General features: G+C 35.4%; 1 pseudogene; it reads right to left on the bottom strand.

Moving 5' to 3' along the window:
* Positions 1 to 13,023: 13,023 nt before the first annotated feature.
* LOC124093449 (dual specificity protein phosphatase CDC14B-like) lies at positions 13,024 to 37,087 on the bottom strand (annotated as a pseudogene).
* Between the last annotated feature and the right edge of the window lie 24,532 nt (positions 37,088 to 61,619).

Here is a 61,619-nt window from a genome sequence, read left to right as displayed (position 1 = left end):
GTGACCTCAACTGATGTAACCTGCAGATTAGCCACGGAATGGTAAAAACAAACAAGATTGGTGTGTATTTAAGCAAATGGTTAGACAGGTCAACACATTTCACAGTTTGTCCTTGGTTAGCATATACAGTTTCAGCAAGAATCTTGCAGTTTCTGATGTAAGTTCTTGCCATGAATTTTTATTGGGGAGGGGCAGGGATAGGAGCTGGTATTTTAACACTAAAGACTGCTGTCTGTTGTGTGGATAATCCCCAGTTTTTTTTTTTTCTTTTGCATTTGACTGTGCAGATGACATAAAACATTTTGTGAATTGGAAAGTATGATCACATTCCCCCTCAGGTTTCATTGAGGCGCAGATTCCTAGTGAATCTAGTTTGTGCCTGAACTTTTTTGGGGAGGTGAAATATTTTTGCTCTGAAGGATGCTGCAGCCATTTTTCAAGTGGGAAAAAAGTCATCTCTAATACATGTGAAATTTTTCACTACCAAAGAGGAAGGGAGTTGGAAAACAGCCTTTTCTTTTTCTTTTTTTTTTCCTTTTCCTTTCTTCTTTTTGTACCTGGGATTGAACTCAGTGGCACTCAACTACTGAGCCACATCCCAGCCCCGTCCCTTTTGTATTTTATTTAGAGACAGGTTTTCCCTGACTTGCTTAGGGCCTTGCTAAGTTGTTGAGGCTGGCTTTGAACTTGCCAACTTCCTGCCTCAGCCTCCTGAGTTGCTGGGATTACAGGCATGCCCAGCTAGGGAGCAGTTTTAAGTCACAGAGACATTTGATCCGCTTATTTGTGTGAGTTAGTGTCTTACTAGAGACATTTTTAAAAATAGTTTTTAAGTTGTAGATGAACTCAATATCATTATCTGGTTTATGTATTTTTATGTGGTGCTGAGGATTGAACCCCAGTGCCTCACTTGTGCTAGGCAAGCACTCTACCACTGAGCCACAACTCCAGCCCACAAATTAATTTATTAAAGGTCAGCTTTTCCTCCTGTAAAGTGGAGTATTACCAATATACTTCACAGGGTTGCAAAGAGGAGTTAGAAAAAGTGCTTAGAAGAATATATTCTCTATAATCCTTAGATGTTGTGATTAATGTATCATGCATGATTTCAAGTAGCTTACATCATAAGAAACAGCTAAAAAGGGTGAAATGAATATCCCCCAGTGGTAGAAATTGGTAGAAAAAGCACTTTGACACATTCTGGAGTCCTGATACATTCTTACTCTGGAATCCTGATACATTCTTACTCAGATCATGAATGGGGTTCTGTGTGCCCCTCCTATGGTCCATGATGGTTTTGCTAGGTTTTTATCTAGTAGAAGTACATGTAGAGCAGCAGATGACACAGCCTCAGGGCCAGGATGTATTTATCCACATTATCTGGGAAAAGACCTGAGGTTCCTGGGGGAGGAAACAAACACTAGCTTATAAAGTTTGGTGGTACTAAGCATGATTCCAGACAAAGCAATGCTCCCCAGCTAGCTGGTGACAGATTCCTGCTTGCTCTTCCTTTAAGCTAAGAGATGAGCAGAGGTTGATGGGCAGGGAGTGGGGGTGAGTTTGATTCTTCCTCATGGCTTTATCTTTGTGAAATAGGTTAGGGAGATTGTTATTTGGACCTTCATGATATTTCTGTACCCCATAATGAGCGATTCTGTGCTAGACAGATTGATAGCACTACATAAATAGAGATGACCCCCACCTTACGATGGGTTGACTTAAAATATTTCAACTTTACAGTGATGTGAGAGCAGATCTTGACAACCACTCTTTTTTTTTTCACTTTGAGTTCAGTATTCAGTGAATTCCAGGAGCTTTACCACACTGTGTTATAAATTGAGCTCTGTGCTGGGCACAAGGTTGCAGGCCTGCACCTGTAATCCCAGCAGCGTGGGAGGCTGAAGCAGGAAGATCACAAGTTCGAGTCCAGCTTTACCAAGTTGGCGAGGCCCTAAGCAACTTAGTGCAACTCTGTCTCTAAATAAAATACAAAATAGGGATGAGATGTGGCTCAGTGATTGAGTGCCCCTGAGTTCAATCCCCAGTACCCCCTCGCGACAAAAAGAGGTATAGTGTCAGTGATTTTGCTCTGCAGTAGACTCACACCACTGGAGTTTGTTTAAGGCAAGCTAGGCTGAGATTTGATATTTGGTGGATTAAGTGTGTTGAATGCATTTTCAATACAATGTTTTTAACTTCCTGTGGGCATCCTTTTATTGTAGGTTGAAGAGCACGAGTATTGGTTGGTGGGTTGAGGATTGGGGGACAACCTCTAAATGTCTATAGACATCTATAGAAAAGCAAAAAAAATTAAATAAACCAGTCTGTGCTTTAGTTACATATTAAAAATTCTTGATGTGCCATATGCTGCTAAACGTATAACAAATTATTGCTGTAATGACTGATAACACTCAGTCTGACTGGGAACGTTGCATGTTTTGAGCGTCAGCTTATCAACAAGAGTTCTATGCCAGGCATGGGTGACACAGGCTAGTAATGCCAGCAGCTCTGTAAGCTTTAGGTACAGGATGACCTGGCGAACTTAACAGACCACATCCAGCTCTGCTAAGTAAGTTGCTAGGCCTGCTAAGTGCAGACTGTTGACTTAGCAAGACCATGTCCTTAAGCTACAATATAAAGAGATACTGGGTGTGTCACATGCTGCATGACTCTTTGAAGAGAAAACACAAAAGAAGGTAGCCCAAGGTTACATGGGTTGTAAGTGACAGAATTTCCTTGGGGACCCATACAGCCTGGCTTCAGGGTTTATGGTGTGGACTCAAAACTATACTGTCACCTCTCAGCAAAATTTCAACAGGGCTAATTTTAAGTTTCCTTAAGTTAGAAAAAGTCACACAAGAGCACAGTCTAAATCAGAGCTAAACTTGACTAAATCCTCTTGCTCTGTCCCATTTGCAAGCAGGTGCAGCTGTAGGTGGGGGAAATAGGTTCCTTCCTCCTCTTGAGAGTCCAGAATTACCCCTTAAAAGCCACACACTCCTCCTGGCTGTGTCTTCTCTCCCACAGGCATCCCTCTTTCCCTAGACTGTGCCAAGCACTCTCTTCACACAGGAGTCTCCAAGGGCTTCCAAAAGCATAATTAAGTTTTACCTTATGGCTGATTTTCTCCCTGGAATCAGCCACTGTGGAATCCTGAGGAAACAAACACTTGTCTTTATCACATTGTTTATTCTGTATAAGCCATTTTATTTTTTTATTCTTGTACCAGGGATTGAACCCAATGGTGTTTAACCACTGAGCCACATCCCCAGTCCTTTTCTTGTATTTTATTTTGAGATAGGGACTCGCTGAGTTGCCTAAAGCCTCACTATATTGCTGAGACTAGCCTTGAAGTTGCCATCCTCCTCCCTCAGCCCCCTGAGCTGCTGGAATTACAGGTATGCACCACCACCCATAGCACATTCCCAGCCCCCTCCAGCACTCAAATACTCATATTCCACCCCAACTGTACATTTTTGATTTATTTCTCAAGCTACCCCCTAGGGCCCTCTTCTTCATAGGAGTGCTCTTTTGTCACCAAATAATGTAGATCAGTGCCTTGAAAATGAAAATGTCTTAATTTGAAGATTATTTTTCCCTTTGGTCATTCTAGGCAAAGAAATGGCATTTCTTCTCACTGTGAACCATCAGGACACTGCAATGTAGGAAACATTCTTTGTTGATATTTTGTTCTCTCAGTTGGATCAGTGTAGATATTTCTGCCACGTCATTCTGGGTTGTGTTATCCATCTGGGATACACTACGGAGGATGGACATGGTCAGGAAGAAAAGGGCAGTGGTGTCCAGGGCTCATCTCTGTCTAATGGTGGACTGTCATAGTTGCCTGAAGCAAAAGGTAGAGTTATTGCACCTCTGAAGAGTGCACAGCTGCCTACAGATTGACCTGTGACAGTTTCTTACCCTGAAGTGTACAGGGTAGATCAGGCACAGTGGTGCATGCCTGTCATCCCAGCATCTCAGGAGGCTGAAGCAGGAGGATCACAAGTTCAAAGCCAACCTCAGAAACTTAGTGAGGCATCAAGCATCCCAGTGAGACCCTGTCTCTAAACAAAATACAAAATAGTGCTGAGGATGTGGCTCAGTGGTCCAGTGCCCCTGAGTTCAATCCCGGGTTACCCAGATCCCTCCAAAAAAAAAAAAAAAAAAAGAGCTGCTGGAAAGGGTTTGGCATCTTTCTCACTCTGGGTAACGTGACTGTCATGTCAGTATTTTAGCCTCACATCAGTGATGCCCAGGCAGCCTTATCTATTGATGGTCATCTTGCATGCCCCCAATTGTAGCCTGTCTTCTGTCTTTTGCATAGCTCAGTCCTGCACCATCAATGCTGCTTGATGTTGATAGTGACCATGAAATAATAAGAAGGTTGGACATGATCTAGGTGGGTACATGCACACTTGGTGGCTAAAAGTTTTCATGGCTCTGTGTGTATTCATAAAGGACCATGGAGGTGTCAAGAGCATTGATTTTGAGGTTACAAATTAAATCTGGTGGGTAGGAAAATTTGCACACATAGAAACTATTAATAATGAGGATTGAATGTCTCTCTCCCTGTGTGTGCAGCTGGAAAGAGGAACCACTTTTGTGATGCAGTTAAAAATCCCTCACCTACCAATTTATAACACTTTAGCTTTGGATAAATCTCCAATTTCTCTTATCTTTCTGTAAAAGGAATGATGCCATAGGGATTTATAAGCATTAAATAATTTGATGACCTTAGAATGGTAGGTAGTTGATACATATGTGTGTCCCCTGCATAGATAGTATTATTTTGGTGGATGTGGGTGGTGGTGATGGTGACATGAGCCTTGGAGACATTAAGCATCAACCTCAGCATCCTAATATTGAAAGGAATAATGTTTCTGGGTATTCTGATTTATTTTCCACTCAGTACATACTATAATAACTATTTGGAAGTCTATTGTGAGCATTCAATAAAATATCCTGCTGGATAGATTTTGATCATCTTTGAATCCCAATACAATTGGGAGCTGTTTCACAGTCATGGAACAGTATAGATGTCGCTTATCATTTTCCTTCTGATTATAAGTATCACCTAGGATATTATTTTTTTATTTCAGTATTGAGGGTGGAACCCAGGGCCTTGCATATACTAGGCAAGTGCTCTACCACTGAGATGCATCCCCAGCCTATTCTGATTCTCCTTCTTATTATTATTTTGAGTCAGGGTCTTCCCAAGTTGCTGAGGCTGGCCTGAAATGTGTCATCCTATTGTCTCAGCCTCCAAAGATGCTAAGATTATAGGTATGTGCCATTGTGAACAGCAAGAAACACAAGTTATTTTTTTTGTACCAGGAATTGAACCCAGGGGGCATTTTATCCACTGATCCACATCTCCAGTCCTTTTATATATTTTATTTAGAGACAGGGAATTGCTAAATTGCTTAGGGTCTCACTAAGTTGATGAGGCTGGCTTCAAACTTTCAATTCTCCTCCCTCAGACTCCCAAACTTCTGGGAATACAGGTGTAAACCACTGTGCCTGACAGGATATAGAAATTTCCATGGATGTTATCTTTCCGTGAGAATTTTAAAGTTCCTCACTACTTGGCATATTATAGTTCTTGTTAATAGTGATTATCAGTATTTTGTCTTATGCCAGTCATTCATGATAGAGTTGATTTGTCTGTGGGGAGACACATGGCAATGTTTTGCTTGTCAGAATTATGCAGACGTGCTACTACTATCAAGTAAGTAGATGACAGGGACACTACTAAACCTCCTGCAATGCACACGCCATGCCTCACAGCTGGGACAGACCAGAAAGTCAATAGTGCCAGGGCTGAAGCACTGTGCACTAACTGAAAGCTCCTTGGAAGCAGCACTGTGTCCTAACTCCTGTTCTGAGCCCTGGCATGGGTCCCTATCAGATCTACCTTGGGTCCTCAGGTACCTCCTGAGTTACATAGTCTACAAACACTTAGCCCCTGGGTTTAGCATTTCTGCAGATTAACTTTGTGACTTCTAGATTTCAGGATTCATCTGCAGCCATTTTTAATATTTTATTCAGGACAGGGTCTCACTGAATTGGTTAGGGCCTAGCTAAGTTGCTGAGGCTGGCCTTGAACTCATGATCCTCCTGCCTCAGCCTCTTAGAGGCTGGTATGACAGGTGTGTGCCACCATGCCCATCTCTCTTCTGTTTTTATTTTACATTTTTGATGACAGAGATTTAACACAGGGCCTTGGACATACACATATAACATACACTATAAATATAATTTTATTGTTTTAAAATATTAATCTCATAATGTCACGGACATTAGGGAAAAAAACAGTATAAACACAGCTCAAAGCACTGTCCATGGACTGCCCTCGCTCTCAAAACTGTTGATCCCCAGGCAAGCAAGTACAGAAAGTGAGAGAGTACAGAAACTTGGGAAGCCATGGGCCAGTGCTTGGTGGTTTCTTTTCTCTGTGGGTAGCTGTCTTCACCCTATTTAAGAATATGAATTTCTTTTACAATGTATGACCTGTAAGTATTTAAACTTTGCATAATGGTTAAAATTGTTGGATAATTCAAAGACATATTTTTCCAACTTTTATCATGTAAATGTTAAAATGTACGGAGAAGTTAAGGGAATTGTATAGTGAATAATTATAGAACTACTAAAAACGTGGATTGGGTTGCCATGCTGCTGCTTGCAGGCCAGCCAGTGTAGAAATGAAGCCTCAGTTTGGAAATGAACTTCTTCTGGAACAAGTCCTGCCCCTTATTACATGTATTGTTTCTGCCTGCTGTCATTCCACTCAATCAGGACTGAGTAGTTTCTACAGAAAACTTTAGGCACTGCTCCTCCTCCCAGTAGCAATACATGGTTGTTTCAAAAGCACAGAGAGCCCACATTTGGATCCCCAGTTTTAGCAGGTATTGACATTTCGGTGTCTTAAGTGCACATTTATGTCTCTTACCCAGTCTTACCCTGTCACATCCTACCCCCAGTCTTCTGCTTATTTTATGGTTTTCTCCTTTCATTCACCTTTTGGTTTATCCTGATCCAACTTCTTTCCTAAATTTATTAGAATTTTTGGTAATTATTTTGTCTTTGTGAGTGTATGTGGGAGTGTATTATGGGTTTTTGTTTTTATTTATTTGTTTTATTTTGGTGCCAAAAAAAAGATATCCTGAGTCAATTACAATAATAGTAAAACAGGAACACTTACAAGTGCCAGATGCAAGGCATAGTGAACTATGCCTTACATCAGAGTGAATCTGTCACCCCCTATTTTTTTTTGTTTATACATTTCAGTGAAGGAAATAGAGATGTTTGATGTCTTCGATTACATTTTTACCTTCCAGAAAGTAAGATCATTATGGTATTAAAAGAATTTCTTATAAAATCCAGGACACAAAAACACAAGATTTCTCCTATTCATATTTAAAGCTTGAAAAACATTAAGTGTGCTGTATAACAGAAAGGAAGTTTCAACAGGGTGTTTTTAGCCATTTATTTATTTTTTCTTTCTATAATGTATATTGTGGGAAGCAACATTTCAACAATTGCTTTCTGGTCACACATAAAACAATTCTACCTGTCTTCTATGAGGGGAAATATGTTGTATCAAAGGATTTCTTGCAACATTTATAAGGACCTTTCTTGCCCGAAGAATTCCTGCCAAGTATTTCCTGTGGGACAATAAAAATAGTTATCACTTGTTAGGTTTATTTGTTAAGAAGCTAATTATGATGAAATGATGAAGATAGTTGTGTCTTAAGTGTAGTTTTAAATTGATTTTTTTTTTTTTATAACAGGCCTTAAACCCAGGGGCACTTAGGCACTGAACCACATATTCAGCCCATTTTTTACTTTTTATTTGGAGACAAGGTCTTTCTAAGTTGCTCAGAGCCTCAATAAGTTGCTGAACATGGCTTTGAACTTGCAATAGTCCTGCCTCACCCCAGAGCTATTGCAATTGCAGACATGAACCATTGTGGCTGACTGAAATTAATTTTGATGAATCCTGGGGTCTTTTGGAGATCAGAAAGCTAATATATCTTGCCTAGTAAGTCTCTCAATGACCCCTGAGAAAATTCTCATACTTCTATCAGCACAATACTCTTTGTTTTAAGATAGCTTTAGAAAATGGAACATCAATGTTTATTCTTAAATTGCAGTTTTCACAAATGTACTGGGTGAAACAACACAAGTAAAATATCTAGTAATTTTCATAAAGATCCTGAGTTATATTAAAATGCTATATCCACTTTCTCAATAATTAGAAAAAAAAATGAGTAAGATGGAATATATTGGTTTTGTATTTTTTTTAGAGAGGGTCTCACTGAGTTTCTTAGCACCTCGCTTTTGCTGAGGCTGGCTTTGAATTTGCGATCCTCCTGTCTCAGCCTCCCAAGCTGTTGGGATTACAGGTATGCACCACCATGCCCAGACAGAATATACTGTTTTAAACGAGTTTTAAAACTTCATTTTTTCTTGTTAGTGTAAGCATGTGAATCAAAGAGAACACTAGCAACATGGGAATAACAAGTCTGTAGTTGCATTAAACAAATTTTACATTTTAGCAAATTTTTCACTGTAGGCAAATTTCTTTAAATATTCCAAAAATGTTAGACTACAATGAATTTTGCTGATAGGTGATGAGCCAAGTTTCAGGGTCTTGGTAATATTATGTGTGTTTGCCTCCAATTCCTTTCTGGAAAACATCTGATAAGAATTTAACTATTAACCAAATAGAAGTGTCTATACAAATGGCTCATTTATTTTTCTTAGTCCTATCAAATTTTTTTTCTTGAGGAATTTTAAAATTTTGAATATAAATGTTAATCTTGACTATTTTAATTAATGTTCTAACATTTTATATGTTTTTCTCCTCACTTTTCTAATTTATCAGAAATCATTTCATACTGCTTATGGCTATTTTCCCCAGCTTGATAAAATTTTATATATTTGTGGAGCATATTCACCACAGTGTAGTAAGTGGAATAACTTGATATTTTTATTTCTTTCAAGAATGTATTCTCACCAAACCCTAGAATATTCAGTGGAGGGAATAAATTATTTATTACTACCCAATAAAAAGAGAAGTTATAAAAACTATAAGAATGAAAATTTACTTTTTAAGAAGGAATGGAAATTTTTTGGAGAGAGAAAAGGTAAAAAAATTGTCTTAATAAATATAACAAATGAATGATTATTATTTAAAATAAACTCAGGTTATGTTTTTGAATAACATTTCAGAAGACTCCTCAACTTATGCCACTCCCATTTTGGGGGGTAATACTTTTAATTATGTAATTATACAATTTTACTATTCAGTATTTTGTATAAAACCAGTACTAATATACCATATTTTCAAATCAAGAATATGTATCAATCTACATATATATGCAAAGTTTACAGGCCATTGTAAAGCTATCTTCAAAATACTTTCAAGAAAATCAACATTCATTCAGTTCTGTCAGCTATAAAAGTATGATAAGAAACATTTAAACAACAGCAACAAAAAAATCAAAACAATGATCAAAGACTGATTAACCATTTATTTTTAAAACTAATAGTCTGTACATGAATGCAGATTAGTTAAAAGTCTGCAAATTATTAATATAATTCTGCATTAGTCTTCTCTAACAGTTCTTCCATGTGATAAGGAGGTAATTTCCTTCAGAGTATGGGCAAATTGTCCCATGTTTTGAACACACTCCATAGTAATTGCATGTAGAGACATTGTTCATTCAAATTAAGAAGAAATGGAAGAGCAGCTGTGAGCTTCACTAGAACATTTTAGTTGACAAGAACTATTCATTAATTGTTTTTTTTTTTTTGTGTGTGTGTGTGTGGTGGAAGTTTGGTAATCATTGCTTTTTAAATGCTATAAAAATAAGAAAAAGAAAAGAAGCAGCTGGTTCCTTCTAGAAAACACCAAATAAGTACACTGCTCATCTGTCATGGATGGCAATTCAATAAAAGCAAAGACTCAAGGTACTCTTGGCACAAGGCTTCCAGAAAATTTATAGTCTGTGTGGACTGCATGTCTGCTTCAAGACCCCAAAGCAGAAAAGAGGACTTCATGGGAACACTGGGAATGCTTCTGAGACTAGTCTGCACAAAAGCTAAGTGGAAAATAACCCTTAGTAAGCAGTAGCAAGGTGAGTTTGGGGCAAATGGGGGAGTTGAAAGGCTCAAGCTTATAACTGGAAAATTCTACAGAAAATTAAAGCCACCACTCAGCACAGGCATGGGTGCCTATGAATGAAGCATGGCTTACCATCAACCTTCTCTAATGTTGATAACAGTGTTCTAGTCTGTCTTTTATATACCATGAGTTTCTCTATGCTAGAGGAGCATACTTTTTAGACACTCAGCTCTGAGACTCTTCCTGATGGTTGATGATTTGAGTGAAGGGCACTTATGAATATTCATTTCTAATTTTAATTCCAGTGGAAGTAGTTTTGGTGTATATTTTAAGGTATTTCAGGCACATAAGTTAGCAGAATCACTCTACCTGAAATGTACTCCTTCATTTTCTATAGAAGGAAAGTCTTCAACTGGACTCCAAGTTATAATCCTTGAAGATTTGTGTATTTTGTGGTTTCCTGTTGGATGGAGTTTGCTCTTATTTGTCACAGAAGGAACTTTCCATGAGTCAGACCCAGAAACTTTCTGGTTCATACACATATCCCCAGTAAGCTTAATCTTGTTGCTATAAAATTCTTTTGACGTAATAGCACTAGTCTTCTGGGAATCTGAAGGAATGTGCCTTCAACAAATCCAAAGTGTCCTCTGACTAATTTAGTGAACTACTTACATACAGGGGTTTTTAGCAAGAGCCACTGTGACAGTGATTTTAGCTGGAAAGTTGAGAAGCCAACCCAAAAAAGCAACTTAGAGAAAAGCACTGTGGTTACCAAAAGTTTTGACCAAGTCCCCAGATGGCTGTGCACTACGAGGGGCCAGAATATGGCATAAGCCAAGGTGTAAAGAACATCTACTCATTCTGCTGCAGGGCATAACCATCTGCTGCAGATGGGCATGTGGATTGGCATCCACTGAGATTAGTTATGGAGGACTTGGCCTTTACAAGTTTGACCCTGAGTCACAGCAGTTAAGTCCTGGGCACAGCTCAACTGTTTAGCATTTTCTCAGCATGAAACAGCACATGAAATGGTCCTCCTTCCACCCAGCTCTTAGCCTTTTTTGCCTCAGGGACAAGAATCCACTGCTTTCCTGTGATCTAGTCCCCAGGTTTAAGAAACTGACAGGATCCTGCCCGCTCAGAGTCTACTGCAGAAAGAATTGCCCATAAAGATATGGGCATCTGACTTCTGCCTTAGTTCCCATTAATGTCATGTTTCAATCCAAGGACAATTTATCCTGTCTTGCTACAACTTTGAATAAAGGCAGCTCTGTACATTCAGTCTTCCTCACACATTCACCTTGTCTTTGAAGAAAAACATTGCCTGGTGTTGCCTTCCAAAAGGACCTCTGTCCAGGATTCAGACTAGGAGAGGACAGCATTGTTACCATGGATGGATAGTGTTCACTTCTTAGGGAAGTAACCAATGTGGTTGCAAAATATTCTTTAATTACAAAAACCAGTTTTTTTTTTTTTTTTTTTTTTTTTTTTTTTTTTTTTTTTTTTTAGCAGCATATGAACACTTTCTGTTACTATTGTGCATCACACACCTGGCTGTGTTCCAGGAAGGTTAAGGAAGAAGGCACTCAACAATTAAGTGCTGTCACTGTCAACAACGGAAGCTCAAAATTAATGACTTTCACTGGAATATCCTCAGTGTGATTACACAGAAGTAATAATCCAAATTGGTACAGGAAGACCCTGAAAAACTATTGATATTGTTTCTTTTTAAAGCCACCATAATTTGGGATTGCTCCTTGCAGAGGCAAATCCTAACAGTGTGTATGAGTGAGAGTGTGTGTGTGTGTGTGTGTGTGTGTGTGTTTTCATACATGGAAGAAAACAAAGTTTTAATTTTACTGACTGGGATACCCAGTAATGCATAACCTTCTGATACTTTGGTCCCTAAGTAATATCAAAAAGGAAGTTCCTTGGCACAAGGCTTCCAGAAAATTTATAGTCTGTGTGGCCTGCATGTCTGCATCAAGCCCCCAAAGCAGACCATAGGGCTTCATGGGAACGCTGGGAATGCTACTGAGACTAGTATGCACAAAAACTAAGTGGAAAATAACCCTGAGTAAGCGGTAGCAATCATCTTCCAACTTAGAAACCAGTTCTGCCTCCTAAGTTTTCTAAAGTATTCATAAAAGTTCCCTGGCAAGTTTACAGTGCCCAATGTACTACTTGGTGTTACAATATGAAACAGTGTTTAAACGTCATTTTCAAAGGTTCTCTCTTGTAAAGCAGACTTTTTTCACAGAGTGAAATTCACAACAATATTTCAAAGAGAAAAGGCAGAATGGTTGAATTGAATAGTATCCCATTTGGAAAGATCCATGGCAGGAGCATCTGCTGGGGTCACACTGTAAATAAAATATAAGAACATCAAAATCCCTCATTAGATACACTTCTAAGGGCCATCAGTGAATATGATTATCAGAAGAAGGACAGAATGCACCACACAGACCTGGCAACACTCTGGATGGTAAAATGTGTGCAATTTCACTAGAAAGTAAGTTGATAACAGTGTTTTTGTGGTTTAACTCAGACAAAAGCGAGTCAGGCCCTTCATGTCACTGCTCAAACCTCAAACTCTGGGTTACTGAAACTCTAGTGGATCTTTTCTTGTTCAGATAAATTTCTAAGGGGGAAAGCAACTAAAACATCTGAAATTTTGTTTTGTTCTGAAAGAAATTTTTCTAAATCTTGTCAGAGTTTTCTATTCCCAGATTCTTTCTTCAGTTCTGATCACAACTTTTTATTTCATGCAACAATATCAGTCCTTGTTAAAGGGGGACTACTAAAACTGCTTTTCCTCAAAGCAGATTACTTGGTTGTTTTAATAAAGTTACATTCAAATTTTTAAAACTGTGAAGTGTGTAATGAAGAATTACTATGGGTGATATAATGTTAGATTTTGATCGTATTCAGCTTTTCAAGGCCCCAATTCTATCACCTTGTGGAACTCCATTTATTATGTCACCATCACTACCTTGTTCAGGTTTCTGATTGTCTTGATTTTCCACACTGCTTGTTGAAATACCACCTAAGAGAAGTCTGGTGAAGATTGATGCTTCTTAGTGTGCTCCATTCTTCTGCCTCCCTAACTTTTGCTGAATATGGTCCCTATCCAGCCAGACACTGGTTTGTTTCATGACCAAAACCTACTGCTGAGGCCTGATCTCTGAAACGGGTCTACAGATTTGGACCCAGGAAAGAGTCTCAGCTGCTCTCCTCCCATAATGCTTTATGATGTGGCCTACTTGAGTGGACATTAGATCAAGGCAGACTTTACAGTGTATGGAAATGGCACCTTCCACATTTTCATCCATACCCAGAAATTATTTTACAATGGCATCCTTTGGGGTGCTATCATCCACAAGGAAAAAAACCATGGTGATCAAAGAGTTTAGCAACATATATCCTTTTATTCAGAAAAATAACTATAGTAACATTTTGAGTCTTACTATCAGGAGAATGTTGTGTATCTTGCATAAATTCTGCAGAAGGTGGTCTGATATTTTCCATTTTAAATCTCCATTTTTTGCTATTTCATAGTGTTTGTATTTATCAATGTCAAATGTGTTGAAATTTAAGAAGCCATAATGTGTTGCCTTCTTTATTATATGAGAACAGTCAAGAAAGTAATATAAAAGTTGAAACTTCCATAGGCAGCAACTCTGAAAGGATTAGAGGATGTATTTCCATAAATTAATATTTTATGTGCATTTTCTGGACTCCTCCCAAATATAGAACAATATACCATATGACAAAGAAAGCAGCAGTAGCTTTTCTCTGATCAGAGCTAGTAAAATGAATAATTCTCCTCCTTATTCTTGTAATGCAGTTGAATTTCTTATTTTGTTGCAAAATTATCTGTAAACCATTTCTGAATTGAATAGTTTGAAATCTGCATAGAAGTCCTCATGTTCAAGTTTATTGCCTATGAGGAAAAAATATCTATTTGACGTACTTTTTTGGTCTGCTGTAGAAAATGTCAAAGTGATGACAATTTGTAATGTCCAGGTATAGATCATTGTGAAGGTGATGCGTGTTCTGCAATATGGAGCTATAACTCTTCTTCACACTCAGGAATTTCAATCAATAGTGCCATGAACAGAGGCATGCAGTGGCCCAACTCATTTGCCCATCAATCCTCCATTTCATGGACTTGTCCATGGCCCAAAATAGAGTAACAGCCATGGACCCATGCATATGCATGCCCAGGAGGCCTATACCAGCCCCAAGCGAGTGCTAGTGGGTGAGTGTGAGATGCTTCCATGGGGACATGGGGTGCCAGCTGAGTCCAGGGAAACAGCTTAATGTATGCAAGTCCCTTTGGAGGACATATGTTTGTTGTTAAATATATCTCCAAAATATTTTTGGAATTAAGCATTTTCTCTAAATAAATGAGATTATTTGGTATTGAGCCTAGTCCATGCTTCAGATAATTACTGGGATGATTGGAAATGTATCATGAAGTAAATAGTCACTTAAATATTTCTCTATACAAGTGAATAAAAAAATGAAAAGAACAGTACCCACCCCTACAAAAGAGGCCTAGCTGGGCAGGAAGCACATGACATTAAATTCAGTTACTCAGGAGACTGAGGCAGGAGGACTACAAGTTTGAGTTCAGCCTTTGTGACTTAAGAAGACCCTGTCTCACATTAAAAAATAAAAGGTTTGTTCAGTTGTAGAGTGCCCCTGGGTTTAATCCCAGTCTGCATACATGTGTGCATGCATGCTCGCACACACACACACACACACACACACACACACAGCCTGAACTTACTTTTATGTTCTAATTGGCAACTATGCCAACATTGTTGTGTGCTGAAATGGAATTTAGATTTTAATACAAGATACAAAATCAGGAGGCTGAGGCAGGAGAATTGCAAGTGCCAGGCCAGCCTCAGCAACTTGGCAAGACCTTGTTTTGCAGTAAAAATTAAAAGAACTGGGGATATAACTTATTAATTGAGGGTCCCTAGGTTCAATCCCCAATATTGTACAAAAAGGGAGGGGCAGTTAGCAAAGCAAGTGTTCCAGAAGGCTACAAATATGGAGTTCTGCATACCTAGAAATAGTAACACTTCTATGAAATGGCTTCAGGTTTTTTGTTTGTTTGTTTGTTTGTTTAGCTCATAAAATGTCACAAATGAAACATGCAAGACTCTTCCTTAGACAATGTCGTGGAGAGAACAATATATCACATTGTCAACAGTAAGGCAATTCTGGGGTCAGCACTGGTATGAGGACCTTTGCAAAGTTTTCTTTAGGGATGGAATTTAAAAACATTATAGTTCCTTTGCCTTTATTAACATAAACACATGAGCAGATAATGTAAAAAGAAAACAGTTTTTACTCATAATCAGTACTTTCAGTTCCTGAAACTGTGATTTTAGGGAAGCAAGGCAATACAATTCAATGAAACTTATTTCCAGATACACACATAAATAATTCACAGAGTAACACTTCAGTTTACATTAATTGTATAATTTGATCAGTAGGACTAATTTTTTTTTTGTACTGAGCCACATCCCCAGCACTTTTTATATTTTGTTTTGAGATAGGGCCTCACTAAATTGATGAGAATGGCCTCGAATTTGTAATTCTCCTGCCTCAGTCTTCCAAATTGCTGGGATCACAGGTGTGAGCCACCATGCTTGGGGTAGGACTAATTATTCTTTCCAGTATAAGCTAGAAAACTGGAAGAGAATAAATAATCAAAATTTTGACTTATAACAAAATTATGCTTAGTACAACCATATCAGATAATTTATTTAAATTGTTAGGAAAAGAAAATATGAATAATATCTACAAACTTAGATGCAAAACTATATAATACCCTACAGAGCCATACAATTAAAACTTTTTGGGTTGCATTTTAGTTATGTATAGAAATTACTTGCGACTTATTAGTTGTGCACAGGCTATCATCTAACATCACCCTGGACCTAAGTCAGAAATAAGTTAGATAAAGTTTTCTTCTCATAAACTCTAGGATAGTACTGTCAAATAGAAATATGAGATAAATGTATATAACTTTAATTTTCTACTAACTACATTTTTAAAACTTTAAAAAAATAAGTGAAGTCAGTTTTTTAAGAATCTTTTCTATTAATTGTAGATGAACCATTTTATTTTATTTATTTTTTTAATATGTGGTGCTGAAAACTGAATTATACAAATATATTAGTATAATTCAATTATATATTAGTATAATTCAATTATATAATATATATAAGTATAATTCAATTATATATAATATATAATATATTAGTATAATTCAAATATATATATATATATATATATATATATATATATATATATATATATATTTGTATAATTCAACTCAATAGTATAATTGAATCAGTTCTTCAGTTGTACCAGCCTCATATTGAGGGCTCAACACCCACATGTGGCTACCATACTGGAGACATCTAGGTCTTGGAGCACAAAGATTTTCAGTAGATCTTGTAAATGTTCCAATACAGACTACAGAAAAGGCACATGGCAAACTTGTTGCCTCAATTACAAGCTTTGTATAGATTTTATTTTTAAAAGTGGATTTGTAAACAGTGATATGGCACTTACTGAAAACTCTGGGGATGAGGATCTGGAGCTAGATTTAGTTTGCTTTGGGAAAACAAAAACAAAAATGATGTGCTTTTCTTAAGCTCTGCAGCAGTATTTACTATTTAAACAGCAGTCTAGAATCTTAAATGTGATTGTGGCTGTTTTGTCAGACACTTTATTGTTATAAGAAGCAGCATAATGGAGCTTTTAAGTTCAATTGCACTTCACTTCCTGCCTTTTTTATTCAGTCCTAATTCATAAAGCTGTGGGATAGCATGGACGCAAAAGGACACCTGTGCTTTTCAACTGGATGGCTCATGTATCCAGCCCCTTCCAATCAGTGGACTACAAAGTTGCATGTTAGTGAATGAGAGGGATGCTACAATTTCCTTTGGTCCATTTAGTAAAGTGAATAAGTAATTGTGACAATTTGGCTTTGTTTTATAAATTCAACTAGGGAGAAAGAGACCAAAAACCTTCGTGTTTTAGATGAAAAATCATGGAGTCCATTTGCCACATGTTAGAGAAATTCTAATCAGTGATTGACAGCTGGGCTGGTTAATTTGCATATGTTGTCTTTAATGCACAATCAACTCTGTAAAGGGATTATCAGTTCTTTACTAGAAGCAAACAGTGTCAATAAGTTTATGTCATTCAAGCATTCAAACTCAAGTTTAATTGACTACAAATATTTTGCTATTCCTACTATTTTTTTACCACCTCCTAGCCATACTGAAGGGAGTTGTCATAGATTTAAGAGCACTGGCAAACAGATTATCCAAATAATAAACATCTTTGGGGCCAATTTTAAATTCAACAAATGTGATTCACACAATAGATGATGGCACTCCCCAATATATGTGAAACCTCTTGTTATATGCTGGGAAGTCTTTTAAATACTTTGGAGGTAAGTAGTCAACTTGATTTTTACAATAACCCTACAAAGCAGATGCTACAAGAATTTCCATTTTATCAGATCTATAATATACTTAAGAAAACTGAAGCACAGAAAAATTAAGCTACTTGCCCAGAAATGATTAAACCAGGACATCTTTAACACCTCCACCAAGAATCACTCATGGGAAATGTGGAAGGGAGAAGTCTTAACTGTGTAGTAGCTGAATCCAATCCATTAAGTCCTTTCCAGCAATATGATCCTCAGAAACTTGTATAGAGGTCCAAGCAGAACTGTCACAACACTTCTCCATTAGCTTTACCCTTCACAGTGTAAAGTGTAACAATTTTATTCCAAACATGAGCATTTGTCACTTGCTCAAAGGAAAGTCACCACAATTCCTGGTAGATGTTCAGCAAGGCTTCATTGACCACCTAGATGGGGAAGTACTCCTTGAGAGACTCTTGGTCTCTGGAGTATTTGAGTTCTTCTGTCTGAGTCATGTAGTAGTGTAGATCCCAGGCATTGATTTTTTTCCATCATATCCAAACATCTTTCTTTACATTCTGCTTTTTTTTCAAATTCAAAATAAACTCTCTTTCTGCCTCACCCAAGGGTTTTAATTTATGTCTTAAGTCATCTGTGAAGGAATTGGAAAAGTTAGTGGTTTACTGCTCTCTGGAGCAAGCCTGTTCTTCCATATTGCCAATATGTTAACAAGGTGCTAAACATGAGAAATCAGCAGGAAAGAAGAATGAAAGCTCTATTATAGCAGCGGATTTTACTCCTTAGGATGATTAAAACTTTGCCTTTTTCTTTGAGCACCACCAAAACGCGACCATGACTCCCTTGGAGCACCAACAAAGGTGATGTTTACTTCAAAGAACTCTAACTTGAGGTTGTAATACAGGGAGCAAAGTAATAGTGAAACTAAACTCATGTGCACAATTATTCTTCAGTGAGATTAAGCTGTTAAGAAAGCCAAGGTAAAGAAACCAGATGTGATCTGTGGTCAGTATTATCTATAAATTGCTCAACATATCTGACAGCCATGAGTTTAGTTTCACATTGCCCATTCCTACAAAGGAGAACGATTTGGATATAGCAATTCTACATTTTAGATGGAGAAAATTCTGGGCATCAGGCTTTATTTACTATCTTCAATTGTTAAATACTTGTTTTTTCTTTGGGTAAATGAGTTAGTGCTTCTGTATTCATTTTTCACAATTTGTTACACATGTTAAGATAAAAGTATGCTTGGGTTTGCGAGGGATATGGGAATTTATAGGTGCCCCACACTGTGAGATGGAGGCAGTAGTCTGAAAAATGCCATGAATAAAAAGGAGGACACTCACACAGGATACAAAGTGATATAGTTTTGATTAGGCCTGTTAAGAGTTAGATATGAAATTTTGTCCAAAGGCCATGTGCTAAAGGCTTGTTTGCCAACCTATGGTCCTATAAGGAGGTGGAACAACCTTTAGGAAGTGGGGCCTAATTGGAGGAAGTAATTCACTGGGGAAGGCTTTTGAATGATATATTTTGTATCAAGCCCCTCCCTCTTTCTTATGTGTTCTCTTATGTGCTCATTCTCCCCCCACCTTCCCTTCCTTTCTTTCTGGCTGCCATGAGGTAAGCAGCTTTGCTCCACCTTTCACCATGGTGCTCTTATTCAACACAGATCCAGAAACAATGTATAAACCTTTCGTTCCTTAAGTTGTTTTTCTCAGGTATTTTGTAACAGTGACAGAAAGCTAACTAACACAGTTTGTGAGAGAGTATATAATAGCAGGCAGCAACAGGACAATTCACTTGAAAATAATCCAATTTCAAATTAGAGGGAAAATAATGTTAAAGGAATTAAGCTAGTCAGATGTGTGAAGGAGAAATTTCAGCATATGTAGACACCACTAAAAAAAAACCTCAACAAACAATGTTAAGTTCCTGAACCAACCTCTTATATAACATGGACTATATGGAAATATCCTGCTCACATCCTGGTTGTGTCCACTAGGTAAAAAGACTATTGAAGCAAGGACTTGTTGTATTTCTTTCTACAATCCTACCACAGTATGGTATTATCTACTAGGTAATTATTTCATATATGTCTCATCAATTAATAAATTATATAATAATAAATATCATTTGTGGAACACATAATTCATATTTCATGGATTTAACCTATATATGGCTGATTTTAACACATCATTCTCCAACCTAATTAAGTTAACAAAAGGATTTCAAAACAAAAATGAAATACTTTGGAATGTGGATGAAGGTGAATGAAGATTGAAGGGGTTAGTGGGGAGAGAATAAAAGAAATAATACTTTGGTTTGTTAATTAGATATATAATAACAACAACAGTAATAATATATTGTATCTGAATTATTCAACCATTTTCATCATGATGAAAGAGAAAATAAAGAGAAAAAATATTCATTTTTTTCTTGGAATGGGGACACTAAGACTGAGAGGATAGGTAAGTAAGAGAGTCCCAGAGACTAAATGTCATGGATGTAAGAGCCATGATTTGTACAAGCTTTATGAAAAAAAATTACTTAAAATGGATGTGAATATAGCATTTATATAATTGTTTTGATGTATATTATTTTATATTACTTTCATATATTGACAAATGGTTCCTGGAGCATAAAATGTTTACATTTTAAAATATATGTTGTTTCTATTTATATCATATATGTCAGCTTATTTCATGCAAATTAATAAGTAGCCAAGTTACAAATACTCTATATATTACTAAATATGTAGTGGTAGTGAATAAATGTAATGGGTTAACACTGTTTAGATGTCATGTGAGGAATCAGTATAAACATTCCAAACAAAATCCAAACAGAATGACGGAGAATAATAGTAATGTAATAGAAATGTAAACTATGAGAAGCCCCTAGAATAAGTACTCTATGTAAAATAAGAACTGACCAATGAATCTCTTGAACTAATTAAAAACTCGATATCCTCAAAGAGATATTTGATTCTGAGATTTTAAGTTGACATGATATGGCAAAATATCAGGGGAAAAATGGAAACCATGTAACTATTTTTTTTTTTTTAATAATAAGAACTGATCTAGAAAGGTTTTCACATAGCTTGTACTCTTGGCAGTATTTATTTCAAGGACAAAGTCAGCATGTGTATTGTAGCCAAGTAGCTTGGCTGCTTGGGCCTTCAGTGGCAGTAGTTGCTGCAGAATTGGGTTACAGCCTTAACCTAAACAGTGAATTATTCCTTGATGGGATTATCTGAGTGGTGGCTGCAGGTACGTGGGATTTGGGTTGAGGAAGTGGTTTGTTGAGGATGTGGCTTTGGGGTCTATATTTTGTATCTGGAGAGTGGAGTTTCTCTCTCTCTCTGCTGATTTCTCATCATGTGAGCTGGTTCACTCTTCCCCACTGTTCTGCTGTGATGTCCTGCCTTAACTGGAATCCCAAGGAATGGAGCCTGCGATCTGTGGACTGACACCTCTGAAACTGTTAGCCACTAAATAACCTTTTATTCCCTAAAATTGTTCTAGACAGATTGTTTAGTTACAGTAGTGAGAAATTGACTAAAACATGCCTCTAATCCCAGGGGCTCAGGAGACTGAGGCAAGAGTATTGCAAGTCTGAAGCCAGCCTCAGCAAATTAGTGAGGTCCAAAGCAAGCTAGTATAGAAACCCTTTCAAATAAAAAATAAAAAGAGGTAGGTATGTGGTTCAGTACCTGAGTTCAATCCCTGGTACACATCCCCCATCAAAAAAAATGTCAGATTTGATCATTTCTCTACTAAGAATCTTGCAATGTTGCAATGACTCCTCATGTTACTTAGTCATTGTTTAAAGTAGCTATATAATTTGGAATTCTGTGATGTATTGTTCACTTATTGTTTCTCATTTGTTTTCTGCCAAATTAGCTTCCTTATCATGAATGCACAAAATTCTTTTGCTTTTCTAACATCATCTCTCACCAGGTTTTAGCACTCAATATGTTCCAACGAATTCTCTTGTCCTACACCAAAAATAAATAAAGCACCTTCCACCATTCAATAGGCTATATGTTTTACTTGTTGTGTTTATCTACCTACTTCTATTAAGTGTAAACTATGCATCATGTGGACAGTGATTTGTTTTCTGTTAAGTTTACTTCTGTTAAGTTTCCCTTTCACCTTAGAATAGCATCTTACACAGAGTAGGTACTTGGTAAATTAGCATATATGAATGGATATTTAAAACTGACCTATCTTCATATACATGTACTAGGATTAATATTTAATTATTTTAATGTGTCAGGGACTATTTGCTTTACAATTTTAAATCAGATTGCTACTTCTATTTCTTGTACATTAAAAACTGATAATATTTTTGTTAAAGGCATTAACACAAAAATGGTTAATTAGATATCTAGTTGTTGATGACTTGCTCTTTTTCCTGGTAGCTTTCAACAAGTTTTAATGTGCTACATATATTCAGATTTATATTCTGAATATAAATTTATCTTTTAGGGAGGCATAATAACTCAAGTTTTCTTCCTCTCAATATTTGGTCTATAAACAAATCTTTATTTGGCTGAACCAATTAGTTTTCCTTATATCGTGTGATCATAAATACTGACTACTGCAGAGTGCATTGCTATCATCATTTCTTTCTTTAAGTTGCTATTTTTTTTCACTGTTAAAATTTGTTGCAAACTGCAATTCAGTGCTTGGAGACAGTTTTTAAGACCATCTCAGAAGATACATATCTAGCAGTTTTTCAACCTTTGACAGAAATGTTCACAAATTCCTTCTGTAAGGTATGTTCCCATTGATTTCTCCTTAGTAACTGATGTAAGTGTGATTATAATTTGTTGTGGGATTGTTTATCATTGAGGCACCAATTCTATAAGTAATGAACTAATCGTTTATATGGATAAAATGTGGGATTTAAAACATAACAGATTTAATATGGTTTAGATTTTTTTATATTAGTAGTTATTCTCAGGAATTGATAAAAATCTTGGTAAATACATAACTACCCACCAGAAGATGCCTTGGTTTCCATCCAAAACTCACTTTTCATTGATACTGATCATTTCTGTCTTCCTATCCAGGGAGTTCAATGTATGTACCATTTGTGTGAGAGGTAAGAAGAGCTTTGCCATCCATCCTGTGTTTTTCTGTGGACTATCAATCATAAGACTGTCTTATGAAATAGAACTAAGGATGCAAGGGTGCACCTGCTCCACTACCAAAAGAAATATTTCTATGCAGCAGAGGATGAGAGTAGCACACCACTGGTTCTTCACTGATACCCTCTCTCTATTGCCCATTCTCTCATCTATAAAGCCAAACATAGGATAGAGCCACTCCACAGGCTGCTCCTGGAACACATTTTTCCAACTTTTCCATCAGAACAGAAAGTATTTCTTTCCAGGTCCAATTCAGTGCCATCAGGATTCTGATTGGTCCTGTCTGTTATGTGCCCAGCCCTAAGGCTACAGAAAAAGGGAGAAGAGAGTTACATGGGTCCTCCTCCATTTCCACATACTCTTGGAGCTCCTCTGTGTGATCTCTCCAGGAGTGCAGTTGGACATATTTTTTAGCACAAGGCTTCAAGAGAGTAAGTTCTCTTAAAGTCACACCTAGAGTTAGCATAGTGCTTCTTCTTATGTAGCCCAGAGACCAAATCACTCAAACGCCAATGCATTCAGGGAAAAGGGATACATCCTCCAGTTCTTTTTTTAATATTTAGTATTTAGTTGTCATTGGACACATTACCATTATTTATTTTTATATGGTGCTGAGGATAAAACCCAGGGCCTCGCACATGCTAGGTGAGCATTCTACCACTGAGATACAACACCAGTACCATACTCCAGTTTGTGATGAGAGATATATTTGAAAAATTGTAGCCATTTTGAATTTATTACACCTACTCATACTAGAACTAGGAATTTACTTTTCCAGGGTTCACTGGAGACTAATCTGAGTCCAGACAAAATCTGCTTAGGTGTATTGTTTCCAGACTGGCACAGACACGTGGTAGTGTGGCCTGGGAGGGCATTCAACAGAACTGATTCATTTACTCAGGTATTGTAGCCATGCAGAGGCATCTTTAGGATTTCTCTTTCAAGGAGGTTTGCTGCCTAGAATACTAAGGAGTGCAGGTGGCAGCCTCTAGTTGTCAGCACCATCAGTCTCTGCCTCAGTTGTAGAGAGCTTTTCTCCCAGCATCATGCTTTTTCTGGGCATCCCACATCCAGCAGTGAGGGAGGCAGAAAGATGATGGCCTGGCCACTTTGATCCAGCCATTTCCATCTGAGTAAGATAATACATACTAGTGATACTTGTTCCAGAACTCTCTACTGGCTTATACAGGCACTGTCAGGTTATGTTGAAATTTCACTTCTTCTACTGCCAAATACAAATTCTTTTCTCTTCCTTTCATGAGATCAGATCTCCAATGAACAGGTTATACACAGACAGTCACAGACTGTGCTTCCAGAGTATGTGGCCTGTAACACACTTCAGCAACTATTTACTTTTACCTAGGTAAGCACACATGTATGTGTATATAAACACACACATGTGCATACACACTCAAGGCATGCAATTATACACGTATACATACACACATATATAAAATGCATAGCACATGTACACATATATAAAACACTCAGACATTTGTCCACGGGAATGCTGAGGGCATGGAGATCTTGGTAAAAGATGAAACCAGCCTCCACTCATTCATTCCTTCATTCAACAAATACTTATTGAGCATCTACTATGTGCCAGGAACAATTCAAAGCAACTCAGTTTCTGAGAATGAATTTGAATGAGAAGATAAAATGAAATTAACTAAGTCCACTTAAGAAAGTTTGGAACAAATGCACAACTAACTATTCTCCATCATTTTTGCAGAAAAGATTTGTTTCCATTGCTGTTAAGGCTAAGGTGTTTACCATTTCCTAATTACTTAAACATTGTAGAAAGAGTGATTGTAAATGCCCTGTCTGGTTCCAAATTAGACTACATTCTGAAATACATCAGAAAGATTTTAAATATTTTATAAATATTTATAAATATAAATATAATAAATGTTAAATAAATAAAATATACATGTAAATATAACAAGTGTTATGGACTCCACATAGGCCATACAGTATAAGAAATCTCACCTATAACCACTGCTATAATGTAGGGTGAGTTAACATAAACTTTCTTTGCTCCTATGTCATTATCTCTGGCTGATAGTTATCCTGACTATCCTGTTGTGAGTGCTTGCTGGCTTCATTCATTAGATAAATGCTTACTGAATACTCTAGCATGTGCAAGATATTGGGCTGGGTGTCCCAGAAACAGTGTTATTAGTAGATATTGCTCATCATTGAGAAAACTTTAGTTCATATGAGAGATAGAACTATAATCAGTTAACTATAATACATGTGCCAGAATTATGAATATGTACTGTTCATGATGTATTCATGTTCTGTCACATATATATATACACATACATGTGTATATACATGTATGCTTGTATGTATTCATGCATACATACACACACACATACAGACACATTCTACACACACACTCACACACATATTCTCTCCTACTCTTCACAAGAACACTACAAAGTAGATATCATATTACACAGGCTTTAACATTCAAAGAAAGTAACCTCCTCAGAGGTAGGTGTGTCACAATTGATTAGACTAAGATAGATTTCCAAACTCCCTGCCAAATTCTCAATACCATGAAGCCTTAGGGAGTACTACATGTGTTTACATGTATATGTGTTTACAAGCCTGCGTCTTAGGATTGTGTTATACTACTTAGGAGTAAGTATCTTGCCATACTCACCAGGATTTCCTCCTCCTATGCTAAATATATATTAGTTAGTAAAAAAATATATGCAAGTTATAAGCAAAATGAAGTACACGTTTAACAAACTTGCGTTCTCTAAAAGTTTGTAATAGACATTAAGTTTGAGAAACCATACAAATCTAAAAAATGTGGCAAAGTTTTTAATGTTAGGTAAACCCTTATTTTGCCTCAGAGAACTCACACTGGAGAGAAACCATACAAATTTAAAAGCTGTGGCAAAGCTTTTAATCAAAGCTCACACCTTACGTAACACCAAAGAATTCATAGTGGAAAGACCCAGAGAAATGTAAAGAATGTGGCAAAGCTTTTAATGTTATGCCAACCCCTATTGGGTATCAGAGAATTCACACTGGAGAGAAATCATACTAATGCAAAGAATGTGGCAAAACATTCACTGTTCAGAACAGTCTTGTTGTGCAACAGAGAACTAACACTGGAGAAAATCCATACAAATGTAAAGAATCTGGCAAACATTTTAATGAAATGTCAAACTATATAATTCACTAGAGAATTCATACTGGAGAAAAGCCATACAAATATAAATATTTTGGAAAAATTTTTACTCAGAGACAATATCTTTGTCGACATCAGCGAATTCACACAGAAGAGTAGTGATACAAATGTAAAGAATGTGGCAAAGCTTTTAATCACAGATCATGCCTTAGTAAACATCAGAGAATTCATACTGGAGAGAACCCATACAAATGTAAAAAAATATGGCAAAGCTTTTAATCAAATAACACATTTTATTCAACACCAGAGCATACATACTGGAGAGAAACCATACAAATATAAAGAAGGTGGCATAGCTTTTAATGTTAGGCACACAGTTGTTGTGCACCAGAGAACTCACACTGGAGAGAAACCATACAAATATAAAGAATGTAGTAAAGCTTTTAGTGTTAGGCAAAGCCTTGTTCTGCACAATAGAATTCATAATGGAGATAAACCATACAAATATAAAGAATGTGGCAAAGCTTTTAATCAAAGATCACACCTTAGTAGACACCAGAGAATTAATACTGGAAAGAACCCATACAAATGTAAAGAAAATTTCAAGGCTTTTCTTTGAAGAGTATGCCTTACCCAACACCAGGGAATTCATACTGGAAAGGTTATACAACTGTAAAGAATGTTGCAAAGTTTTTAGGTACAATTCAAGGGTTATCAAGCATGAGAGAATTCATACTTGAGAGAATCTATACAAATCTAAAGAATGTAAAATACCATTTATTATGATATCATGACTTAATAATTACTAGAAAATTCATACTTGGAAGAATAGTTTAAATTGCCAAAAAAATGGCAAAATTTTAATCAAAGCCCAACATTTAAAAAATGCCAAGAATATTACAGTAGTGATTAAACTCTACAAATGTAAAGAATGTGACATAATTTTTAATAAAAGAACACACCTTACAAATTTCCCCCAATTTAGAATTCAAGAGAAGTTTTGTACTTGCCAAAAAATGTCAGAACGATGTTCAAATTTTAAAATTCATACTCTATCTATTCCTAATTAATATACTATCTGTTATGGAAAATTAAATAAAGTACTTGTTTTACCTTAGCAATGACTTGCATGTTATATACAAAAAGCATCATCTCTCTTTTTATTTTTAGAAAAGCAGTATGTACATTTATTAATTATTTTATGGCTATGGTAAAATACTTATATTAGCCTTGCTTTTCCTATAACATGCACTTTTATAACAATGTATCTCACAATACTATTTTGCCTTTCATTTTTCAGAAATACATTTTATTGTAAACAGCAAAAACCCAAATATCACATAGATATTTATTTTTCTTACTATAATGTCAAGTCTGAGATAATCTAATCACATAATTTATACTATGTGCCTTTTAAAGTTATTTTAATACCACATTAAAATTGTAAATAATAGTTGGATCCATTGTTTGACATATTTATTCTGCAGTCCGGCCTAGCACAATAACCAGGAAGGTGACAAGCAAGCTGAAGGTGAAGTGGGAACTGCTTTATTGCAGGGAAACTCAGTGGGAACTGAGTGGGCACTCAAGGTAGTGAGAGCCAGCCGCTTCTCTGCCGGACAGCAGAGGTACATACCCAACTAATTACACACAGCTTAACTTAATTAACATCATCTAGATACAGCAGTCAGTCATTAAGGAATCCTCATCATCTTAATGTCTTGCTGGCATTACTTCACAGACCACTCCTCCTGGCAAACTTCCAGGTGCCATCTTGACTTCTTTGTGGCCCTCAACATATTTATACATGCAATAGTATAATTTGGTCAATTTTATGCCCAAGCTCCTCTCTTTTCCCTTCCTTGCTTCCTATCACTTATTGCTTTCCTCTACACTATAGTTCACATTAAATTTTAATGAGATCCTCATTTTTCCATTGTTCTGTCTAGTTTCCACATATAAGAGAAAACATAGGATTCTTGGCTTTCTGAGACTGGCTCATTTTGCTTAACATGATGTTTTCCATCTCCATCTATTTTCCTGGGAATTATATGGTTTTGTTTTTTTAGGACTGAATAAAATTACATCGAATACCACATTTTATGTTTGGTCTGTTGGCCAATATCTAGGTTGTTTCCATAACTTGGCAGTTATAAATTAGGTATGCTTGTGTTGCTAAAGTATGCTGACTTTAATTGTTTCATATAGCTTGGTATAGCTTAATCATACACTGGCTCCATTCCTAGTCTTTTAAAGAACTTACATATTGACTTTCATAGACATTGCACTTATTTAAAAATGTTACCAATACTATATTACTTTCAGTCCCCTAGGATTCTCACCAGCATTTATTATTATTAAAATTCTTGATAGCCATTCTGACATATATGTAGGAATTTTACTTCTTTATTTTCTTCTATGGAATGCATAATTTATGGTCTCATTAGCAAGTATTTAATTGACTTTGAGTTGATTGACTTTTATTTGATTGACTTTGACTTTTGTACAGGGTTATAAAGATGGATCTAAAATAATTCTTCCATATGTCCAATTTTCCTAGTAGCATTTGTTAAAAAGACTGTCATTTCTTCAATATATATTTTGGCACTTTTGTCAAAGATCAGATGACTGTATCTGTAGTTTGTCTCTGAGTCTTGTTTTCCATTAATCTACAAGTCTATTTTTAATATTGGTACCATGCTATTTTATAACCCTTCATTTTAAATTGAAATCAGTTATCATGTTGGCTACAGCATTATTTTTTTTCTCCCAGTATTATCTTGGCTACTCTGGTTATTTTATTTTTCCATACAAATTTTAGAACTATTCTTTTAGGTTCTGGGGAAAATACCAATATTATTTTAATAGGGATTGCATTGGATTTGTAAATCACTTTTGATACATAAATGATTTAGCAATATCAGTTGGGCCTATCCATGAACATGGGAGGTCTTTCCATCTTTTATTATCCTTTTTTCAAATTCTTGCTTCAATAGTCTATAATTTTTATTGAAGACATATTTATTTTACCTCCTTGGTTAGATTTGTTTCCAGGTACATTTAAAATTCTATTGTAAATGGAATGGTTTCTTGATTTTTTTTTTCCCAGTGGATTGATTATTGGTGTGTTTAGACATTGTGTCTTGCTACTTTGCTGAATTATTTTTATGGATCATTGAGTTCTTCTGCTGGAAATTTTTAAATTTCTAGGTAAAGAATCATATCATCTGCAAAAAGTGATAATTTGACTTGTTTCTTTACGAATTGTATATCTCATATTTCTTTTTCTTTGCTAATTGTTCTGGCTAAAATTTCAAGTACTACATTGAATAGCAATGATAAGAGTCTACATCCTTGTTTTATTTCTGATATTAAAAAATAATATCAGTTCTTTCCTATCCAGTAGGATATGGTTTTTTTTTTAAATTTTTTTGTATACAAATATAATGTTGAAGTGAGTTCCTTATATACCTAGATTCTTCAGTGTTTTATCATGAATGGGTGCTAGATTTTGTCAAAAGCTCTTTCTGTTCATATTGAGATAATCATTTGATTTTTAAATTTTAATGTTTATGTGGTGAGTTACAATTTTTATCTATGCTCATAAAGTATATTGGTCTATAGTACCCTGATCTTTCTGATGTGTCCCTAGGTATTTGGCTTATAGTAGCTTCCTAGGATGATTTTGGAAATGTCTATGCTCCACACACTTTTTCCATTTCATTGAGTGATTTGAGAACTATCAGTAGTAACTCCTTAAAATTCTGGTAGAATTCAGCTGACACTCTGGGTTTGTTGTTGTTGTTGTTGTTGGGAGGCCTTTTATTACCAATTCAATTTCATTTATTTTTATATGGTTTATATTTTCTATGTGCTCTTGATTCAATTTTGGTAGGTTGTATGTTTATAGAAATGTGTCCTTTTTAAAAGATTTTCCAAATTATTGAAACAGATTTTCAAAATAGTCCCTAGTGATCCTCTGCATTTCAGTGATGTGTGCTGTTACCTGTTTTTTCATCTCCAATTTTAAAAACATTGTGTTTATCTTCTCTCTGTTTTGTTTAATTTGGCTCATTGTTTATTAGTCTTATTTATGTTTTCAAACAATCAACTCTTTTTCACATTATTATTTATATTGCTTTTTTATTCTCTTCATTAATTTCAGACCTGATATTATTTCCTTTCTTCTGCTGTTTTTTTTTTTATTTTATTTGATTGGTTCTTGTTTTCCTAGAGCCTTAGATTGTTTATTTGATATGTCTCTATTTTGTTTGTTTCATGTTGTTTTTATGTAGGTACTCACAGAAGTAAACTCTTCCCTTAGAAATACTGTTGTGATTTAGGTAGGCAATGACGTCCAAAAGCTCATGTGTGATACAATGTAGTAAAGTTTATATGTGAAATTACTGAGTTATGAGAAATTTAATTTAATCAATGCATTAAACCCCTGATAGGGATTAACTGAGTGGTAACTATAGGCAGGTAGAACGAGGTTGGAAGAAGTGGTTCTTTAAAGGCATGCCTTCCAAATATAATTTTCCCCCCATTATTAGGGGATCCCAAGTTTGCCTGCCTCTCAATTCATTTTCCTTTCTTTTTCCTTCTCCTGAGCTGCTTTCATCCATCACACTCTTCTGACATGTCTTTCTATTTCACCTAAGTAATTAAGTGGGTAATTTTTGAACTAAGACCTCTGAAACTATGAGGCCAAAAATAGTTGTTTTCCTTTAAATTGTTCATATCAGGTAGTTTGGTCATAATGGTGCAAAAGATGACTGAAAACGAAATTGGTACCAGAAGTGGGGTCATTGTTGTGACCAATGTGACTATGTAATTCAGAAGATTTAGGAGATTTGGGGGATTTGTTCAAGGAATTTTTAAAATGTTTAGAGATGCAAACTAAAAAAAAAAAAGTTATTATTTTATGTGGACCTTAATGGGCAATTCTAGTCAGAGCTCAGAAGACAAGAATGATGATAGTATGGTTAAAAAAAAAATCCTTTATGATGTTTCAGAGGAGAAGGGAGACTCTTGGAAATTGGATTAAATGTCATTCATTTTATATTCTGGCCAAGAAGTTTTTAATATTTTGTCCATTTCCTGACAATTTTTGTGAGGCTGAATTTAAAGAGACGAATTTGTTAATTTGGAGGAAAAAAATTCAAGGCAGCATTTTATTCAGGTGTTGACATGGGTATTGCTATCAGCTTTTAGCTAAGATTATTGTGATAATCACAAACAGAAAGGAGAACAGGAAGATTTTCAAAACTTGGAGTTTGGCCAGAAAACAGAGTAAAATTGGGGTTAAAAATATGAGTAGTCATGGGGCTGTGGATATGGCTCAAGTGATAGCACGCTCGCCTGTCATGGGCGAGGTGCTGGGTTCGATCCTCAGCACCACATAAAAATAAGATGTTGTGTCTGCAGAAAACTAAAAAATAATATTAAAAATTCTCTCTCTCTCTCTCTCTCTCTCTCTCTCTCTCTCTCTCTCCCTCCCTCCCTTAAAAAAATGGATGGTCATTAAAATCTTAGAGCTACCAAAGAGACACTGTTATGTACCTTACCCAGAAATAATAAGAAAGATGGCTTGAGGGCATCTCAGTGGGTCGACCACACCCTTCCCAGGGATTAAATCCCTCTGTAGGGATTAAAAGTAAAAATTCTTTTGAGAAGGAACACTAGATCACCCTTTTTGTGCTGGGAAGCCTTGGGAGTTGTTTCACAATGCTCAGTCACCTAAGCACTCAGCAGCCACTATAGCCATGATACTTACAGACTTATCTATTGCTTGAGAGGGCAGCATATCTTGGTGTTAAACACATGGTACTTGTTCTGCAGCATTGCAAGATACTGGATTTAGAGTGTCATAGATTCTTCCACAGATATTTCAAAAGAAGTCCTAGGAGGCCAGGCAAATTGCAATAGGATTATAGTCCCTGCAGGCAGTGCTTGAGAAGACAATGAATTAAAAATATGAGTAGTAAACTAAAGTTACATAAGAGACAAGATTTGAAAGCAAAATGAAGTCTCGCAGGTGGTCTTTCATTTGCAATCCTCTGAACTCAATTTCCCAAGTTGCTAGGATTACAGTTATGTATTAAAGTGACTCTAAAATAGTTCTTTGTTGTTGGTAAATTTGTGTGATACTCATATAGATTGTATCAGGGGTCTTCTTTATGACCAGGTTCTTATTTCTCTGGGTTTATTATGTCTACTAGTTAAAATCCTGTGACCTCTTCTCAAACAACTCACATGGTTTCTTCTTTATAAACAGATGGATATGAGCCAGCTGTGGTGGTGATTGCCTGTCATACCAGAAGTATGGGAAGATGAGGCAGGTAGATTGCAAATTCAAAGCTATACTTAGCAAATTATTGAGGCTGTAAGCAATTTTTATAGACTATGGGTCAAAATAAAAATAAATAAATAAATAAATAAATAAATCTGTACATGTGGATCAGTGGTTAAATATATATAAACTTGAAGATTGTCTCTTGCAGTCTTAATGTATCAGGTTATTTTTCCACATGTTGATATATGTTATATATATATATATATATATATATATATATATATATATATATATGTCAGAAAGAGAGAAAGATGAAGATGGATTTTTTAGTTGTTTCAGCAAAATCTTGTATGGATGATCTCTAGTCTCAGATCCAAGATCTATGTACTAGTGCATATAAGAGTGGTTTCCAACAATGAACTACATACAATGCAGGAGTGACAACTAAGGCCTTGTGAAATTGATCACACAAATCAACAGGTAAACCAAGTTTAGATTTCAGATGAAATAAATGGGCAATTAATAAAATCACATGTGCTAAAAAAAGTACAAGGACTGGTTGATTGTGTCAAATTTCATTCATTTAAGAAAACAATGAGGTGTTGAGTGATGGTTCAGTTGAAGAGAGATTGCCCAGCATGTGTGAAGCTCTGTGTTTGTTTCTCAACACCACATATAAATAAATATAAATAAAGTTCTATCAACATCTAAAAAACCAAAATTTTTTAAAAACAGAAAATGAGGCAGCAGGACAGAGGCTTCAAGGAGATTGACCTGTTGCTGCTAGAGTTCAGCCCAGAGAGAAGTGCATTGACACTTATCACTGTATATATGGTTAAAGTAATTTATGAATAAATATGTATATATTTTTATTTATGGAAATTATATCACAGTTACATTAAAAATTATTTAACTTTTCTGTTCTCTGGTCTTATAAAAAAACAGCTTGAGATTTAAACTCATTAGCAATTCCCTGAGTCAGCAATGTTCCCATATTCCTCCCCTCAAAAAAAGTGACTCAATAAGTATAACTTTAAAGTTTCTACTATTCACATTAAAAATGAAAAACTAAAGTCAGGCACAGTGGAGTGCCCCTGATTTCAATCCCTTGTTTCCTTCCCTCAAATGGGCCTGGAGGTATAGCTCAGCTTGTACAGTGCTTGCCTTCTAAGCATAAGGCCCAGGATTCAATCCCCAGGATCATGAGAGGGGAGGAGGGAGGGGGAGGGAGGACAAAGGAGTTTAATGAAATGTTTGGAATGTTTCTATGGGTCATTTAAATAAAATGGTCTTACATATGAAAAAAAAAAAAAAAACTAAATTGTGGACCCATTACAGTTAGTCTCCAGTGTCTGACAAAATAAATACTCTTATGGAGCAGTTCATTTCTAAGTTTCCTCTGGGAAATCAAGTGGGGAAATATACCAGCAGCTGAAATTTTGGAAATTCTGTTCTCTCCATTCATGGTATCTTCAATCATGGCCTGAAGCCCATGTGCATAGCTTTGTTCTGGCAACCTGGCATTTCCCCAGATTGTATGCTAATGATTGCTGTGATTATCAGGAGAGAATCCCAAATCCAGGTGTGATTTTGTTTCTTTTCATAAGGTTTTGAGTTGTTTTTTCTTCCTGAAATTTCTGAGAAGCAGAACCTCAAATTCAGAATGCTGGAACCTATATTTAGCTTTATATTTGTATCTCAGAATATATCCTATATTTTCATCTTCTTGTTCACATTCCTAATGCTAACTTTATCACTCCACAGTATAATAAACAGTTTCTCCTATTATATTTCAGAAAGACACAGTATTGTGTAACTATTTTTATCCAACACTAGATGGCACTGTTTATGGGATTTTTCTCTGTTGTATTTTATATGAGAGGGAAAAAAAAAGAGAGAAGATCACTTGGCTCTTTTTGTAAAACACTGCTCATTTCTGCCCCCTCTTTGTCTTGCATAGATACAGATACCTTATTGTAAAGTCTTTGAGTGGGGATTCCCCATTGTAGACTTGACAGGATGATATGTCCTCATGTCATTTTCATACTTTATCTTGGCTCAGGGGTTTCTGAGCTATCCACAGCTCTCATGTCTATATACTTTGGAGTGTCTAGCTAATTTGAGTCTCAGTGTCCTCTGTTGCCAAGAAAAAGTGGTCTGAAATATGGTGTAAGGGTTAACAGGGGAGCAGTTAGATGTCCTGCAGTTACAAGTAATCTCCTAGTACACTATTCATTTGAAGAAACTTTATTTCTTCTATTTTTTTTTTACTACTGACAATTCTGCTACATAAAAATTGGCATGCAGTTGTTTCTTTATCTTCCTCATTCTAATACCTTGAAATTACACCCAGAATCAATTTAACCATGTTATATGTTAGTTGTGTTTCAAATGGTTCAGAGTTTGCACTATTTTCAAAAATGACTTTTTTAAACTTACATTCTCAGCAACAGTGTACAAGGGATTTCTTTTTCCCATATTCGTAGTTTCTTGAGTCTTGGTTATTATTAAATTATTGACAAAATCTGTTCTCTCTCTTTTGGGGGGAAGGCTATTGGGAAATAAACTCAGGGACACTCAAACACTGAGCCATATCCCAAGGTCTATTTTGTATTTTCTTTGGAGACATGGTCTCACTTAGTTGCTCAGTTCCTCACTGTTGCTGAGGCTAGCTTGGAACTCTCAATTCTCCTGCCTCAGCCTTCTGAACTGCTGGAATTATAGGCATGCACCACCATGCCTGGTGATAAAGGCTATTCTAACAGTGGTGCTTTGTATACAATTGTCCACTGTTTGACTTGTGCATCAATTCCCTGATGAAAGATTGTAGAGTTCAGTCTGTCATGTAGCCAAAGAGAGTGTGTGTTACAAAACTTTTGGGGGATTAATAGGCAAGTATTATTTTTAACACCTTAAGTATTATTTTAACACCTTCTCTGCACTATTGCTTGGGATTTTAGCAGCCCATTGAGAAACTTGTACAGCAATGAGAAATGACTGGATTGTGATCTAGGGGAGATTTGCACATGTTCAGTAAGCTTATTCCCATCGCTTGTAGATTTAGAATGGCTTTATATTTGGGGTCCTTCAGCCTAAGCCTCTCACCATTCTTTTGCCTGGTGTTTTGTTTTATGTGAGACAATTGGTTTCTTTCTTTGAACAGAAGCTATTAAGATATAATACATTCAGTGATGAAAATTTTTCCTTCTGAAAATAATTGGCAGACTTGTGATTTTTACAGGTGAAAACCCAAGATTGGAGCTCTTTGTTTGCTGAACACTCATAAAGGCAGAAGCCAAGTTCTTTTAGATTTAACTTCTCTCTCTCCTGATCCCAGGAGTTAAAGCCCATGGAGGTCCTTGCCTGAACATAGACACTTTTTCTCTGATCTTAGCACTTATGAATGTGTAGATCCTTTCATAGCACAATGTAAATTAAAATAGAAAGCACAGAAAACTGTTTAGTTAGGGTGTCATATATATGGTCCCAATCTTGCTCTTCTCGGGGTGACACTGGCTATTGATGTTTCTGTTTCAATTATGTAGCATGCTGTCTAACACTGGACTAAGGCCTAAGTCTACCCTAGCTTTTTTTAAAATCATTAAGTGGCAGATATGTTCCCAGTTGTGCACAGATATAAATCTCTCAACAAATAAACACACACACACACACACACACACAAAGATGAAAGTGGATTAAGAACAAAGATTTGCTTTACCAAATCTATCCCCCAACAAACTGATTAGCCAAAAAGCAAAGAAAGCACTGAGACGGGTGGTGGTGGTGATGGTGGTGGTGGTGGTGGTGGCAGCTGCTAAGGCAGATTTGTTGGAGCGGTGGGTTTACTACAGGAGTACTCCTGGTTGGATGGGAAGGCTCAAGCTTATGCTTTTTCCTCCTTCCGCTTTCCTCTCTCTACCTCCTCCCACCCACCTCCCATAAGTACTGATGGACAAAAGGTGACTAAGGAGAGGGGGGAAATATCTTTGGATGGTGATATCAGAAAGCTGTTTGAATTCCCAGCAAGGAGGGAGGCGAGAGAGGGAGAGAGACAGTAAAGCTCAGTCTCGGCTGTGCGCGCTGGCGAACTGCGCTCCATTTCCCCAGGGCACGCGCTAGAGAGGTGCCCATCCCAAGCTCGCGCCAGCAAGACGGCCCCCTGCGTGCTCGTGGGCGTGGGCACCCTCTGCCAGCACTCGCGCTGTGCCCTGAATAGCTGTCCTGAGGCTCCTTGGGTGCAGCGCGGTTGCGGAACCTCCTAGGAGCTCTGTCTCTAGAGGGCGGGTGTGTGCCGGAGCACTTGAGGAGAGCAGCTGGGTGGGAGAAGAGGGAGGGCCCTAAAGGCGGGTGGGAGAGAGAGAGAGGCGGGGGCAAAGAGAGAGGGAGGGGGCGGACGGGAGAGAGGGAGAGGGGCGGGCAAAGAGAGAGAGGTGTGGGCAAAGAGAGGGGGGGCGGGCAAAGAGAGAGAAGGGCGAGGGGAGAGAGAGGGAGAGGGGCAGGCGGGAGGGGGGGAGAGAGAGGGAGCGTGCGGGAGGAGTGCGCCATGGAGATCCAGCCAGAGCGTGCAGATCACCACTGCTCAAACTCAGGCACGTGCCAAAAGTGGTAGTTTCTGTGTCTGGGAGGGTTTTGCGTGCTTGGTTCCTACCGCTGGGGCTGGCGGCGACCAATTGTAAGAGAAACTCTGTGAAGCGGGGGTCGGGTGAGGTGGGGGGGGTATGGTGAATGGGAAGGCGACTCTGAAGGGTGGGAAGTAAACACTGGACTTGACCATCTTCCTCTTTCTGTCTTTCAGCACGTACCTTGTGCAGCGGGAGAGCTGTCATTTCAGCACACGATTCAGAATTGATCCAGGCCGCCGCAGAGGGGGGCATATCTCAGCTTCCATTGCTGTGGGTCTTGGCCTGGAAATAGTAGTTTTTCTCAGCAAGGATGCAATTAACATCTAATTTGTTCAGGTTCGGTACAGGTTTTGTAGGGACTGCGGTGAAGCGACCTAGGTTGGGAATCTTGCATTGATTTCTGCATGGCAATGGCATCATGGTTGTGACATCAAAACTTTTGTTTTGTGGTCTTAATGTATCTTTTTCAAGTTTCCCTAGTAACAAGCTTGGGGAACAAGTGGGAAGAAACCTGGGAAAACCAAGAGAAGGACCTGATTCTCCATGTAAGAGGGAAGGAAAAGATAAATTTCCACCGCCCCGCCCCATATTTTATTATTTATTTATTTAGCCTCTTAAACTGTAGGCTCTGAAGTATTTGCTGAACTAGCTTCAAATATGGGCTGCAAAAATATCATTGGACTCCTTACTATGTCTCTACTTGTAGACTCAGTTGGTGGTTTGCAAAACAAGTGCTAAAATATTGCAGTGATGTGTGGGAGGAGACCATAAAGGGTAATTCATTTCAAGTGTGGAGTCTAAGGGTGAGTTGCTTGAGTCACAGATAAAGTTGAATGAAGCAATTTACCATCATTTTTTCTCCTCACCCTTCTGCATTTTTATTCCTCTTTTATTCCTCCCCCCTGGGGCGATTGTGTAGCCAGGAACAAGATATTTTATTAAAATGTTAGAGTGAAAACAGTGGAGAGAAAACAACAGAGTGGTTTGAAATATTAAAATTGGCCCTTTGCTTCTTAATACATGTTAATAGAATGACCCTCTTCAAGGCTTTCTTTTCTAGGATAAGTGTTTAAAGAAAAACACTGTAAGGGAAACGTTAATCATTCCCCAGCTGGCTTTAAGAGTATTTGCAGGAACAAATCACTAGTGAGAGAAACTTGTGTGGCATTTTTTTTTTGTCATTTTGGTTCATTAAAACAATTTTAATTCATTGAAACAAATGTGCAAAGAAAATATGGTTTATATGTTCATGGCAAAATCCAAACTCTGTAAAACAAACACATTTTTCTTAAAAAACAAAGAACATTCTTTAATACAAAGAAGATACACATTTTATTTATTTCAACTTCCAGAGATTGGAATCATGGTATCTCCAAAACATTTTGGTCAGTTCTGTTATTTTATCCAGAGAAAAATAGAGATTAATGATAGATATGTAATAAAAATTGATAAAAAAATGCTTTGCACAGTTTGTACTTTAAAAAAAATGAAAGAAAAGTAAGGTTTAAATATGCTTGTATTTTACATTTAGTGGTTTCTCACATTATCCTTTAACATAGTGACTTTGATGTTTCTTAGAAATTCTTAAATGTCAAAACTCAGTGATGTAAGAATAACATCCAAAGGGAATTTTAAAAGGCTTAATTCTAAATGGAAAAGAGCACTCATTCTCTGGATCATTTCTATTCAAGTAGAGTACAGGGCTGGGTCAGAAGAGAAAGCTACCCTTAATAAAGTGTTTCAGCCTTCACACTGTTTCCTGTAACCTTCATAAATCACAGTTTCCTGAGGTGGCCTGATGATGAGCCTGCTTAGGTATATTTATAGCAGATGATTTGTAGATGATAAATATGCCAAGAAAGACATCATCTCCAGTAACCCCAGGCTCCACTGAGTTCCTCAAGGGTTCATACTTAAGACTCATAAAAGAACCCTGGATGTGGAGAATCTGTTCTCTGAACCCTGACAATAGTACAGTCCAAAGGCAAACCAAGGAGTAATCACTATGTTTCATGTTTGCACAATGTTCCACATGAAAACTTTGCCTACATATTGACTCAATAACCAAAGAGAATAACAGTTTGCATACCCTAGACTCTGTATCTTTTCCTTCCTATTGACATAGGTCCCTTTTTCTTCTTTAAAGTATTTTAAAATCACCATTTCAAATTATAAGCTGCTTAACCTCTTAAGTCCCAGTGCATGTCCATGACATCTGTATGTGTACAAACACATATTTCACACACATATATAATGAACATGTATCCTTCTATTGGAATGCTTACATATATAAATATATATGCATGTTTTCCAGTTAGAACACGTTTTTGAGGATGTTTCATGACATTGCTTTGTGTATCTCTGCTAAACAAATGAATTTTACCCCCAAATTGCAAAATTAATGGTGTAAACTAATTTTGTTTCCTTTTGACTTTCAACAGAACCATTGAGAAATCAGTTTAACACATTAAAATATGGACTGACATTGCATTTTAAATTAGCCCAGGTATTTAAGGTTAAAGTCCATTAAATTAATCTCTCCTATTATATAACCATTTGACTAAGATTTCTTTAGAAAAATGACATTTCTAAGTGTATTTTTACAAATTTTCCTCTAACTTTTTGGTTAATTCTTCTATATTTGAGAATAACCTTATTCTCCAAGATTCCTGCTTAAAATTCATTGTCACCTGCAAAATTCTTCTACTCAAAAATATGTTTCTCAAACTGGTTTACTCAGTTTTAGAAAGTTTTTTTCTTCCTCTGTTCCGCCCATATCTTGGACTCATTGAAATTTTCTAAATTGTTAGTTTCATTAAGGCTTTAGAAAGGAGAAATAGGTTTGTAGATTATTCCTTATTCAAAATCTTCTGATATATATATATGTCTTTATTGTCTCCAATTTGCACAGAAATGGCTTCTGGAAATAATTGCTATAATTAAAAAGAGAATTACCATTCAACACATTATTTCTTACCTTGTCCCCCAAGAGTCTTAAGGTGCATAGTTTAATAAAGGTATTGTGAAGAGTTAGGGGAAAATAAAGTTTTTAAGTTTGTTGAAAGAGGTTTTCCCAAGATTTTGGCCATGGAACAATCCCTACCCCATTTTTTGCATGACATCTGTTAAATTTCTGCAAAATTTGTGTTCTTTGGAAAATACCTTGGGGACTATTGACCTAACCCCAATTCTGAATTTTACTGATGGAGAAACAGACACCTGAGAGGGGCTGAAGTTCTTAGAGAATGTTAGAGGGGAAGTTGAAACTAGAACCCCATCTCCTGACTATTTGGCCTAAATGGTCATCTGTACCCTAAGATGGATGCCAGGCATCATGAGTAGTGCTGTGAACCTCTTACTCCCTTATGAGTTCTTCTTGGGTTGATTTGCTAAAACAGAGTTTTTTGGATGTTCTTTTAAAAATGGTATCTATATCCTATTCATATATAATAAATCTTAGGATATCTGCCCAACACAGCATGGCTATGACACTGGTACTTAGTAAATATGCTAAATGAGGATGGAAGTGAAAGCTCCTAGAAGGGCTTTAAGAGGAGGTTGATCACAGGAAGGAAGAAGGAAAGGGTCAAGAAATGAAATCAAGTGAGAAGGAAAAACATGAGAAAAATAGAGGATTGGGGGAAAAAAGAGCCTCTCGATGGAAATGAGACTGAGAGAAGAAAGGATGGTTGCAGATGATGAAAAAAAAATCATTAAACTGAGTGGAAAGCTGTGATCTTAACATGTAAACATGACCCATGAGGCTAATTCAGATGCCTTTGTCTAAATGATGGGGAAGACTACCAACTGCTGAGAACCTTTATGAACTCATATCACGATGTATTCATTGCATGGGTGCATTAAGTTGATGAGGCAATTTCTTAGGCACCACAATGATAATGAGTGAGACAAATCTTGTCCTCTTCAAGGTTACATTCTTGTTAGGGAGAAGAGTTCAGACAGGGACTCATATAAAATAACACTAGGTAAAATTTGATCAGGGCCTCTGGTAATGGGAGAAATCAGGGAACAGGAAAACAGATCATGAAAATTATGAGGCAAAATAAAGACTAAGTGGGTGTGGCATGAGGCATGGATAGGATTGCACCAGGTAGAGATGGTGTAGGGCAGACCCATTTCAAGGTGATATGATGAAGAAAATGGGGAAGCATATGTAGCTGTGTTTGATGCAAGTGGGTTGGAGTCAAGGTGGGTATGTACTCGAAAGAGCATAGAGACATGGCCAGAAAGCCTTCAACCTCACTGCGGTTCTTGAAAGTTTAGCTGAGATTCTGACACTCCAGAAATTGATGAGAAACTAGTGAAGAGTGTTTTATTTTGTGCAGAGAAATAGTAGCACTTAGAGGTGATATGTAGGCATGGTGAGATTTAAAGACAGGAGAAAGAGCCAGCTGGTAGGGGAGGAGGCAGTTAGTTTTGGAGAGACCAACACACCACTCAAACATTGCCAATCAGACAGCTTGTGAGGAAAAGTCACAGAGACCAGCCACAGGAGACTGTTTCAATACAAAAACCGCCTGCATGGTTGAGAACCACAGCCTTGAAATTCCATATGGGTGCATTTGAATTCCAGCAACCTGCCTAATTTGTAAAGGGACTTCAAAGCTTGTTTTAGTCTCTTTATCTGTGAAATGGGAACTATTTCTATATCAAACAGTTGTGGATATTCACAAAGAGAAACTTCTTAGCACGGGAACTTCACACAGCCAAGGAGTGAGCATGGGCCACTGAAAGAAGGAACTGGAGAGTTGGGGTTATGCCCCTGAGGAGATCCGGAACAAAATTAGGGCCCTCAGAAAGCCCAAAACCCTGGCTTCAGCCGAGTCTGGTGATCGCCTTCTGGAGAGAATGGGTGAGCTGGGGCAAGGCAGCCTTGTCCTAGCTCCCATCCCAGGTTCTGTAAATTACTGGAAGAACTTATATCCAGAATTTATGACTTAAACAGTATACAACACTTATGTACTTTAAACTACTTTTTAAAAAAAATATCCAGAGATTTTGAAATCTTACCTCAGTTTTGAAATCTGGCAATATATTTTAAAATATATTACCAAGAAACAAAATTGTAAAGTCTTTCTTTAAAATAATGAGTAGTTCTTATAAGTAATTGGTAGAGAGCTTGCCCATATTTATGTATGTGTGTATATGTAAACATCAGATTTGGGGGTTTGGTATTCTTAAAAATTTGGGATATGTGTAAATCTTTAACTTGAAATATATACATCCAGAAAATGTATGTTTTAATTCCAAGTTTAAAGGGTGCACTGCCACATACTGAAATCTTGTGGTATTTCATATATTTACACTTGTCAAGAAAATTTGAATCAAATGTTAATTAATTTATTCCTGCTTTCTTGGAATATAAATTGAACTCTTAAAAATAGAACTGAGCTTGTCACAGTGGTGTATGCCTGTAATCCCAGTGGCTCAGGAAGCTGAGGCAGGAGGATCACAAGCTCAAAACCAGCCTCAGGCAAAGAAAGGCACTAAGCAACTCAGTGAGGCCCTGTCTCTAAAAATAACAATACAAAATATGGCTGAGGATGTGGTTCAGTGGTTAAGTACCCCTGAATTCAATCATCAGTGACCCCCCAAAATAGATTTATGTAATTTTTTACCATGTTCTTAAATATGTTGGATTTACATTAGTTTTATCAGTTTAGAAAATGTTAAAATTTGTGTTTTAAAAATAGATACTAAAGGAAGTCTTCTATTTGGTAATTTGTTTAATCAGTGCAAGTGAAATTAAAAAACAGTATAAAAATGAATGTAGAAAATGAGCAGATACTGAGTGTAAATCCCATAGGTGAGTAGAGATTTATGACAAGTGCAGGCCATTCAACAGTAAAAGTGTCTTTAAATACTATCGTTTTATGCCATCAGGAAACAAGTAATGCTATGTTTATTTTTATTTTTTAAAAATTTCTTACATACATGACAATAGTGGAATGCATTACTATTATAATTATCCATTCACAACACCATTTTTCGTAACTCTGCCCCCATCATTATACAAAATACATTTATGAAGACATGAATTTGGTGTCAATATAACTTATATACAATCAGAGATATGATGATATTTTTAAAATCAAGCTTTTGATTCTTATGTTCCTAGGAATTTATCCTGCCCTCAGTTTTATCTTCTGCCTGTCCTTACACATTGCATATATTCTTACTTGCCACTATTTATAATAAAGTATATAGTACAGAATGGAGAAGAATAGTGAATTTACTTACTAATATTTCACATGGACTTGTTAGTGATCTCTTTAACATAGGCTATAATTGGCATCTTTGATATCTTTCCTAACTATTTGTTATAAATTACATATGGTATTTTCCCATGGTACTTCAAGCACATAAACAACATAAAAACAAACATGATTTTGTGGAATAGATGACCATGTCCTAAAGAAAATGTGTTCATTGTGTAACTTTCAGAACATTCTTCCAAAAAGAATTAAATTAGGATTTTGCAATATGTTAATAGGGATATTTGTATATTATAGATAATTGCTTGTTAATAATTTTATTAAATTGAAAACCTGTGTTTTCTGTACTTGTAGATTATTTAACAGTTAAATACTATAATTTCATTTCTCCAGTGACTTTTATTCACTATTGTATACAACTTTAGTTTTCTTTATCTAAACCTTTTGATTTAAAGTAGGCTAGAAAATTATAGTTGAAAATTTGTTCCAAAAATTAGTGATTATTATGTGCTGCTATATACAATGACTAAGTGAGTACTGGGAAAGATGGTAGAGTATGATGGCTGAGGCAGGAGGTCCACAAGTTTAAGACCATCCTCAGGAATTTAGTGAGGCCCTGTCTCAAAATTAAAATTTACAATTGCTGGTGATATGGCTCAGTGGTTAAGCATTCCTGGGTTCAACCCACAGTACCAAAACAAGTTTTTCATGTATAGGTAACTGTTGCTTTTCTGCACTGTCCCTTCCAATATCCACTAGGTATTTGTGGCTATTCTGAATTTAGATGCAGGTAAAATCTCAAATTTCATATTGATTGCATGTTCAAATAATATTATTGTTAGATTGGGCAAAATATTTTAAAATTAATTTTACCCATTTTAATTATTTTAATGTGGCTACTAGAAAATTTTAAATGATGTGGCCTAGATGTCACGTCTATGAGAAAGCATACCTTTAAGCTTTATAAGTTTGTATTCTTACTACAATAAGACCTCATTAAAACTCATCCCCCCAGTACTTCCTTGAAATAAGGGATTTAGTCTTTAATATTTGGATAGCCAAGAGGCAAACTTTGCAGTAAATTCTTCCTAGAGCATATAGTCCAAGTCAGAGACAACAGTATTTTAATCTAACTTCTACCTTTACCATTTTTTTTACTATGAGGAAGTAGGTTATTTATGTAACCTTCAGTTTCCTTGTATATGCAATGGGAGTATACAGTTTTATAAATTTATTTTTAGAATTATTGATATATTATATATCAAGCATAAAACCTTTTTAGTTATGTAAAATACTCCTAATATTGTTACTCTAAGGTTGCCACTCATTGGAATTCCAGAATTGGAAATGTGATTTCTGATACTTTGGTCATATAAGTGGAAGTGGTTAATACTGAAATGTCAGAGAATTCAGAGAAGGAATTAGTTCACAGTAGAATACAATTCTGAAGATACCACCTTCTCTGTTTTCAGTTTTTTTTTCTTTTTAATTTTATTCAGTCAGATTAACAGTTACTTGACTTGCCCCAAATTTAGGTAAGTCTATATAGCAAGATATTAAAAAAAGAATTGATTTAGGCATGGGTAAAAAATTATAAGATTATGAGAGAAAATAATGCTGCAGACACAGAAACACATATTGCAGAGGGTGCTAAAATATTTGGAGAAAAGAAATTCAAGTATGGGAATAGATATGTATAAATTAGATACTTTGATATTTCAATAGAGTTTTAACACCTTTTACTATACTTGTAAGCCCTTTTTCTTGTGGACCCTCTATAGTTTAATATTAACAGAATGCAATCAGTATATTTCAATGATATTTTAATGATTTTCTTAACCACCTATTCTTACTTGAAAACTCAATCTAATATGTCTTTCTCTGTTTTTTCTCCTTTCCCTTATCTTCTGTTTATCTTTCTCTACTTTCACTCCTTTGTTTATCCTGTCTCTTTAGCTTTCAACACTGCTGTATTCTAGTTTTATATTTTCAGTAGTTTTATGAAATTTAAAATGTGGGTTTGATTCCTGGTCACAATTCTTTCTAGATAGGGCAAAATTTCAGTAAAATACTTTCTTTCTGTAAAGTGAGTTTAAACTTCCATAACTTCTTTATAGAGGCTTGTGTGGCTTATAGACCATATATAGAAGTGAATGGCATGCAACCTGGTATACAGTGTGTACCAGGTAGTATAGAACCTGATATCTAGTAGGTTAACAATAGTAATTGTGATGACAAAAGAAGTAATTATAGAAGTGCTACTAAATACGATAAGCTACTCTTGCTAATTTAGTTATGAGGATGTCTCATATATGTCCTTGTAACACCAGCTTCCCATGTCAAAAAATTGTAAAGCATTATTTTACTATTCCTATATGCTAAATCTGTTCCATGTGAAATGATATTTTAACAGTGAACCATTATTATTAACTCCAGTTACTACACTTAACCTTTTCCAATTAGCTTGTCACTGAATTACTGCAACATTTTCTTACCTGTCACCCCCCATCACATTTTATGTTTTTATCTCATACATTTTATATTCCTCCATGCAACTTATTCCCTGAACACCTACCTGTCATACCAAATCTAAGGTTTAACAATTTGGATGTTTTTAGTCAGCAGTGATACTGTAAGATAAGCAGGGATAAGATCATGGATTACTTTAAATTACAAGGTAAAATCTTTGCATTTTAAGATAATGGGAAAAGCTTTCAAAGGGTTTTCTGTGTTGGCATATTTTGGACAATGAATTGCTTCTGTTTGGAGGATAGTTAAAAGATTAAAGACAGTAAGACTACTTGTGAGAATAATGGGAAATTTTTATTTCAATTAATGTTTTTATTTTTAAAAAATTGTTTTTGTTTAATTGGACACAGTACCTTTATTTTATTTTCATGTGGTTCTGAGAATAAAACCCAGTGTTCCACTCTACCACTGAGCTACATCCACAGACGTATTTTGTATTTTATTTATAGACACAGTTTCACTGAATTGCTTAGAACCTTTCCCTTGCTGATGCTGGCTTTGAACTCATGATCCTCATGTCTCAGCCTCCCAAGACACTGGAATTACAGGTATGCCACCATGCCTGGTATGCTTTTTTTATTACAATGATATTTGTTATTAACTTTTATACTTTAAGTCAGGAATTTTAAGTGTTAACCTTTTTAGAGCTTGATTTAATTTTTTTTTGTTTCTACAACTTAAAATATATTAAAGCCCATGCACATAGATCTGATGCATGGTAGTTTTAAGTAGGCATATTTAGAAACATTTAAGATCTGGATAGAGTGGTGCACATCTGTAATCCCAGCTACTATGGGAGGCCAGGGTAAGAGGATTGTAATTTCAGGGCCAGCCTGGGCAACTGAATGGGACCCACTCACAAAATGAAATAAAATAAAATGGGTGGTGGATGTAGCTCAATGGCAGAGGGCTTGCCTCACATACATGTGTTTCTGGGTTCAGTCCCTACTACTGCATAAGAAAAAAAAACTTTTTGAGCTCTGACTTGAGATAACCATTGATGAATAAAATAAGCATAGTGATAAAATAGCTTTTCTGATTTAAAAAGTTTTCAGAGCAAAAATCAAATGTCTCCATGTGATCTCCATGAACTTTTGAGTTGCCAGAATGAAGGATGATTTGCCAGGTGTTGGTATACAGTAATTGCAGTCATAGCCATTTGGAAAAGCAAGGCTGCTTCAAAAAGAAATAACCAACTGATTTCCAAGATGTGTTAGATGAATGGTATATGACTCTTAGTGTAGCTATGACTATAGAGTTGTTAAAAAAAGTCTTCATGGAGGGAGTCGGATTGAGGTATATCCTAAAAGATTTGGATAACTGAAAGAGCAAGGATGATATTAATAGGGGGACCATGAAGAACTCCAAATTTGTTGTTCTCTTTTAGGTTATATTGTCCTTAGGCTGGAAAGTTTCTTGAGTCTGGAAAGTACAATAGCATGTGTCAAATTTGGGGAGATTATTAGAGTTTTTAGATGATGGACTTGAAGTAAGCCTTATCTTGAAGGCAGTGGACCATCAACAGTTGAGCTCATTAATCACATCTGATCATCTGTTGGTCAAATGTGTTTCACTCTCTTTTGAGTTACTTATATTTCCTAACCCTAACAGGGTAACTGTACTTCAACATGTTTGGCAAGTCATTTAAATACCCTGAAACTTAGTTTACTTATTTGTATGAATGGTAAAATAATTACCTGCCAGTCTTGTGGGTAAACGACACGGTATAGAGTGCAATGCTTGATAAATAATAGACTTTCTGGAAACATGAATTTATCTCCTTTTTTCAAGATTCTTCATTTTAACATTTTTAATTACTTAATTATTTTTGCTCCCAAATGTATAATGATTTTATGATGTTGATATTAACATAGATGTTGTGATCTAAACATGAGATAACATATTTTAAGGAAACTTTGTTCATTAAAATCAGTGTTTTAGTTTACCTTTCTTGATAATGCGAAATGTAATCTGATTCAGTTGTCAATTATTAGATTGAGACATTTCCAGTTTGTAGCTGCTATATTAACAGTTAGAAATGGTAATTTCATGAGAGTCACCCTAATTAAACTTGGGACATCACCTGTTATACCAGTGGATACTTAAAATACTTAGTTTTCATAATTTCCTTTTTGCTCTTAAAGGTCCTGATAAATTCAGTGCCTTTCTATTTTCTATTGATGAAGAAAATGCTGTTACTGAGGAAATAAATGATAAAAGGTGGTTTAAGTACTAATATTTTCTCAATACATACTTCTACTGCAATGTTTGGCAGATATTGTAAAGGAAATCTCTCTTCAATTTTGAAATAAATTCTGCTTAGTTTTATTCCTGGGAAACCAGTACCATTTTTATCTATTTTCTGTGTGTGTGTGTGTGTGTGTGTGTGAGTGTGTGTGTGTAAATAGAAGTACAGGCTAATCATGATCATGACATAATTGGCAAAGAAATAACAAACTCATTTTCATGATATGTTAGATGAACAGTATGTGACTCTCAATTTAGCTGGGACTAGAGTTGTTATGAAAAGTCTTTGGAATATGCATATGTATATATAATTTTTACAGGCATGTACTGCTGCTACTGGGGATTACAGGCATGCAATTTCTTTTAAGTCTGGACATATAATTTTTTCACACATGGTAGTAAAGTATGCTTTTTGAGCTCAGTTTTCCTCACTTAACTATATTGATATTTAACATATAGTACTTTTTCTGTTCTAGGCTATGTTTATTGAGCATTTGGTATTGATTATTAATATTCATTTCAACCTTGAGAAATAGGTAATGTTATTCCCTTGTCATAGGTGAAGAAATAAAGCCACAGAAACTGTAAGTAGCATCTTAGTTGTTGAGTTGAACTCCAGCAGACTGGGTAGAATCTTCACTACTGGACTGTTTGCTGCTGTACAGTAGTTTCTCTTTATCTGTAGGAGCATGTTTCAAGACTCTCAGTGGAGGCCTGAAACCATGGGTAATATTATGTTTATAAACTTTTTCTTTACAAACCTATGACAAAATTTAATTTATAAATTAGTCACAGTAAGAAATTAATAGTATCTAATAATAAAACATAAGTTTTTACAATTGGACATTGGATGTAATAACTGAGCTAATTTCAGTAGCACATATAATGTGGATATGTTTGATTCCAATTCCCAGGTGGAAGGAAACAGAATTGTGTGAGATTTCATCCTACTGGTCATAGGAGTGCACAGTTTAAAAGTTGTGAATTTTTATGGAAATTTTTGTTTGATAAGTTAGGATTATGGTTTATTGTAGATAGCCATGAAAAGCAAAAAAGAAACTAGTACTGATTCAATTGTTTCCTACCAATATTTAGCTAACTGCTGTATTATTTTAAATAAATACTTAGAATTCTATTAATTAAAAAATTAATTCTTAACTTAACCAGGTCCTGATTGGTGGACATGTGTTTCCACCTATGTAATGCCTGCATTATTTTGAATATGTACAGAGTTTTCTACATGTTGTTCATACTTTCAAATTTTGAAATAAATGAGTCTTGTAGTCACATAATTATGTTTTGTTTTTTGACTTGAGGCTTTTTTCTTACAGTGGGTATAATTTAGAGCATTTATATTATGGGATAATGCTTAGTTATTCATATTTTAAAGCTAATGGTTTGAGATAAATGAATGTATGACAATGGAGGTGTACTTAACGGTGTAAAGCAGTACAGTTGTAACGGTGTTATAACTCAGTCCATTTTTTTTCCTCAATTTTTGTTGGTTATACAACATTGTCAGTGACTCTATCATTTGTATTTTGAGGCATAGTTTTTTTCCCCCCAGAGGACTCTATAGGTATTCCTTCACTGATTTTTTTTTTTCATTTTTAAATATTTTTATTCTTTTTAGTGGTACATGATAGTAGAATGTATTCTGACATATACACATAGAGTATATTTCCACAGTTTTTAAAACATTGATAACTCCCTCCTTCTGCTTTTTACATAGCAGTACATTTGCCTAGATTCTCACAGGATTCTCTTTTTAAATCTGTCACATATAGTGAATTTAAGAGCATTTATCTTGATAAGTTTGTACCTATTGTACTTAGGAAAAGTTGTGTCCTTTCAAACTATGACTTCTTCTGATTCTTCTCTGTCTTGAGCGGTGCCCAAGGATTTGGGTGGATGTTTCAGGTGATGCAAGCCAGGTATTGATTGTGGCTATGGTGGTTTCCTGTTTATTTGAAGATAGTATTCATATTTCTGTTTCTCATTTTTCTCTCCTGGTTGTTTTGAGACTTTCCAAAAGGAAGAGGAGGCCATCTTTCATCTACCATTTTTCAAACTATAAATCTTAAGAACTGTTGGTCCTGTTTTATTTTTAATTAAAATAATTTTGCTATAACAAATAAAATATGGGAGCTGGAGTTGTGGCTAAGCAGTAGAGCACTTGCCTAGTACATGAAAGGTGCTAGGTTTGATCCTCAGTACCACAAAAATTAAATAAATAAAATAAAGCTATTGTGTCCAAATACAACTGAAAAATATTTTTTTTTAAAAAACAATAAAATACATGCTTATCTGTCAATGTATGTTCCTGAGAGCTAAAACCATTTTATTTACAGAGGGTGTGCTAGATTCCCCCTCCATCCATGCTTGCTAGGGAAGCATGTCAGCACTGATCTACATCCCAGCTATAGATTTAAAAAATTTAACTTAAAAAGTCACATTTTAGCATTAAATTGTTTTTTTTAAGTTTTTCTTAGCTGTAGGTGGACACAGTATCTTTATTTCATTTTTATATGATGCTGAGGATCGAACTTAGTGCCTCATGTGTGTTAGGTGAGTACTCTAACACTGAGTAACAACCCTAGCCCTACTATATTATTTTGATTGTATCAATTTGTGATTATGAAGCCTTGTATTAGAAAATATTAAGAATGATACTAGAGAATATAGTCAGGCACTATTATTAGATTGGTTATTAGTTCTTTAGTATGTCTTACTGTTGATTCCTTTTTGAACTGAATCTGAAAATTTAACTTTGATGTTTTAGATTCTGCCACTCAAATAATTTTACTTTAAGACCCTTGATATAATAATAGTAGTTATACAATATATTTTTTTCTGAATGACATTTTGTTTTCAAAGGAAAATGTCAATTATTTTTCTCACTTAATGATACTTTTAAAAGAAATATTTAAAATCCTTATGTTCTCTGATTTGGATATATTCATTTGACTCAGTTCCATTCTCCCTATCATTTTGGATTTGCAAGAGCAGTATAGCAGTTGGGAGGAGATCAGTGTTTTTCCCCTTAACTTTTCCTAGGCAATGACAAGATAACTTTCTTAGTTCCAAATTAAAAGTACATCTGACAGGGTTGGGGTTGTGGCTCAGTAGTAGAGTGCTTGCCTAACATGAGCAAGGCACTGGGTTTGATTCCTTAGCACCACATAAAAAGTAAATAAATGAATAAAATAAAGATATTAAAAATGACATCATGTTTTATTGCTTAGCAGCACATAAAAAGTAAATGAATGAAGAAAATAAAGGTATTAAAATGACATCATGTTTACATCTGACAATGTCACAGAATATTTTAATATTTGGTAGATCATTGGAAATTGTAGTCTCAAATCTATCATTCCAGTTACTGGTAACTATATACTTTTTAAAATCTCAAAATTTTAATGGTTTTAAAAATATATATCAGTGTTCTAGTTTGCTTGATAAATGACCCATGTTTGCTAGTAAATGGAACTGTAAATGCTTAAAATATTATGAAATTAATAGATATTCCTGAGAAAATGTTTTGTTATCCTCATAAATTTGAGAACTTTTGTGTATAATGTAATGATGACCCCATGAAAAATATAAAGAGCACAAGTAATTTCTTCTGAAAAGCCAATCAACATTGATGTTAGAAACGCATTTTATCCTAAATCTCTTTGACCATTGAAATTAGAGGATATTGAAATACATTTTGGGGAGATGTTGAGAATGTATTACAGAATATTTTCAGATTAACATATTGTTAGGATATTCATAAATATGCATTTGGAGATAATCATGGTTACCTAAGGCCATGGGGACCTAATATACTTTTAAATATTAAAATATCTCAGTGTGTAAATATACTCAGAACAATTAATAATGTTGGTGTCTTCTATTTTCAAGGGTACTTTTCTATAATCCTAAGAATTTTATTAGAATTGGTTTTCAACATTATGTATTAAACTTTTGGTTTTTTTGGAACTACATTCTACTAAGACTTAGTAGTAGAAATTTTGGTGTTTTAAGGAACCTATGAAATAATTTCATGTACCCTCAAGACTTACTTTTCTTATAAAAAATTGAAGCCCAGAAATATATTTTTTTTGCTCAAATCATATTGCAATTCATCAAGGGATTTAGAACCAAAACCCCAGTTCCAGATCTTTTGTTGTCTTTTTTAATGCATTTTCATTTATGTATTATTCTTTTGAGGACATTCCTTCTGAGATGGAAATTAGTTAAATGATATCTCCATTTAACCAGAGAATTGAGGGAAAATGTTGTTTGTATAATATGAGGTGAGTCGTATTTAATGAGAAACTAAGTAAGCCACTAGACACACAATTCTCTCCTCAATAATCTAAATTATTTTTCTCTTCTCTTTATCTCATCCACCTTTTGATGCCACCCCAACATAAGATTACTAGTTTTAAAATAAGCATGTATCCTTACTGGTTATAGTACTAAGCAAATTATCAGGGCTAGGTATTAAGACCAGGGAAATGGGCCAAGGATAGGTGAGTTCAATTCTTTTCTGAATTGAGCTGCATCAGCACTTCCTAGTGGTTGGTTATGGAAAGATTTATCTATATCATCTAATATAATTAGACAAGTGCACTTAAATGACTAGAGTTAATATCTACATTTTGAATTTGAATTTATTTTAAAAAACTATTTTTGCATACTTTTTGCATAGAGATACTTAGTACAATTGGACTTTATGAATTATGCATTTGATATAAGTGTATTATTGAAAGATATTTTTTAAGTTCCAGAATGATCAGTAAATTACTAGTGTGGTCATAGGATCAGGACTGAATTGAGGGGTGCAATAATTTCTAAAAAAAAAAAAATAGATATTTGAGTTTTTTGTATTCAGTTGGCAATTTTTCCCTTAAACCATAGAATGCAATCCTACCTTTAGAAATCTTTTTCTGTCAAATATTTTTCTTGGTTCATATGTCCAATTCAAATTATTTACATGATTATTTATATTTACTTATTATATTCTGAAATTCAAGAGGCATATATTATTATAGGTGATAGTCTCATGACTGTCAAAAATATCTTCTTGGATAGGTCATTTAATTTCTTTAAGCCAGCATTTCATTATCTATAAATGGGCCTTAATCTGCCTCAGAATTATTTTAGCAACTTAATGAACTGACTAATAAAAGCACTTAGCACAGTTCTTAGCACATACCAACTGCTCAATAATTATTTTTTGCTGCTGCAAATACTGTTGTCAGATTCAAGTCATACTATTTGGCAAATCATTTCACTAGAACTTGGTTATCTGTTAAATGGGAATGCTGCTACCTGGGATACTTGCTTTTTTAAGAATTGTTTTGGAAATCAAATGTAATAGTTGGTAAACTCTCCTGTCTGAGCTGAAGTAGCAAATTTTATACTATTAGAACCAAGTGGGGTGGGATGGGGGGTAAAAACATAGAGTGGAGATCTGCTTTTAGGGAAAGAGTTTAACTAAAGGCTCTAAAACAGATTTGCCTTTGCTGAGTTCTGCCAGACATAGACAAATGGGGATATAGTTTCCTTCTAGGCCAGCCAGACAAATACAGACTCCTTTTTTAATTGTCATTCAGAGATACATCATCCCTCGCAAATTGAAAATTATCAATCAAGATATTAGTTTCATTGGTGTTATTGATATATAGTACCCATGAAATCCTAGAAGAGAAATGTGTGGCAGGGTATAGACTCTTTTAACGGAGTATCCATAGCCTTTAAGAATTTGGCCTCAAATTTTTTACCTTGTTCAACTTTATGCCCTCACTGTGCCCTCCCTCCATCGCCTCATCATCTCAACTCCCACATCTTTTCCTGAGAGAGATAAGCAGGTAAGTTTGGTGTCTATTTTTTAGTTCTGTGCTCTTATATAGATGTGTAACTCTAACATAAATATATACTTTTTATTTTAAAAAGATAAAAAATTACTCATTATGAAGAAGACACATTTTTGGAATTTATATCCCAATACCAGCACATATGATAACAACAGTCTATAAATACAAAATCTCTGTCAAACTTCTGTAAATGCTTATAAAGTATACTACATGTAACTTTGGAAGATATTACATATGATTTTGTATATACAGTATATGTAAACATGGTGATTTATATAGTTGTGTAATTTTAGGGATCTAGTTAGTGTATTATTTAGGTATTGCTTTTATGTATTACAATAAATTACTTAACATTCAAATTTACAGATTCTTGCTTCTTGTCATCTTTTGTTCCTGTGGTTTTTATCAGTTATTGGTTATATAATGTTTTTCTGATGCCTTCAATTAATTTAGACTTTTCTGTGACCAATTTAGAAACCATTACCTCCACTCTGTCTGGTCTCTTGAGTAATTGGCGAAGAAGGGGTTGTTGAAATCCTCAATTACAGATGAAGATTTATGAGTTTTCTTTTTAGTTTTATCATGGTCATCTTGAGACTTACGAAATAATTATTTAAAACTTGAAACTGTGACAGGATAAGACTTGTTAAACTATGGACCAGTGGCCAAATGTAGGTTGAGGCCTGGTTTGCTATAAAATTTTGTTGAAACTTATCTACTCCTGTTTGTTGTGTGTTGTCTTCTTCTGCTCTCATACTGAAATAACAGAATTCATATTCCTGCCACACAGACTTAATTTGGTCTGCAAAGCCTATGGCCCTCTACAGAAAGTTTTTGACCTCAAAGTTTCATGTATTGAAGGCCTGGGCCCCACCTTATGGCCATTTGGGAGGCTTTGGAACCTTTTATGAGGTAGAATTTAGTGGAAGGAATTTAGGACTTCAGAGGCACACCCTTAATGGGAATATTGAGACTCTGGGATGTTTTTTCCCATTTTGCTTCTTGGCAAGCATGTTGAGAGCAGTCTTGCTTCTCATGTATTCCCTGCCATGATGTACTGCCACACAATAGGCCCAAAGGTAACAGGGCCAAGCAACCATAGCCCAAAGCCTCTGTAATGTGAAGCAAAACAATCCTTACTTCCTTAAAATTGTTTATCTGATATTTTGTCACAGTAACAGAAAGCTTCTTGACAGAACCCTGACTTAGAAGATACTGGAAGTCTAAATTAATCAACATCCATATGCAATTATGATATGGATGCTTATCTTTGTAATTGAGCTTGTTATAATGCAAAGGATATACATGGAATTTAAAATCAGCATTCCTTTTTAAAAATTTTTCCACTTATTACATGTGTCATTGTTCTTGTTAATACATAGGGAATAGAGTCACTTTTCAGCTTAGACATTCAAAATTGTTTTCATAATTTGTAACATATTTTTTTGCTCACGAAAGTTACCTCAACCTAGACCTTTGCAAGGGGGAAATCAGTGTCATTTTCTGATTTGATGCCATTTTGGATTAATAGTAAAATGGATTTAAGAGAGTTAACTTAGTTATAAGAATGGGATTTGTTTAATGTCTTCCTTAGGATCTGGTTGTGAGACTATGAAATAAGATAGATTAAAACCCCATATATAGTGCTCTATATACAGCAGTTATTTGATGGTTGGAAATAAGAGTTACCAGGGGTGGTGAGTATCTCAGTATAAAAACACATTGCTGGCATCAGTTTAATTATTGGTACAATTTTAGGATTTCTTCCTCAACTGGATTTGAAGCATTTGAGACTGAGTACTATTTATACTATTGCATGAATGAGTACAAAATTCTCAAGTTTTGTAAATGTAGCTGTCCCTCCAAACATTATACAATTAAAGTAATTACATAAAGCCCAGACTCTTGAATATCTTATTTTCAAGCTATATCAAAGGTTACTCAGAGTACATTTTCTCTTAAAAAGTTTGGCAGTGTCAATTGATTCAGAAATAGATTGAGAATTTACTTTTGGACTGTCAAGTCAGTTCATCTGAAAAAAAAAATGTTTTTACTAGATGTGAATTGTTTTAGTTAATAGTCCAGCCTGGTTATTTAATTAAAGAATAAAAGCATGGTGAACTGTGAGTAAACTGTGTAGTAGCAAATCTCATTAGGTACAGGAGCTGCAGGATTGGTATGTGACTCAGCTCAAATCCATCATGGCTAGAGTAAAATCATTGAAATAGCTCAAGTATTGGTAGTCTGAATTTCAAATATAGTGTACGATGTTAATAAACTAAGGGAACTCCTTTAGACTTCAAGAGGACCTAAAATTATGAGTAATGTTTTTTTTCATTAATGTACTCAGACACTTTGGTTTAGGTTTTAGATTTCCTGGACTCTCTTCCATAAAGGTTCTGATTGAGTAGTTGGAGATGGAGCCTCAGCATTTGCACTTTTGAATATTATTTATTTTTACACAGGAACATTGGATTTTTCCTTCTAAATTGTGTGTGCATATCTAAATAAAAACTGAATTTTCAGAAACTTAGTATGATGGCCTTTCTTTCAATGCTTTTTGTTTGTTTGATTTTAGTACCAGAAATTGAACCCAGGGGTACTTATCCACTGAGCAATCTCTCTGGCTTTTTTATATTATTATTATTATTATTATTATTATAATTTTGAGTTAGAGTCTTGCAAAGTTGCTTAAGTCCTCACTAAAATGCTGAGGCTGGCTTTTAACTTGTGATGCTCTTACCTCAGCCTTTGGGGAACTACTAGAATTTACAGGCAGGTGACTTCATGCCTGGCTCATGATGACATTTTAAGTACATGTGAGCAATGCTGTATCCCTGAAGTGATGCATATTTTCCATTATTAATTGTAGTATTGTTTAAGTAAAAGCACTTCATTGGTTTGAAGGGGCCATAGTGGTGAATGTCATGATCCAGAGCTTTCCTGGTATGCTAGAAAACAACAACACATTTATTTAATTTTATTTACCAGTGTAAGTTTATACTTTGCATTTTCAAATTATAGATCCTTCATTCCATAGCCAGCTTCTTTTATCATTGCAAGTCTCCTCTTTGATCAAATTCCTACCTTTTCACTATCATACGCAAACTGAGCCCATTCATTCTTATTTTAGGCAAAATGTCCCCTTTCCTGATGTACCACCCACCTCTCTTTGTTTGAACTCTACTCCATTAATAACGGGAGAGTTAGCCTAAGTTCATCTCAGCTGTTTTCACTGATAATGATTGTCCCAAACGTTCTATAGTTTGTGTCACTCATATGAGTAATTAATATATGACACTACCTAGTTACTTAGTTGTCTTGAGTGTTCTGACAGTCTAACCTCTAAACTTGTGTGGGTGAGGGGCCATAGCCTACAATTTTTCCTGTTCCTGGGATCAAACCCTGCATCCTTATTCATGCCAAGCAATGTGTATCATCAGTTAAAGCTAACAAGAGTTAAAAATAAGAATTGTATATTTTAAATTTAAAAAAAAATATTTGGGAAAACTGATGCCTTCCACAAAAGTTTTCCATACCATTTCTTCACCAGTGAACTTTTTGTACTTTTCCTGTGCTATTAATATTTCATTTTTCAAAGAATATAGACATCATTAGAGATTGCTGTGTCATGGATTCGCAAGGGTGATCCCTCTGGTTAACCTGTATGATAATCAAATAGAGTGCTTACTAATGTGCACAGTTTAATACTGTTTTCCCTTATTTTAAAATTTTTTCAATCTATATAATTTTGTTCCTTTTGTTCTTTTGCCATACTGCTGGTCCATTCTTTTATCAACTTTATAACCCTTCCTGTTTTCTAAAGCTCTAATTAGTTGCAGGTAGAGCAGTTTTAGGGTGCTGGTTAGGAATATATCATGTAGATATATGCTGATTTAAAATGTTGGCTGTTTTTCACTTCCACGATAACAAAGCTAGTTATCTAAAAGTACTTCTGTGTTTCAGTGTCCCTTTGTAGAAAATGCAGATAATAGTTTCATCTTATAGTGCTGATATATATATATATATATATATATATATATATATATATATATATCCATGTAAAATATATAAATATTTGTAAATTCTTCAGTGTTTGTATTAGCACTTAATAAATGTTAGCTGCCGTTGTGATTTCTCTCACTTTAACTTCCATAAAGTTTTACAACAGAGTGATTTGTAATCATTTACCTCTATCACATTCCAAATTCCTTGAAGGGAGGGCCTGCCTTATTAATTTTTTAAGTTTTCAATTTATTTTACATAATAAAAAGTTCAGTAAATACTGTATCAAGTAATAGGAAGATGGCAAAATCCTGTGACCAGTGTGGCCAAACTAGCAGGTTCTGGCGAGGGGCAAAGAGGGATAAGAAAAAAAGACTCACATACAGACAGATGTTTTTGAAGGTAAAGCTGGGGTTGGTGAAGTGCTGTTCTCTGAAGGAGAAGAAAATCTAATGAATTATGCTACTATTCTTTATTTATATATGCCTTATTTTCAGGTTAAAGCCTCTAGAAGCATTATTCTTTGTACTCAGATGTTTATAGGGCTAGCAACATCATGCACTATTCAACAATCCACAGTTGCACTGTGGAACCTTAAGAACTTTGTGTAGCTCTCAAAGTTTATTGTCTGAACTTACTGATATGTAGGCAGGTTCAGGAGAGGTGGAACTGGTGGAACACTGTTGTATTTTAGCAAGAGATTTTCTCTATTCCCAGGAGCTGTGTGTTTGATTTGAGGTTGATAAAACTCTAGCACAGAGTCTCCTCATGGAGGGCATTACAACAGCAGGTAGGCATTCTGCACCTCTGCAAAGAAACATTCTTGTCTACCAGGCATACCCCAGCCATGAGGTCATCCAAGACCCCAGTCCCAGACAGTGTTCTCCCATTCTCTGTGACCACTCTTCACAGCAAAGTTCACAGAAAGACTGTTTTTCTGAGGCTGTTTACTTCATATTAATTATAACATAAGGTAATTTAATACTCTCTATTATATTTCAGGAATTCTAATGAATCATTGGTTGACCAGCACCATTTTACCAGTTGGAATGAGTTTTCAGAAATGGACAGAGTAGTTTTAGATACAACATGTGACAGATGGGTGTTACTCCATGCTGATTACATTTTCAAGCCAACACCTGTTTGATTGTGTAGGATGTTTTTATGTTCAACATTGAATTTAATTGCTAGAAAATAAAGTAAAAGTTAATGCATTTTTTTTCAAGCTTGAGTCACCATGAGTGGTAGTTTAGGGAAAGAAAAAGACTCTAAAGAGAAAGATCTGAAAGTGCCATCAGTCAAAGGAAGAGAAAAGATGTCAAACACCTCTGGAATTTTGGAGAAAGAAAGCCATGAAAAAGAACCTAAAACTAAAGGGAAAGGTGCCAAAGATGGAAAAAAAAAGGTTTCTAGTGCTGCCCAACTAGGGATGGCTTTTTTTAGTTGACAATGCGATCAAGAGGCCAAGTCCTGCACGTGGGACTGGGAAAAAATCCAGTAATGCAGAAGTAACTAAAGAGCTCAATAAATGCCTGGAAGAGAATTCAGTGTGTTTGGACTTATCCAAGAGGTCTATGAACATATTGCCATCATCAATCAAACACTTGACTCAATTAACCGAACTTTATTTATACAGTAACAAACTGCAGTCCCTCCCAGCAGTGGTGGGCTGTCTAGTAAATCTCATGATACTGGCTCTAAGTGAAAATTCAGTTACCAGTTTGCCTGACTCTCTTGATAACATAAAGAAGCTGCAGTTGCTTGATTTACGGCATAATAAACTGAGATAAATTCCTTCAGTGGTGTATAGGTTAGATTCTCTCACCACTCTTTACCTTCGCTTTAATCGCATAACCAATGTAGAAAAGGACATAAAAAACCTGTCAAAACTCAGAATGCTTAGCATTCGAGAGAACAAAATCAAACAACTACCTGCTGAAATTGGTAAGAACATTTGCATTATTACTATTGATTTTACTATTTGTTATGTTTAATAATTCTGTTGAGTGCTTTTCCATATCAGAAAATTCCTAATATTTGTTTCTAAGTTCCATTTTCCCTGTGATCTACTTAATACTACATGACTTGAGATTATTTTGTAGGATTAAAATGTAAGATAGGATATAGATATAATTAGATCTTTATTACAAACACAATCAGCTCTGAATTTGATTGGAAAAATGAATTTCAAAGATGTTCCTAAATTGTTGTCATCTGTTTTCAAAACACCAATATATTTATACTAGATACATTAAGGCTCTACATGCCCATTCTTTAACTTTCCTTTTTTTATCTGAAGGCTTTAAATTTGCATCACTTTCTACTTAGTGTATTTCTAAAGATCTTCATATTATACCTTTGTGACCCTGAAGTGCCATAGGAAAATAGAAAAACATTTTTTTTTTAATTTTGGCAGTACCTACATTTTTATTTAAAACTCTAATATTACTATACTAGAGTGAATATCATCATAATGTACGTCCATAAGACATTAATTAAAAAAATAATGTACTTAAATAGCAGAAAGATCAATAAAGGAAAGGAAAGAGGATCTGAGGGGTGGATAAAGGTAAGTATTTTATACTGAATTGGAGCAAATCATACTCCATGCATTTATAATTGCATCAGAATGAATCCTAATGTATCACTAATATGATGCAATTAAAAATAGGAAAAAAATCGAACATAGTAGCTGTGCAGGGTGCCACATGCCTATAATCCCAGCTACTTGGGTGGCTGTGGCAAAAAAGGTGGCTTGAGCCCAACATTTCCAGATATGCCTGGGCAACATATTGTATCAAAAATGAAATCAAAATAGCAAACAAAAAAAAAAATCCAGAACACAAAAGTAGAAGAATAGAGATCTGTAGTAAACCAACACTTAGCATTTCTATAGCACTCATTCTTGTCTTTTATAGTAAGCTGAATAGTAAGGAAATAGAGGAAATGTTTTAAGAGAATTGTAGTAGGAAAAAAGTAATGAATATAGATGTATAAAGTCAGTAAAAAAGAAATGAATTATCTTTATTTTTAATTATGGGTAAACTTCTGAATTATTTTGAATATTGAAATTTATTGGCATCAATTTTGTGAAATTAAAGTTATAATTTTGTGTTTTTTTGTAAGAGTTTTTAAAAATCAAAATACAAAGTATATTTTTATTTTTTAAAGGGAAGCTTTTATTTTATAAATGATTTATTCAAAATACTCAAAGATGAATTAAATACATTCTTGCATTCAGTATAGATCTTGTTAATGTAAAGGAAATTTTCTGATTTTAGGCTCTGGAGCTTTTCAGGGAGATAATGTTCTGTGTTTTAAAATGCAGTTAAACTTTTAGATAACATGTTTTATTAGATTTAAGTCTAGACACTTAAATATTAATTTTAACTTCAGATTACTCAAGACTATCTGTTATAGACTTTCTCAAGTAATACACGGTATGTATGAAGTAAGTATAGTTTGCTCAAGAGGTATTAAAATACTCCCAGGAATTTCTGTGTGGAAGTGATTTATTACATATGGTCCCATAGAAATGAGATTGTAGAATGATGCTGTTAGTATCATATTGTCAAAATTTGACCGCCATTTATGGCTTATTGTTGGATAGAAGTATAGACATGGAAAAACAAATACTGAATTTTTTGTTGTTCTGAGGAATTGAACTCAGGGACACATAACCAGTGAGATACACCCACACCACATTTTGAATTTTATTTAGACACAGGGTCTCACTGAATTTCATAATGCCATACCCTTGCTGATGCTGGCTTTGAACTCTTTGTCCTCTGGTCTCAGCCTCCTGAGATACTGGTATTACAGGCATGTGCCACCATGCTCAGCCAACTGCTGAATTTTTGTATAGAAATGTGAGATATTACTGCTTTTCTTTGGTATTGT

The sequence above is a fragment of the Marmota monax genome, unplaced genomic scaffold, assembly GCF_021218885.2.
Source record: "Marmota monax isolate L192 unplaced genomic scaffold, Marmota_monax_Labrador192_F-V1.1 WCK01_AAM20220418_F8-fsc01498, whole genome shotgun sequence".
NCBI lineage: Eukaryota > Metazoa > Chordata > Mammalia > Rodentia > Sciuridae > Marmota > Marmota monax.
This window is presented reverse-complemented; position numbering and strand designations above follow the sequence as displayed.